Source organism: Suricata suricatta, chromosome 7 (genome assembly GCF_006229205.1).
Source record: "Suricata suricatta isolate VVHF042 chromosome 7, meerkat_22Aug2017_6uvM2_HiC, whole genome shotgun sequence".
In the NCBI taxonomy this organism is placed as follows: domain Eukaryota; kingdom Metazoa; phylum Chordata; class Mammalia; order Carnivora; family Herpestidae; genus Suricata; species Suricata suricatta.
The window spans coordinates 114,524,674-114,589,324 of NC_043706.1; the positions used below are offsets into that span (position 1 = coordinate 114,524,674).

Genomic DNA, 64,651 nt, shown 5'->3' on the forward strand with positions numbered 1-64,651 from the left:
CCCATCTAGGCACCCCTCAGGCAGCTCCCATTAACTAGAATATGTTCTTCCCTCTGCTTCATTTTTTAAGCAAACTCTTTAGAATAATTGCAGACCTACAGAAGACTCGCAAAGATAGTACAGAGTTCCCATATTTATCACACCCAGATTCTCCTAATGCGAACATAACGATAGTGCATTTGTCAAAACTAAGAAATTAACATCGGTATAATAGTAGCAACTAAACTATTGATTCAGATCTCACTAATGTCCATTTTCTGTTCCAAGATCCAATCCGGATACCGCATTATACTTACATAGTATATGTTTCCTTTGTCTTCTCCAATCTGTGACAGTTTTCTGTCTTTCCTTCTTTGTTGTGACCTTGCCAAAATTTTTTAGAATGTGCCTCAGTTTAGGTTAGTCTGATGATTAGACCGGGCTGTAGATTTTTGGAGGTAGAGTGTTCTAATCACCTCTTTTCATGGGATACATGGTATCAGCATGCTCTAGTACTGGTGATGTTAATCTTGATCACTTGGTTAAGGTGATGTTTGTGAGTTTTCTCCAAAGCGAAGTCACTATGTTTTCCATTTCCATATTACATATTGAGTAGAAGAGAGTCACCAAGTCCAGTTCACAATCAAGAGGAGGACAGTTGAGTTCCACCTCCAGAGGGGAGGAATATTAAAAATTTATGCACTTATGTTGAAACCACCACAGTAGTTAATAAAATATTTGGAGAGAGATTCTTTGAGGCCGTGCACATATGTAGCTTTTCCTTAAAGTTTTGCCTACTGATTTTAGCATTCATCGGTATGTATTTGCCTACAACAATTTTTACTGTTGTGTTCTAAAGGTGATTTTCTATTTCTTCTATAAGGAATATTTGTCACTTCTCCCAAATTTATTTATTTTATCAAGAATTTATTGGAGCACCTGGGTGGCTCAGTCAGTTAAGCGTCCAGCTTCAGCTCAGGTCATGATCTCACAGTTCGTGGGTTCGAGCATTGCATCAGGCTCTGTGCTGACAGCTAGCTCAGAGCCTGGAGCCTGTCTTCCAATTCTGTGTCTCCCTCTCTCTCTGACCCTCCCCTGCTCACATTGTCTCTTTTTCTCTCTCTCTCTCTCAAATATAAAATTTTAAAAAAACATTTTAAAAAAGAATTTATTTATATTGGGGAGCCTGGGTGGCTCAGTTGGCTGAGCTTTGGACTTCGGTTCAGGTCATGATCTTACAGTTTGTGGGTTTGAGCTCTGCATCAGGCTCTGAGCTGACAGCTCGGAGCCTGGAGCCTGCTTCAGATTTTGTGTCTCCCTCTCTCTCTGCTGCTCCCTTGCTTATGCTCTCTGTCTCTCTCTCTCTCAAAAATAAATATTAAAAATCATTAATGTATATCAATATGGATTTATACATATTTATTTTACTTTTTATGTTATAATTAAGTTACTTTCACCATTGGGGATATTTTTAGGTTAGTTCCTATGTTCATGTTTTTTTTTTTCTTAGCACTTCCTTACTTGATACAACAAGTTGCTCCAAGCTGAGTCATTTTACTATAGAGCCATTGTTCCTTTCATCAGAAAATTATATTTAGAAACCAAGATCTGGGTGCTCACCTTCTCATTGTACTGGGGAGTCATTACTTCTATGCCCTCTCAATGGACAGAGCCAGCAAATCTATGCGTATTAACTCATGTATACACATGTATCTATAATTTTATCTGGCTCTATCTATCTATCTATCTATCTATCTATCTATCTATCTGTCAACATGAGTTCACATAGGTATTTCCAACTCTAATATGACATCACAGGGTTATTTTTACCCTTCCCTGTTTCCCTATTTTTAGCATATTTCTCTAACAATGAGGAAACTGACTCTCATTATCTATAACTCAAGTGCTTACTTATGCAAGGTAGCTTCAGAATTCTTAAAAAAATTTTTTTAATGTTTATTTATCTTTGAAGGAGAGAGACTGAGACCAAGCCTGAGTGGGGAGGGACAGAGAGAGACAAGGAGACACAGATCTGAAGCAGGCTCCAGGGAACTCACAAACCATGAGATTATGACCTAAGCCAAAGTCACATGCTTAACCGACTGAGTCACCCAAGTGCCGGGCTTCAGAATTCTTAATTCACAGTTCTGTGAGAAAAAAACTGGAGTACGGTGGGTGTTTATGGATAATTCTTTTTGTCTTTAGCCTTACACTATGGAGTCAAAACAACGTTTCACAAAACTACCAACATCAGTTCTTTTTCCTCACTCCCTTCACTGAGCTGTTATGTTTGTGTTGCAGTTAGATTCATTTGTCACTTCTGCATTCCACCTGGGAGTCACCAGATTTTGTTTGTTTGCTTGTTTGTTTACTTATTTATATTTTTTATTTTTTAGAGAGAGAGAGTATGAGGGTTGGAGAAGAACAGAGGTAGAGAGAGAGAGAGAGAGACAGAGAGACAGAGAGAGAAGAATCTTAAGCAGGCGCCACACTCAGAATAAAGCCTGATGCAGAGCTTGATCCCAAGACCCTGGGATCATGACCTGAGTCGAAACTGAATTGGACATTCAACCAACCAAGCCAACCAGGCACCCTGATTTTTTTTAATTTTAAATTTGAGTAAAGTTTACAATTGGTGATGCGTAGTTCTATGGATTTTTGACAAATGCATGGAGTGAGGTACCTATCACTCAGGACCATGCAGAACAGTTTTACCTCCCTAAAAATTCCCTTTTGCTATAACATTTAGTCAATTCCTCCCCAACCTTTGTCAACCACTTAGGTTTTCTGTCCCTATAGTTTTGTGTTTTCCAAAATAGAAATTGAATCACACAATATGAGGTCTTTGGACCTGACTTCTTTCAGTTAGCAGCTTATTTATTTATTTTAATTTTTCTTTTCAGAAAGGCAGACTGCCGCATGTTGCACTTCACTTGCATGTGTCTGGAGTCTCGAAATCTGGACTGCCCTGTTTCCTCCTACGAAAAGACCCTGAGGGCTTCTTTGGAGACTCTAGCGGGGGAGCTCAGCTCCTTGGGCACCTTGACCAAGACCAGCCCTCCTCTATCCAAGAGGATCTGACTCTAACCGAGCGCGCTGCTTCAAGAGGGACCCAGATGGAGTGGTGAAGGACGAAGGGGAAATGCACCAATCCTGCCATATCAGCTGAACCAACCCTGGTAATCAGTGGGTGACAGATGTCACACACCCTAGCAGCATCCTTTTAAGTACATCCGCATTATTGTAAACGGCAATTGTTTGTCCTTTTCCAAGGCTGAGCGGTACTCCATTGTTGGCATGTAACACTGTTTATTCATTCTGGTCGTCTCCACCTATTAGCAATTATTAATAAAGCTTCTACTAATATTGGCATGCAGGTGTTGATAAAAATATAAGTTTTCAATTCACTTGGGTAAATATCTAGAAATGGGATTATCGGGCTGTATATGTTTAATTTTATACAAAACTGCCCAATTGTTTCCAAAATTGTTCTGCATTCCCACCAGCGATGAATGAGGATTTCTGTAGCTCTAAACCCCTGTCACCATTTGATATTATTAGGTTTTCCTTTTAAATTTCTTTTTAAATTTCTAATTTAATTTTAATTTTCATCCTAATAGGTATGTAGTGGCACGTTGTGGTTTTATTTTTGTTATTTTATAAATTTTTATTTATTTTTGAGAGAGAAAGAGACACAGTGCAAGTGGGGTGGGGCAGGGAGAGGGGGAGACACAGAATCCGAAGCAGGCTCCAGGCTCTGAGCTGTCAGCACAGAGCCCATTGCAGGGCTCGAACCCACGAACCACAAGATCATGACCTGAGCAGAAATCAGATGCTTAACTGACTGAGCCACCCAGGTGCCCCTTGTTTTAATTTCATCTCTGTAATGATATTGACCGTCTTTTTATATGCATATTTGAAATCCATATTTATTTTTTTAGTGAGATGTCCAGATCTTTTGCTTATTATTTTCATTGTTGAGTTGTCTTCCTATCATTGAGTTTTAAAAGTTTTTCATATATTTTGGTACTTTATCAAATATGTCATTTGCAGTATGTTATTTCCTCCATTTTACAGATTTTTTGTTTTCCTTACAGTGTTGTTTAAAGAGCTAAACTTTTTTATTTTGATAAAGTCCAATTTGCCTAGTTTTTCTTTTATGGATCATGCTTTTAGTGTTGAGTCTTTCATCGCCAAACCCAGAATTACATAGATTTTTCTCTTATATTTTCTTCTTTTTAAAAAAAAATATTTATTTTAGGGAGATTGTGAGTGAGAGGGGCAGAGAGAGGAGGACAGAGGGTCCTGAGTGGGCTCTGCACTGACAGGCTCACAGCAGCCAGCTGGCCTAGAGCTGGAACTCACCAACTGGGAGATCGGGACCTGCATCAGACACTTAACTGATTGAGCCATCAGATGCCCCTCTTGCATATTCTTAAAGTTTTACAGTTTTACATTTTACTATAACCCATATTGAATTAACTTAAAATTTTTTTTAATGTTTTTTATTTATTTTTGAGAGAGAGAGAGAGAAAGAGAGAGAGAGTGTATGTGAGCAGGGGAGGGTCAGAGAGAGAGAGGGAGACACAGAATCCAAAGACAGGCTCCAGGCTCTGAGCTGGCTGTCAGTACAGAGCCCGACACAGGGCTCGAACCCACTAACAGTGAGATCAGGGCCTGAGCTGATCTCAGGCGCCCCTTGAATTAACTTTTGTAAAATGTATGAGGGCCATACCAAGGTTCTTTTTTTATTTAGTTACTTTCTTTTTTGCCTATGGGTATGTAATTATTCTAGCACCATTTGTGCAAAAGACTATTCTTTCTTTCTCCATTGAATTGGCTTTGCACTTTTGTCAAAAATCAGTTGCCTATATTTGTGTGGATCTATTTCTGTTCTATTCTGTTTCATTGATTTATGTGTCCACTATCTCACCAACATCATGCTCTTTAAGTTACCAAACCTCTAAAATAAGTTTTGAAAGTGGGTAACGTGGGTTCTGGTTTATTTTTTTACCCAGTGTTGTTTTGGCCCTTTCCGTTCCTTGGACTTTCTGCACAAATTTTAGAAGTAGCTCATCAATATTTAGAAAATTTGGCTTGAATTTGGGTTAGGATTGCTTTGAATTGATAGAATGCATTGAGAAGAATTGACAATTTTGAGACTTTCAACTAATGAACACAGTGTATCTCTTCATTGATTTATATTTTCTTTTATTTTTTATCAGGGTTTTATAATTTTCAGTATAAAGATCCTACACATGTTTTGTGAATCAAATGTTCATTTGTTTTGGTGCTATAATGAACATATTTTTTAAATTTCATATTCCACCTGATCTTAACTGATATGTAGAGGTTTTTCATATTTAAAGTTATTACTTGAGTTAAAAATCTACCATCTTTCTAATTAGTGTCTGTTCCATTTGTTGTTTAGTCTCCTTTTTCTTTCTTCCTTGGGTTTAATTAAGAATTTTTAAATAATTGTATTTTTAGCTCCTCTATTGGCATATTTCCAAAATAAATATATATACTTCTCTTAGAATTAATTTATTAATTAAATTTATCAATTCATTATTTAAATTATTAATTATGTAATTATTGATTTATTAATTAAAATTAGTCTGAATTTACTTTCAAGTAATGTATTTCTGAAGACATTTTAGCAGTGCATTACCAGATCATTTTTCTCATTTCTTTTGCTATTGTTTCCATGCATTTCACTCTTACATATTCTATAAAAACATAGCATGTTTTTCTACTTTTGATATAAAGTCATCCATCTTTTAGAGCAACTGAACATGATAAAAATTTACTTCTTTTTTTGTAAATTCTATTTCTCAATCTCTTTATTTCTTTGTGTACTATCCAGTTTATGACCTATATCATATTCTTTTTACCTGAGTGATTTTTGTTTTCATCTTGGAGTGAAAAGCAGAAAACTTAAAGAATGATTTATATTTACACACATGTAGGGAATAGGGGGAAAAGAAAGCTTTTCCTCTACTCTCTTAAGTTCAGTATCTGGGCCTTGTGAATTAAACTAATAAAAGATTCACAGGGCAAAAAGGTTGGTGCTGCATGCATATCGGAGCCAACAAAGGAAGCGGTTAGTGTGTCAAATGGATAGAGATGAAGGCTTATACACCTGACTTAGCAGGGAGGAGAAAAGACTTATGAGAAAAAAAATAGGTTTAGTTGGGAAAAACAAAGAGATTTTTAGAACAGACTAGAGATGAGAAAACTTGTGATAATGTTTATCTCTGCAGATCTGAGCAGTTGTAACAAATCCTTAGAGAGAGGATTTGGAGTAGGTTATATTCATGTTCCCCTGTCGGAGAGTTTAACTGCTTTGAAGGGAAATTTTATAGCAGCCTAATTTCTCAGAATTTGTTGCTTTAAGTCAGATAAGAGAAGCTTTGGAAAGGCCCCCTCCCTCCCTTTCCTTCATCTGTTGAATCTCAAATATCTTCAGCTTAAAATAACCTTCATGCCAAAGTGGTATATTTTGGAGTGGCGTATTCTGATCCCTGGATGCAAAAATATATAATTTCTTCATTAGAATCATAAACAAAGTGAAAGAGAATGACAAATGAAGAGAAAATGTTTGAAGGTTCTAATACAAATGGTTTACATCAAGTTATCATTTGTAAGAAAGACAAATCTCATGGGGTAGAAGCTACTCATATCCCAACTGGATTTCCTTTCACTGCCACAGTCATCAAACCGTAGTTGCTGTGTAGACTAAGAACAAATCTCAGCGGCCTTCTCTGCAGAATTGTCTGTGGCCCAAGGCTCTTACAGGATTTTTTTTACCACAATACCCAGGATTCAGGGTCTTACTGCTTTGAAGAATGAAGAGATGGACACAAAATAAGCAGCAGGCAAAAGTCTACTGGTGTATAAGATCAGAAAGAAAGAACAGTAGGAAAGCTCTCTTTACAGAGAGGGGACACTGGAAAGTGAATGCCCAAGGGATATAGGCAGGGGTCCTGCCCTCTTGTTCCTTCTCAGATTCTACTCTTACTAGCTTGATAGCTGTAGGTGCTGGGTTGTCCATTCCTGACTGGTTCATTTCCATTGTAAGAGGGCCATTGTATGGCCATACTTAGGTCTTTTGCCAAATTCCTCAAGGGAAACCTGAGGGAGAGTAAGTGGGGTCAATTGCAATCATAAGAGGAACCTTATGCCTGAGGTGGTTTGCTATGGTCAGACAGCATTGTTCCAGAATAGGTGTTTTTCCCTACTCCGGGACCTCAGGCACTAATCTTTCCCTCTCTGCCTACCTGTTTTTTCCTATGGTAAAGGGAGCTGCCTCCCTCAGGAGCAGCAATCTCTGACCCAAGGACCCTGTCGATGACTGATTGACATCAACTCCTGGGCTTGTGGTGGAACCAATTCTGTGGTTCTGGGGTATGGTACAGCTTGTGCTCTTGACCTTCCCTCTGGGATGGACTGAAGCTATCTGCAGAGGAGACCACACTCCCAGCATTCCCCTTGCTCATTGGACTTGCCTAATTCCCTCTCTCCTGTGAGTATTCTTCCTGACTAGTCTTGTTCCCCACTTCCATTTCTGCACAGAGGGAAACAGACTAAGACATCAGACTAGAAAAATTAACAAAAGTTTAGCATAGACAATTCACAGAAGTGTCTTAGTCCGTGTTTCCTAAAAATTAGAGCCTAAGGCCAAATTTTACACATTAAAGCTTTTTTAAAATTGAAATATATTTGACATGAAACATGGTGTAAATTTAAGATGTGCAACATGTTGCTTTGATACATTTATATGTTGCCTTACATTGCCAATGTGTTGTTAGCTAACACCTGGGTTATGTCACATAATTACCATTTCTTTTTTGTGGTGCCAATAATTAAGATCTTGTGTCTTAACAATGTTGAAATAAATTTCTAAGCCTAACATTAAGCCATTCCTATCTGAGATGCCTGTGAGGAGACCAAAACTTAGATTTACTTGTATATGCTCTGCTTGACTGGAAAAAGCGTTATTTCCAGTTGGCCAATCCCCAAATGCCCATCTGACTGTGGGCCTCCTTACTCCAAGCAAGGTTGACTGTGTGGTCCCAGTCAATCAGCTATTATCTATTTTTCTCTTCGTTGTTCTTTACTCTTCATCCTATAAAAGTTTTCTGCCTTCCATCCCATTTTGCAATGCTCTGAAAGGAGACTCAACTTCAGGAAGTGTTGTTTTTCTTTTCTTTTCTTTTAATTCTTATGTGAGAAGAGAGTGTGTGAACAGGGAATGGCAGAGAGAATCTTAAGGTAGGCATGGAGTCCGATGCAGGACTCAATCCCATGACCCTGGGATCATGACCTGAGCCAACCAAGAAAAAGAGTCTGATGGTCAACTGACTGAACCACCCAGGCACCCCATGAAGCTTAAATAGTGTTTGTTTTTATCACTTAAATTGTGTTCTTTACTCATTTCTTAATAGTAAGTTTGATGTTTATAATACAGTATTGTTGTCTATAATCACTGCAGCTCCAGGACTTATTTACCCACTGGTTGCAAGTTTGTATTTTTAACAACATCTCCTTTCCTTCCCCATCCCCATAGTAAAGCTTTACAGTAATCCTAGGGCAGTAGGAGCAAGATGAAAGGGGAGGCCAGGCAGGAAAGGAGGGAGAGCAAATATAAAGTGGCACATCACCAAGAAAGCATGGCTTAGGCAGTTGGGGCCAGTGGCATGGGACATCCTTCCAGACGGCCTTTCAGATACCCATGGTGACTTAGAAAAAAATCCGGAGAAGCTTGAGGGAAGGGAGAGAAGGGAGGAGTATTTACTTTTGCTTCCCTTCCGTCTCTTGATTTTCATGGATCAAAGTTCACCCCATGCGGCATTAACGTCCCTCTACACTTTCGGGTTGTGTTACTCAGGTTCTAGAAAGTCAGATCCCAAACACAGAACTGTACCTTATTTCAAGGAGAAAGTGAAAAGGAGGTCGTGGCCTCTGTGGCCTGACTTGGCTCGGAGCTGTGTCCTGCGCTGCTGTGGCTCAACCAGGGCACGCGGTGAAGGCTTTGCAGAGACCCATGGTCATGGTAGGCACGTTGAGAGCCCCAGCACGGTTGAACCCGTGTCGATCCAGTGGCTGGATCTCCTGGGAACAAATGGCTGGAATCCACTGGGAGTGAGTGAATCTGGGGAGGTTGGTAAACTGAACGAGAGGCACCAAAATAGCAATAATCACACCTGGAAAGCAAACAAAATTACACAAAGGAAAATGAACTAAAACAAGCTGTTTTGCTGTCATCCTTTAGACCTGTCAAACAAAAAACAAAATCTGGGCTTAGTGTGGAGAAGTTTAACTTAACTTAAAAAGTTACTGCAGTGGGGGAAAGAGGCTGTTGTGATGTGGAGAATCCTCTGACCATAAGATCTGCAAATGTCTCAGGAGTTAGGCTCTGGGATTTTTCTTTTATAGACAGGAGTAAACAAAACTAGAAAGGATTGGGTGTGAGCATTTGGAATGGTTAGGAAAACAAGATCTGAAAATGTTTTACCATGAGGCCAGTCTCTTCTGCTGGAGAGGCCGGCTGTGTGCTGGCTCAGGCTCAGGGTGGTGGACCAAAGTTCAGGCACTTGGGGAAGGAGTGTTAAGCAAAGTTTCATTAACAAGCGTTTTGTTCCAGTTGATCTGTAGAGACCAGATGTTCAGCTAATCAGTTATGAGGCAAAGAATGGGAACCTTTCCTTTCTGGCCTTGTCACAGGAAAACGGGGAGGGGGAGGGGACATCTGTGAGTCTTATCTGTGTCATATAATGTAGGGCAGTTATTTTAATAAGTCATTTCCCAGAACTCAAAAAGTGCGAGGACCTTAACCATAACTGTTTTCCAAGATCACAGAACTCAGGTAAAATCCACCATTGTTAGACCTATCAGACTGGCAATATGAGAAAGAATAGTAAAGACATACGTGCTGACAGGTGTACGCATATCTTACAATGTCATAGCTCTACAAATTGACACAGCCTCTCTGCAAACTTTCAAATGTGATGGACTCACTCTTCAGCCCATTCGTCTCACCGTTGGAAGTCTATACTGAGGAAATGCTTGGCGAAGTATAATGAAATGACATCTATTACAGTATTATTTAAAATATCAAATATTTAGGAATGACATAAATATCTGTCAGTGGGGTTTGTGAAGGATATTTGCACACACATAACAATGTGGCATTTACAAAGATAATGGAGAGGGAGAAGGCAGCATGGTGATGAGTATGCTCTCTGGAATCAGCCTGTCTAGGTTCAAATCTCAGCTCCAGCACTGACAAGTGTAATCTTGGGTACTTATACTCTCTGTGTCCCAGGTTTTTTTCACCTGAGAAATAGAGATGTATCTACCCTGTAGGCATCTTGGGAAAATTAAATGACTGAATACATTATAGCGTGCAGGCCCATATTGTAATATAAATGTAATCATACAGTTAGTATTACCAGATTTATGCCACTGACATCCAAGGTGTACTATATATGTGTTTCAAAATAAATACAGATAGAGGAATGGAGAGAAAGAAACAATAATATCTGGGAAAATACACATAGATAGACTTTAACTTTTAAATTTTTTACTTAGATACTTCCGAACCATTTCAATTTTTTAAGCAAAATTTATGGAAAAAAATAAAACCATCTCCTATTTAAAATAAATAAAAGTATGTGGATAGTCAGGCAATAGATTGGGAAGGGGTGGGGATACCATGGTTTAGGGTTATATTTGATCCTGAGGTTATAATTCTTTGGTCTTTTGAGTTGAAGAGAGAATGTTTTCCATAAATTCTGTTTATGAGATTATTCTGGAACGCAATCCTTAAAAGTTTAAAAAAATTAAAAAAATTTTTTATGTCTTTATTTTATTTTGCGAAACAGAGACAGAGAGCAAGTAGGAGATGGGCAGAGAGAGAGAGAGAGAGAGAGAGACACAGAATCCAAAGCAGGCTTCAGGCTCTGAGCTGTCAGCACAGAGCCCGACATGGGGCTTGAACCCACAGACTGTGAGATCATGACCTGAGCTGAAATCAGACACTCAACCGGCTGAGCCACCCAGGTGCCCCAAAAGTTTTAAAAACATTTTTTAATGTTTATTTATGCTGGGAGCCATACCAGCCTTGCTGGATGACATGGTCACAGTAAGAAAATGGCAGATGTGCACGGCTCCTGCCATGAGAGGCGGAAACTGGCATCTCCTTCTGCGACTACTACTCATGTGAAATTAAGCCTCTTGCTATTGATTAGGCCTCACAATGCTCCAAGTCATACCGATATTCCCCTCACAGACACCTCATGGGAGGAAGCATATCCCCACCTCTATGAAGAGGAAGTTAGACAAAGCACTGCACATGTTGTCGAAAGGCTCTTCTATTGAGCTTCACAAATTTAAGACATGCATAATAAAGGAGGTTAAAGAACACAAGAATAATATTAACCCTGGCCAGGAGATAAAGAGCCTAACTTAGGAAAGAGAAACAAACAGGAGCCAGGCATAAAGTACTACGCATACATATGCTAATTTGGTGCCCATTGTGAGGATAGGTAAGAGTAGTTACAACTTAAACTCATATGCAAAGGCTGGCTCTTCTAGGGGCCTATGGCGTCTACACCTTCAACATCAAAGAACAAGGTTGACAAAAGGTTTATTTACTAACAGCCAGTGCAAATACATTCTTCCCCTTGTGAGCCAAATAGAATGCTTCCTAGCCTTGTTTATGACTGAATCTTAGCGTTATTGTTATAAAATGTGTTTGCTCTCTGCTTCTCACTGAAAACATCCTGCTATCTTCTTAGTTGTAAGATTTACTACTGGTTCAAACAAATGTGTATGTTATCTGCTTTTCACTGAGAATATCCTGTTATCCCATGATGTGTAGGTTATCTCATTATTATTAGAGTAGTTCTGAAAAAATGCCTCTGTAAAACCTGTTTCTGTACCCTTTTCAAAGCATCTTTATCACTGAGAATTATTTGTAAAAATTCCACTTTTTGATGTCATGTTAACACTTAAATCTATAAATAAAGGCACAAAACCTGGAGAGATAGACATGCCAGGCTGGTGACCAGCCAGTAAAGAAAGAAACTCCAGGCTCTCTCGCCTCCAATTCTTCGCCAATTTTCCGCTGACACCGTCACCTCCTTCAGGGGACCCTGGACCAGCCGAACCTGGACTCTGGCATATTTATTTTTTTGAGAGAGAGACAGAGACAGAGCACAAATAGGAACGGGGCAGAGAGAGGTAGACAAAGAATATGAAGCAGGCTCCAGGCTCCAATATGTAAGCAGAGAGCCCAATGCGGGACTCAAACTCATGGACCATGAGATCATGAGCCAAGCTGAAGTTGGATGCTTAACCAACTGAGCCACCCAGGTGCCCCTTTTTAAAAAGCTTAAATGTCAAAGTAATATTACAAACCACAGTAATCAAAACACTATGGCATTGTCATAAAAAGAGATACATAGATCAATGGAACAGAATACAGAGCCCAGAAATAAATCTATGCATATATGATCGATTAATTTATGACAAAGGCGCCAAGAACATATAATAGGAACAAATAATTTCTTGAATAAATTGTGTTAAATAAACTGAACAACTGCATGCAAAATATTGATCATAAGACCTGAAACCATAAAACTTCCAGAAAAAAACATGGGGAATTAGCCCTTTGGCATCAGTCTTGGCCATGACTTTCTGGATATGACACCAAAGGCAACAAAAGCAAAAATAAACAGGTGGGACCACATCAAACTAAAAAGCTTCTGGACAGAAGGACATCGTCAATAAAATGAAAAGGTAAACTATGGAATGGAAGAAAATAGTTGCGAACCATATATTTGACAGGGGTTAATATCCAAAATATACAAAGATTTCATATGATGATAGCAAAAAGATAATTCAACTTAATTGGCAGAAGACCTGAATATACTGTTTTCCAAAGAAAACAAAGATACAGGTATATGAAGTGCTAGATATTGTTAATAATCAAGGAAATGCAAATCAAAACCACAATGACATATCATCTTACTCCTGTTAGAATGGCTATTCCCCAAAATCAAGAAATAACAGGTGTTACTAAGGATATGGAGAAAGACAACCTTCATATACATTTGGTGGGAATGTAAATTGTTGCAGCTACTATGGAAAATAGAATAGAGGGTCCTAAAAAATTAAACAAAACTATCATGATCCACTGATGCTACTTCTGGGTATTTATCTGACGGAAACAAAGTCACTGTCTTGAAAAGATATCTACTTCCTCTACATCTACATTATTTACAATAACCAAGACATGGAAATGAACTAAGTATTCACTGACAGATGAATGCATAAATAACTGTGGTACACATACGCGCGCGTGCACACACACACACACACACACACACACACTGGAATATTATTTAACCATAAAAAGGAAGGAAATTCTGCCATTTGCAACATGGATGGAACTTGAGGGCCCTTTTCCGTGCCTCATGCTAAATGAAAGAGATCACGTAGAGAAAGACAAAAACTGTATGTCACACACATAGAATTGAGAATAAACAAATAAACCACTTCCTACAATAGTCATCTTATCTATAGTTTAGGAGATACTCAGCTCAAACTTGTGGTTATGAGCTCCGATGACTCTTTTCAAAACATGCAAGCCACTCCCCCTCCAACTTCCTTTTTCCCTCTCGAAGTCATCAATATGATATTCGGTGCCTCATTTTTCACAAGCCACTGAAGTGAGGAAGACAGAGACAAAAGGGCACTACAATGTCCTTGTCCTCAGCTTACGGAAAGAGTGGAAATCAAGGACAGGTTCATCCAAATCCACTTCTGCCACTTTACCCTCTATGAATTCAGGGAAGTGATTCAAAGCCTTGCCTCCGTTTTCACATGTCAGGTAGAAATGATAATATTATCTCATAGAGTTGCAATGATTTAACGAGTTAACAATGAAAATATGCTTTTGTGAGGGTGCCTTGCCCAGGATAAGTGTTAGTTCTCACTATTGCAGGAATTGTGGGCAAGAAAAAACACTGTGCACAGATGGTGACCTTGCTTTAGGAGGGACCTCGTGAGGAGGCGTTTGTGGTGCTGGGCTGCAAAGGAGGGAAAATTACCATCCTTTCCTTTGTCTTTGCCTTACCCCTTTGCTCAATCTCTGGTCCTTCCCATTTCCTCTCATCTTACATGGTCTCAGCCTGTTTTTTATTTGAACATTTCTTGGTTTCACTGAAGTTCCATGATCAATGACAAGGCAAAACATAAACGCATTACATCTTTCCGTTTGGTAGCTTACTGTGAAATTATTAATGAGATTCAGCGGGCAGTTAGGATCTTACCTGGTTTAGTTGGGAAAGTAGCAAGCTGCTCTTCATAAAGCATCTGCACCCTATGTATAAATGGGACCATAAAACATTGGGGGGTGGATCATTTTGGAGTCAGTGAACGGCATCTTGGGGTCCTTTATTCCACCTGTCACACACACTGCAACCCCTGTAAGCTGCAGGGCACACTGTCAAGTAAAAGTGAAACGCACCAGAAACAGCCACACAATTACAAATCCACAGGCATATAACCTGTCCTCTAGTTATTCAAGTGACCAAGTGAAGCTCAGAGAGTTTGGAAATGTATGCAGGGTCCTTCCTAACTCAATTCAGAGTCTCTACCTGGAGAACTTTCTAAAATAAATGCCATCAAACTCCCCAGGGCCCTCCCCTTCACCTTCTCTTCCTCTCTTGGATTGCTCCTCTGAGGCTGTCTTTCCAGAGTTCTTATCTCAGAGAACTGTTCATTGTTTACTTGGCCTCTCCCAAACTCAACTATGATCTTATTCAAGTTAGGGATAGGGGCTTTTATCTGCATTCATAGCGCCTCAAGGGGAGGCCTGGCACTAGGAGGTGCTCAGCAAGTCTGAGTGGAATGACTGGACCCGATTCTTCTGACCTAAATTTAAAGTTCTGTCCTTGACACCTGTGCGGATTCCCCTGGAGCAGGTTTTCTCAAAAAGGGGCCTGTGGACGAATGGCAGAATTGTGTGGGATGCTTGGTTCCAGAAGCACATTTCAGGTTTTACCTCAGTGCTAGAGAGAGATTGGAGCTTCGGGGTGGAGCACCTGGAGAGTTTAAGAAGCTCATGTGATTCTAATGAAGACGAAAGTTCGAAAAATTTTCTGGTTCTGTGGAGGGCTGGCTTGGAAGCCAGAAAGCAGATGCCCGCCGACCTGACAGACACACTTTCAAAGTGTTTGGTGTGGGGCTTATTTGGCAGGGGGGTGGGGGGAAGGGGCTAATTTTGTGGGCAGCAGGGGCTCATTTTCAAATAGACACTTCCTTTCGGGGCATTTTCTTACCTCTCGTTTGTTCAGCCCAGTATTGTTCAGAGTGACCACTAAGGGGCAGCAGAGTGTGGGGCAAAGAGGGAGAGGCTCATAAAAGAGCCTGGTGCCATTACTTTTGAAATAGTTCGCTGAGAAAAACATGGCATTCGGCCATCAGAAAGAATGAAAGAAATCTTGCCATTTGCAACAAGGTGGATGGAGCTAGGAGTGTATTATTCTAAGCAAAATAAGTTGGAGAGAGAAAAATACCATATGATTTCACTCATATGTTGAATTAAGAAACATAATGGAAGGGAAGGAAAAATATGCTAAAAACAGAGAGGGAGGCAAACCATAACAGACTCTTAATGATAGAGAACTGAGGGTTGATAGAGAGAGTAGGTGTGGGATGGGCTAAATGGGTGAGAGGTACTAAGAAGGGCACTTGTTATGATAAATACTGGATGCTCTAGATAAGTGATGAATCACTAAGTTCTACTCCTAATATCAACATTACACTATATGTTAAATAACTAGAATTTAAATGAAAATTTGAAAAAAAAAAACATGCCAAGAAATAATGGGTTAATATGACCCATTCCCCTTCATATATTTATTATTTTGCGGGATCTTATTTTTCAGCTTACAACTTTATATTAAGTATGTGATTTCTAGATTAGAAATTAAGTTCTCTCAAAACCACAAGCAAATAGTGTTTAGAAACGCAGTTCTTTCTTAAAATCAAAGAAATTATCTCAACTGAAGACATGTTCAACTCTGATAAGTCAAGAAATGGGAATTTTTTAAATTGCTGGCAACAAAACTATAATATCATTTGAACTATGTGATGGAAAATATTGTATCAATGATATTAGCATCCAGAGAGAATCTAATAATGGAAATTTAATTGTTATACCTAATTTGTTCCATGCTCTGTAAAATAAACTTAGCATCTTGAAAATTTTTATTCAGGCCATAATGTGGAGTTACAAAGTCATTCGCTGACTTGTAATTTTATGGTGTTATAATGATCTTGGTAGATGTCGGGCACACAGTATATTCATAATAAATAATCATTCCCTTATTACCCTTAGTTCCCTCAGTGATTGATGATGACATATGATGGTCCCCAATAATACTTTCTAGTCTTTTGCTTCTACACAAATCTATCCATTTGTCCACTGGCCAGTTCCCAGGTCGCTTGTCTATAGTCATCTCAGCTTCAACAAACCCTCCTAAAAATTCCCTCCCCTTCCTCCCCTCTCCCCAAACTTTCTCCTTTGCTGAGTCATCTAAGCCCCAAAGCAAGCAATCACCCTGAAATTCTCATTCTTTCTCATTCATAACATTGAATCTATTTTTAAGTTGTTTTATGCAGGAATTTAACTAATTAGAAAGGTTTAGAGTTGATCCCCACATCTCTAGGAAGGTAGGAGAACCAGATTCAGAGAGGAACCAAAAGAAGATTCCACTGCAGGAACTTTCTTTCTCAGCTGGTCTCTGCCACCCGATAAATGGAACAACATGGCCTGCTCTTTGGATTCCACTGCAGCTGCTGTGAAGAACCCCTTACCCGAGTTCGGAATAGATGCTTGCATTCACAGTTTGGGCATTGCTGTAGGGAAAGGGTCATGACATGGGTCTTGATTTTCCCTTGCTTGGTATCATCACAATCGGAAGAATTTTTGAATACTGGGCATTCAAATTAATACATGTTCCCCATAGTCAACATTCCTTCCCCCCTTCATACTTAGATTTCAAAGTACTTCTTTTTGTCTTCACATAATATTTCTCATATAACCACGCACACATTCATCTCTTACCCAAGTGGCAACTTGGTCCTCTTAATTATTGCTTCCAGCTCCAAGTTCATGACTTCTGGATGGCATACAACCCACTCTCAATGTTCAATAACTTATAGACTAAATTATAAAGTCAAACGCCACTAACACACCCTTTGTAAAGTAGTGAGATACAGGGAGATAAAAGAAATGAAAAAGGGAATTATAGTACACATGTTTTAAAATTAAGATCCTGGGAAAATTAGGTTAAGTGAAACAATCCCTTTTTCTACAATTGGTCATGGAGTTGTAGTTGACTTTTCTTTCCCACTGATTTCATCTTCCTTTGCCTTCAGCCAGTACCTTAGCTGTTAGGTTTATCTACTCAGTGGGGGTACTTCATTTTTGGGAAAATTGAGTCTTTAGAAATCCTACCTTTATTTCACTAAGTTATTTCTTTAACATTTGTCAATGTTAACTGGTCAAGAGTTCCAGCCATATCCTTTACTGTGCTCACGGCACAGGACAGCGCAGGGTTACTGCTGCAGGAGCAAACATACTAACCTCCTCTTTTTTTTTTAAGTTTATTTATTTATTTTTGAGAGAGAGAGAGAGAGAGAGAGAGAGAGAGAGAGAGAGAAAGCACAAGCAGGGGAGGGGCAGAGAGAGAGGGAGAGAGAGAATCCCAAGCGGGCTCCATACTGTCAGCGTGGAGTCTGACATGGGGCTCTATCTCATGACCATGAGATCATGGCCTGAGCCAAAATCAAGAAGCAGATGCTTAACGAGTTGAGCCACTCAGATGCTCCCCCCCACATCTCCTTTTATGCCTGGTAGCTTTTGGAACCCAAAATGCTCCAAAATTTCAGCTTTGGATTAAATGATTACCTACATTTGTTGAAATTCATATGGAAGTATTCTTCTATTGAATAATACATTTCCAGGCCCTCAGGGGCCACCGTGATTATTATGGGAAGAAACAATTTTCAAGTGGATGGTCATGGTAAGTACCTCTCACATCGGGTGCTTGATAATATGATGGACACTTAGGCTCAAGTTTCCCTAGTTTCTTAGGTAAGAACTAAGAAACTGTTAGGATTTCTTTTCTCAACTTCATGTACACAACTAACTTTGCTTTTGTAAGTGTGTATTCTTTTTCTAAAGGAAGATCCTGTCCATGAATGTTTCATCTAGCTCTTAACATCTTTGCACCTCATTTCTGCCTTATTCATGCATTCTTTCCTGGTAGTGTCTCAATATTTACAGACATTAAAATGACATTTGGTTCAATTCTGGCAATTGCTAATGACTTCACTATATGGTCACTGAATATACCCTGGGTTCCTTACACGACATTCTGCTTCCGTTGGTGTAGGATTCTGGGCACCCACAAAACCCCTTTAGAGTCAATTTTGGGTGGAAGCACAATTAAGTATTCCCTTTTCTCTGGTTTCCTAAGTTCCTCCATGATTCACAGCCCTGCCTCTCAGATGAGGCCAACTCTTCTCCTTATTCCACAACTGTAGCCACTCAGATAGACTCACTTTATGTTCTTTATTATTCACTGAGAAATCGAAGTTACTGGAAATGCAAGTGCAGATATGAAGCTGTTGTACTTCAGGGGTGTAAGCAGTAGCATTATATTAAAATGAGACACATCTCAAGGCTTTTCTGCATTGACAGTGGTGGTGTGGAGAGGTTGGTTCACTCAGGCAGGACACCAGAATCGGAGAGACCTGCTGGTAGAGAGGTTTACTATGGGCAAGGTGGTGGGGGTTGAGCGTGGTTTGCACATGATGATGAATAAAAATGAAGCTATACTAAAGGTCCGAGTTTCCAAAATTGCTTTCTGCCAAAGAAAGGGTTTATTTGGAAATAACTGTAAGCCTGTAGAAAAGTTGTGCAGTTGTACAAAGCACACTTATGTACTCTTCATCTGGGTTCACCTATTAAAATTTTGCTCTGTTTGCTTTGACATTTGCTCTCTCTCTCTCTCTCCATCTTTATCAAGATGTGCCTATAATTTTTTTTCCTGAACCATCTGAGAGTAAGTTGTATCCCATCATGGCCCATTAGCTCTAAGTATCTGAGAGATTTAATACTGACACAATACCTCCACCATCTACCGTTCATATTTCCATTTTGTCAATTGGCCTAGTAATACATTCCATTCTAGGATCACACGTTTCCTTCAGTTGTCTTGCCCTCCAGTCTTCTTTATTCTGGAAAGGTTCTTCAGTCTTTTATGGCACAAATATTTTTGAAGACTAAAACCTTCTCTTCTCCTGCCTTTTAAAAATAGAATGTTTCTCAATTTGGTATTTACCTGAAATTTCTTCATAATTAGATTCTTGTGGTGCATTCCTGGCTGAATACTATATACATCTTATTGTGTACTTCTCAAAGTACCTCTCCAGAGGTATACGTGGCCATGTCCTCCTCAATCAACATCATTGATGATGTTAATTTGATTACCCAGTCAAGGGTTTATTTGATTTCTTCACTGGGTAGCTACTATTTTTTTCTCTTGCAAATAATAAGGAGTCTCTAAGAAATGACATTTTATACCATTTATATACCAGATTCTCATTAAAATTCTTGTCCCTTGTTATAAGATTTAGCATCAATAGATGATTCTTGCTTTTGTCAATATTAATGTTACAGTGCTAGCACTTTCTCTCTATATAATATCAGTTGTGCTTGGTATTCTACTGTAAGAAAGAACCCGCTTTTATCTACCTATCTATGTTTCTATGTTTCTATATTTCTATGTATGTATGTATGTTTATATCAATCTAACATTAGTATGGCCTCATAGATTCCCCTCTCTCACACACCCACTTACAACATTTTGTTCTCTCTCATAATTTTGGCACTCAAATTATCCCAAATTTGACTAGTGGGAGTCTTTTCAGGTTAGCAACAGTGTCTTTATTAAATGTCAACATTAAAAAAAAATCTCTCTCTTAGTTTCGTTTTACTGGTGAAAAGTATTAAGCACCAAGATGTGGATCATAGGAGTACTCATTATTTCTCAAGGGACTTTGCTTCTATGGAAGGACACATTTTAAGATCTTCTAAAAGACTGAAGTCTGCTATTCCAAGGTCCGAGGATGAAGACCTGAAGAAGGGCTCAGGTGTTGTTGTTGTTGTTGTTTGTTTTTGTTTTTTTGCGCAATAGCAGCATTACTTGTGCACCAGTGAAGTCGGGGGGGGGGGGGCGGAGTGTTAAAAGGTTGGGGGAGCTATTACCTTTTACATAGACACTCACACTTTCAGGCAGGGCACCATCTATGGCAGTGGTAAAATTCCTTTAGTCAGACTGAAAATAAAATAAGAGTTATGGTAGACTTTATCAGGAGAGCTCAAGAAGAAAAAGAAGTAAATACAGGGCATGTCAAATGGAGACTTAATGGGCAGACTAACTTTTGAGCACATGGATGCACTCATGTGGGGAATCCCAGGAGTAAAGATGAGACATAGATTTATGCCATTAAACCAGTGAGATCCGAAGTAAAGTGTTAGACTGAGAAATAAAAGTAAAAATGAATTGATTTGAAACTCACAGAATGACAAAGCCTGAAAACACCATGGGTATGTACTACCTCCCATCCCGGACATACACTCACTTGTACACGAACATTATTTACAGACTAGTGAAATCTACTACCTGGAGAGTATAGATAAATAGATAAAAGGCCCACACATCTATATGTATGCATATGGCTTTTTCTAGGATCCTGCACTTTCGACAGAGGCCAGACCTATGGCATGGGATATGTGACAATACAATTACCCCACTTTCTAGTTCAAACATTAAGACTGAGATGTGAAATTATACCTTTTCATGATTAAGTAGAGTAAAAATTAATTATTCACTGTTATTTGGTGAGATTTGTATGTTATTTTAAGACTATGTCTCAGGTTACAAAAACCCCTCAAATACCTAGAGAAAGAAACTTATTCTTTATTTGAACTTTGGGTCACTTAGCATGAATCCATTCCAGCCAGAGCCATGACTAATCTGCAAATTAGATCCAGTGGTGCCTACTTCTCTGTGTTACTTTTAAAATTATACACTTGGTAATAAACTATTAATAAAAAAATAAAGAAAAATAAAACACATGCTTGGAAGTAAAAAAAAAACTATACTATTTTTTTTTAAGAATGAAGAGGTGAAGGTCTAGGGAATTACTGCGTATTTTAATCAATCTTGTTGAATTTAGACACCTGAAACTAGCTATTAGGCTGGAATATACTTACACACACATTATATTACTATCACTTTGTAAGAATAGTTCTCCAGATAATCTCAAGCTGCCCAAACCATGAGTAAATAAAAAAAAAAAAGAAAGCCCCCAAAACTCTGAAAATATAAGCAGTAGAAGAAACATATTACCCAAATAAGTTTAGCAAGCTATTATGAGCAAACATTTCCTGGGTCTTCACATGCTATACTATAGGGATTTTGAGGCCACAATTTGAAGTCATAATTTATTTTTCCCTTCTTGAAAAAATAAAGTATAGCTTGTCATTACTGCTGAAGTAACTACTCAGGGGAGATAACTTAGTGAATATAACTCAACCTTTGGTAGCCTAATTATTTCTCAACTCAGATCGTTACAGGTGAGGTTTCCAAAGGTAAAGTCACACAAAAAAGGGGATTTTTCTAATGATGAGCCAAATACATTCTAACATATATTAATCTATTATTATCTGATATTTATCTAATATCTAAGATGTACATATATGTCATTGGGTTAAGTGTATTGCCAATTATTTATTTTGTACTATATTTGATAATAATTATAATGGCTTTTGGCAATAAGTTCCCATTCTAAATATATTGAAAACTTGCAGATACTTTCTAGAAAGATCAAGGGGTGATAGTTAACATGCCAAAAAAAAAAAAAACTGGTAGAAAATTACTAGCTTCCATTTTAACTGGATTTTTCCTCTGCCTAGAAACTCTTGAAATTAACATCTCCTTGCTTTAAATTGCTGAAATAGGGAATTTGACAACTTTAAAGTAACTCCACCAAAAAGACAATGGTGAGCAATTCCTCCCAACCTACAGACGTGGAGCTTTGCTATGAGAATGTGAATGGATCCTGCATTAAAACCGCGTACTCACCAGGTCCTCGCGCGATTCTGTACACAGTCCTTGGTTTCGGGGCTGTACTGGCCATGTTTGGAAACTTACTGGTTATTATTGCCATCCTTCACTTCAAACAGCTGCACACGCCTACAAACTTTCTGATCGTGTCCCTGGCCTGCGCTGACTTCTTGGTGGGGGTGACTGTCATGCCCTTCAGCACAGTGAGGTCCGTGGAGAGCTGCTGGTACTTTGGGGAGAGTTACTGTAAATTTCATACCTGTTTTGACACTTCCTTCTGTTTTGCTTCTTTATTTCATTTATGCTGTATCTCCATTGATAGATACATTGCTGTGACTGATCCTCTGACCTACCCAACCAAGTTTACTGTCCCGGTATCAGGCATATGCATTTTTCTCTCTTGGTTCTTTTCTGTCACTTATAGTTTTTCCATCTTCTACACCGGGGCCAACGAGGAAGGAATCGAGGACTTGGTTGTTGCTCTCACCTGTGTAGGAGGTTGTCAGGCGCCACTGAATCAAAATTGGGTTCTACTTTGTTTCCTTCTATTCTTTATACCCACTATCGCCATGGTGTTTATATACGGTAAGATCTTTTTAGTGGCCAAACATCAGGCTAGGAAGATAGAAAGTTCAGCCAGCCATCCTCAGTCTTCCTCAGAGAGTTACAAGGAACGGGTAGCAAAGAGAGAGAGAAAAGCTGCTAAAACATTGGGTATTGCTATGACAGCATTTCTTGTCTCTTGGCTGCCATACATTATTGATGCCGTGATTGATGCTTACATGAATTTTATAACTCCTCCTTATGTTTATGAGATTTTAGTGTGGTGTGTTTATTATAACTCGGCTATGAACCCCTTGATCTATGCTTTCTTTTACCCATGGTTTCGGAAGGCAATAAAACTTATCATAAGTGGTAGAGTCTTAAGGAGAGATTCATCAAGAATCAATTTGTTTTCTGAGGAAGCAGATATAGAGTGACAAGATGCAGGCAGGGATTTCAAAACTAACATGGAATTAAGGTCAAGTGTGAAATTAAGCACTTGAGTCAAAAGAGGCAAGTGTAATCATCTGCCAAGTGGGAGGATATTATATTTAACATTTAGTTTTTCTAAAGCATTTATTGTCTTTATGTATTTCAGTATTTTTTAATTTTAGAATTTAGTGATAGACCAAAAAAATTCCTGATTACTTCCTATTTAGTATTCTTAGTGTTCTTCTATGGTTTTTTAATTTCTATGGTAATTTCTAATAGCTTCCCTGAATTTCCTGCTCGTTTCTTCAAACACTTGGAAGCTTTGTAGTTTCTTCCACATTTATTACCAAACTTCGGTTGTCCAAAAAACAGAGGAGAAAGAAGAATTTCTGTCTAACTTGTAAGTTAGATGCTTTAGGAACATAAATCTTTTTTTCTTTTAAAGTTTACTTATTAGAGAGAGAGAGAGAGAGAGCTGGGAAGGGGCAGAGATAAAGGGAGACAGACTCTCAAGGAGCCTCCACGCTGTGAATGTGGAGCCCAATGCAGGGCTCAACCCACTGAGCCACCCAAGTACCTTGGTGTAAAAATCCTTTTTGAAATACACTTTTTTTTGAGAAGTAAATACAAGATTAAAATTCTTGGAACTTTTTTTTTTAGTCTAAAAGGACTTTCTAGAGAGTTAAAACGTGGAACTTCCTAGTCATTGAAGATTGTGCAGAAAGCTCTGGAAGTCTTGTATTTTCTGAACCCTGACAGTGCTTCCTTTCCATTTCATACAGGCTGTATTCCCAAAGAGCATGTGTAATGATTACATGATTACACACTACATCTTACTTTTGGAGGACATAATTTATTACAATCAAAATAATATGTGAAAAAAAGATGGTTTCTGTACTTTTTTTTAGTAATTTGAAGTAAAATATGTTAAAAAAGCTACCTCAACTTCACACTGTGTTACTTTTGAGTTTTTCTTTGTACCAGACACTGTATTTGACATTGGAAATATAAAGCTGAATGACTCAAATATAACCAAGGATTTTTTTGGAGTAGTTAACACCCAAACTGGTATTATACACTTTAGGAATAGCTTCAGTTTTCTCTTATGATAGCATGTCTTAGCCAGATGAAGTTTTAAAAAAGCTTTTATGTTTATTTAATTTTGACAGAGAGAGAAAGTGTCGGGGGGGAGTGGGGGAGAGGCAGAGAGAGAGAGAGACATAGAATCTGAAGCAGGCTCCAGGCCTCGAGCTGTCAGCACAGAACCTGACACAGGGGTCGAAGCCACAAACGGTGCGATTTGACTTGAGCTGAAGTTGGAAGCTAAACTGACTGAGCCACCCAGGCGCCCCTTAGCCACATGTATTTTAATTCATTTTTATTAAACATATATGTTGACTATTTTAAGATACATTTAAAATGTGAAAGAAACTAATAATAGGGTGATTCATCTTCTAAAATCTGTGATTCACAGCCTTAAATCTTTGCACAAACTCTTCTGAACAAATCTGTTTTATGAAATGAAAAGAAGAGACAACTAAGTAAATAGAGGCACATAAACCTTACATGTTACATGTTTTATAAATAAACCCATTCGGGGATATTTTATATGAATTTAAGCTGTTTCACACTTGTGTGTTAATGTCTTTCACATAGGGCTCAGAGAATTTGGGTAGGGAGTTAAAGATAAAAGAGAATGAAAGGAGTATGAATGAATGTCTTTGTATATTGCACCTGTTTGCGATTGAAATGATGAAGTCAGGGAACAGGTGTACTGACCACCTTCCAAAGGCCCACAGCTCAGGCCCCCCACTGTCATTCCTTAAGAAAAGTGTGAAGTTTGTGTTCCTTCAATGGTGACTCAGGAATGTTGTTGCCATAAAAACATGTGTCCTTCTGTCAATTGCAAGTGTAAACTCACACCAACATGCATAAACAATAAGGAAAATGATTTGGGGAGATGTAAAAACATATACTAGACTTCTGTTCACTCGCACTATGTAGAGTGTAATCTTTAGACAAAATTGCAGAAATTCTGTCCAGTGATGTTTGGAAGCTCTTGTACATATTGGTAAGTGGAGAATACACTTCAACTGTACTCTTGCTTGCTTATTTTTCTACTCTTCTTGTAAGAAGTGTTTTGATAAAAAAAAATAAATACTGGCTTATTTTCCTCCAAACTAACTAGACCGTTACTATAGCATCCTTCTTCTCTACATCTCGATTATTTGTACAAATAAGCTATTAACTTTTTGGCTTGCTGCATGCCAACTGCATCACCTTGGTTCCAGGTGTACAGTTTCCATTTCACCAAGAATTTGCCAGACCCACCCAACATTATGACTTTAAAGATTCTAGAAGACCTACATAATCATGGGTAGTTAGACACACATCCTCATTTGGTTTCACAAGGTCAAGTGGTCCATCACTATTTGGCCTCTGCAGCTCACAAAGAGCCATCTTTCAAAAGTTGTTTTATCCTTCGCTGTAAATAGCAGAGCCTTGCTTCAGAACCCCAGACGACCGCATTATATTTCTCCCACTGAAGCCTTCTGTAAAATCTAAGCTGCATTATTTTTACCATTATGAACACCTCTAGCACCACCAGACCACTATCTTGTATGGCAATTACACTGCAGCCCAGACCCATTAAAAATTCCAATCCCTATACAAATCTGGCAGATTTTTTTGTGACTCAATATTCCTAAGTGTGGAATAGGTTGTTTTGGATCCTGAAGAAGGTCTACCAGGTAATGTGCTTCCTTCTTTGCCATAGAAAATACAAGACTGTGCTCCAACCAATCCAAACCTAACCTATCATCTTTCCTCACCAAGTGTGGTCTTCCTTCCACCCACTGTACGTCTTTCTTGTTGGCAAGTTAAAAATCTGGGAGTCATCCATGTTTCCTGCCTCCATCATACATTGCTAAAGCCCTACATCCTTTCAGTCTTTATATTGTGTGTTTAATATTTTCAGAAAACAGGGAGGCAAAGTTACTGAACTAGAGTGGATTGGAATCAAGTAAGGTTTGAGAATTTAAAAAAAAGATAAGATAGTATTACCGAGAGGAATTTGGTAGATGGTCAGTTGAAAAATTGTTTCCATGTCACAACTTTAATATCTGTTCTATTCTTATTCCAGTATATTTATTTATTTATTTATTTATTTATTTATTTTCATTTTGAGAGACAGCAAGCAAGCAAGGAAGGGGCAGAGAGAGAGAGAGAGAGAGAGAAAGAGAGAGAATCCTATATAGGCTCTGTGTTGTCAGTGTAGAGCCTGACATGGGGCTCCATCCCAACTAACTGTGAGATCATGACCTGAACCAAAATTATGAGTCAGACTCTCACAAACTGAGCCTCCCAGGAGCTCCCCAATATATTTTTAATATCTTTATCTTAAGTGGCAGATCACATTTATGTTTTCAAGTCTTAAAGAAAGAAGTCTTTAGCTCTTCCTATTTGCTTTATAGGATCAAAGGTAGCTTGTTTCCTCAGACCTGAAATCTTTTTATGTAGCTTTCATTATCTTCAATTTCCTTCTTGAGCTCCCTAAATTTTTGTTAATATTGCAAAGGCAATGTCTGTGTCAGGAAAGGCTGCTATTATTGGAACTCCCTGGCACTCGGCTCCTGCACCTACCCATCTGGCAATTTCTTAGTCACCTCCATTGGATTTTCTTTGCTTCATCATTTAATTGCTATCATAGAGATCATTTAATGTCTGAAATGAAATAGGCAGGACCCTTTTATGGGCTCATGATGAGCCCAGTGGCACAGAGCCATGTTATTGGGGTTTGATGCCTGTTTTTGTCATCTGGAAAAATTTTTTAATTTTATCTTTGACGGGTGCCTGGGTGGCTCAGATGTTTAAGTGTCTGACTTCGGCTCAGGTCACGATCTCACAGACCGTGGGTTTGAGCCCCGTGTCCAGCTCTGTGCGGTCAGCTCAGAGCCTGGAGCCTGCTTTAGATTCTGTGTCTCCCTCTCTCTCTCTCTGCCCCTCCCCCATTCACTCTCCGTCTCTGTCTCTCAAAATAAAATAAAGACATTATATTAAAAAAAATTTATCTTTGAATTTGAGTTTGTATATAAAGTCCTAAAAGACAACAGAGCATGTGTGGAGGGCTTGGAATCATCAAGATGTATTACATGTGACTGTCCTGCATTGTACCTCTTCCCATACCCCCTTGGACTAGTTCTTGGCCACTGTCCCCACACCCCTCTACCACCAGCACCTTCAGCTTGGTCCAGCCTCCCCTTCCTCACCCTGACCTACTAAGACTGTCGCATTGGAGGACTGGATACAGGGCAGGGAGGGTTGACACAAGATGGCGCTCCGTGGTCTTAGGGTCAGTCGTGGCAGTTATTATCCCATCCAGGCTGGTCGGGCCACAGCACATTAGAAGGGCGCCACAGTGGGTGCAATCCTTTTACCCATCCTCAATCCACATTTTGAGTGGGGCTCGATGTGGAGGTTACAATCCCTGGGGTATCAGCAATCTGCCTTCAGTTGAGGTGGCAGGCCCAGGGGAAGGACAGATTGCTTGCTCAGCTTCCTAGACCCCCAGCCTGGGCATGCATATTGTTTCAGCAGTTGGTGGGAGGGGGAAGCTGGCAGTGGGTGGGCCAGGTGGGCCGAGTGGTAACACAGGGTCTCCGGGCATCTTCAGGGTCTGCACTTGTCCTGGAAACACCTCCCCATTCGAGGAAGTGGGACTTTATAAATAAAAACCAAACACCACGGCAGGACGGGAAAGACCTCAGGAAAAAGGAGAAACCTTTATATTCAAGGGCACTTTTTTCCGTATTTTGGAAAAAAAAAGATCCCCATGTTTTTAGTTTGTCCTGATCTCTACAAATTATGCAGCCAGTCTTGTAAATAGGAAATATCATACCACATACTGCATGAGGCTACTTTGGGACAGTTGAACTTAAAGAAATCTCTTAGTTAGGAAAATCACAAGTCTTTCTGTAATGTAATAGAGCACCGGGCAATACATTTTGCGGAAAAACTTAACTAATTACAATTATCAAAAGTTTCCTTTCTGGATTCACACCTTACACTGTAGGGATTCCTAGTGAGGAATTTATAATGGGTGAAGTTTATTGGCCGGCCTCCTAAAACATTCTAGTTGTTAACTTCTCAGAAGTCTATTAAAAGGTGACTTTTCAAATAGGTAATTACATTACATGTGATTATTCTTTGCAAGGAAGGACCTCACAGGTATAAAGAACCAGGTATTTAAATTACTTTTCTTTAATTATTCAGATACTATGGGTTTAGACTTGATGAAAATTCATAATAGATTAGCTTGGAATTAGCTATCTATGAGTTTTAGATGTAATTACAGGAATAATTGCATGCATTAAAGTCAGAAAGGATACATTTCTGACTTTTTGAAATTCGTTTAACTTCTTTTTATAATTAAAATGGGAAAAAGGATGCAATACAAGGTAATACTTCAAATCAAATATACAGTTTGATTTTTTTTTTTAGTTCTCAAAATTGAAAAACTCTATTTCCTACACAAGGAAGCCCTGAAAGACAGCAGGCATCAAACTGCGGGACCATGCCCGGCAATTTTTCCCAACCAGTCGTTAGGCAGCTTTGCTCTGAGAATGTGAACGGATCGTGTGTTAAAACTCCCTACTCGCTTGGATCCAGGGTGATTCTGTACGCAGCATTTGGTTTTGCATCTTCTCTGGCTGTGTTTGGAAACCTTCTGGTGATGACTTCAGTTCTGCATTTCAAGCAGCTGCACTCTCCTGCCAATTTTCTCATCGCGTCTCTGGCCTGCGCTGACTTTCTGGTAGGGGTGACCGTCATGCCCTTCAGCATGGTCAGGTCTGTGGAGAGCTGCTGGTACTTTGGAGCCAGATTCTGTACCCTGCACAGCTGCTTTGATGTGGCGTTTTGTTACTCGTCTCTCCTCCATCTGTGCTTCATCTCCATCGACAGGTACATCGCTGTTACCGACCCTCTGGTCTATCCTACCAAGTTCACAGTGTCCGTGTCAGGGATATGCATCAGCATCTCCTGGATCCTGCCTATTGCGTACAGTGGTGCCGTGTTCTACACGGGTGTCAATGATGATGGCATGGAGGAGTTAGTAAGTGCCCTAAATTGTATAGGTAGTTGTCAAATTGTTGTAAATCAAGACTGGGTTTTGATAAATTTTCTGTTATTCTTCGTACCCACCCTTGTTAGGATAATTCTTTATAGTAAGATTTTTCTAGTAGCTAAACAACAAGCTATAAAAATTGAAAATACTGGTAGCCAAGCAGAATCATCTGCAGACAGTTATAAATCCCGAGTGGCCAAGAGAGAGAGAAAAGCCGCTAAAACACTGGGTATCACAGTGGTAGCGTTTATAATCTCTTGGTTACCATATACGATTGATACATTAATTGATGCCTTTATGGGCTTCATAACCCCTGCCTATATTTATGAGATTTGCTGTTGGGGTGCTTATTATAACGCAGCCATTAACCCTTTGATTTATGCTTTATTTTATCCTTGGTTTAGGAAAGCCATAAAAGTTATTTTAATGGAGAATTTTTTAAAGGATAGCTCATCAACCATTGGTTTATTTGTTGAATAAGTATGAACACTAAGCTGAGAAATTAAAAAATATTCTTGGGGCACCTGGGTGGCTCAGTCAGTTAAGCTGCCAACTTTGGCTCAGGGCATGACTTCATGTTCCTGGGTTTGAGCCCCATGTCGGGCTCTGTGCTGACAGCTCAGAGCCTGCAGCCTGCTTCAGGTTCTGTGTCTCCTTCTCTCTCTGCCCCTCCCCCCTCTCATGCTCTGTCTCTCTCTGTATCAAAAATAAATAAAACATTAAAAAATTTTAAAAATTTAAATGATACATTTATGATGACATTAGTTATAAGAAATGAATAGAGCCTTTCAAAATTGGGGAAATATATAATTTTTTTCAAGTTAGCCAGGAACAAAATCACAAGAAGTTGCCTCCATTAAATCATTGCAGAGATATTACTGAACTAAATAGTAAATAATGAAGTGGTTTACATAATCTGCCTTAGTGCTCTGTACATGTCCTTGTTATATGAACTTGTTTCTTCCAATTTCATTGAATTCTGAATCTCATTTCGGTTGTGATATCTCTAGTCATTTTCCTTTTTATGGTCAACTCTCATTTATCTCCAAATTTTGGCTGGGCAGAATCTTGGAATTCTTCAAGGAATCTTTGTTTCTTTGCCTTTTGCAACACTATATTAATTTCTTGGGCTGTTATAACAAAGTATCACAGACTAGGTGACTCCAACCATAGAAATTTATTCTGTTTCTCATGATTTCAAAGCTAAAATTCCAAAGTCAAGATGTCAACAGGTCTGGTTTCTTCTGAGGGCCCCCTTCTTTGGCTTCTAGGTGGTTTATGCCATGTGTATGTCTGTGTCCTAATCTCCTTTTTAAAATGTATGTTTGTTTATTTATTTTGAGAGAGTGAGAAAGCACGCTGACCCACATATGCATGCACGCACAGGAGAGGGGCAGAAAGAGAGAGAGACAGAGAGTCCCAAGCAGTCTCATGCTGTCAGCACAGAACCTGAGACAGGGTTCGATGACACAACACGTGAGATCAGGAGCTAAGCTGAAATGAAGAGTCAAGCTTAACAACCTGAGCCACCCAGACACCCTTTCATCTCCTCTTCTTATAAGAATACCAGGAATATTGGGTTGGGGATCACTCTTTAAAGTGTTCTTCTGGGGTGCCTGGGTGGCTCAGTCGGTTAAGCCTCCGACTTCGGCTCAGGTCAGATCTCACATTCGTGGGTTCGAGCCCCGCGTCAGGCTCTGTGCTGACAGCTAGCTCAGAGCCTGGAGCCTACTTGGTTCTGTGTCTCCTTCTCTCTCTGCCCCTCCCCCTCTCCTGCTCTGTCTCTCTGTATCAAAAAAATAAACATTAAAAAAAAAAAAGAATTTAAAGTGTTCTTCTGTTTTTTATTTATTTTTGGGAGGCAGAAAGAGACAGCGTGAGCAGGGGAGGGTCAGAGAGAGAGGGAGACATAGAATCCGAAGCAGGCTGCAGGCTCTGAGCTAGCTGTCAGCACAGAGCCCGACGCGGGGCCCGAACCCACGAACGTGAGATCATGACCTGAGCCGAAGCCGGACGCTCAACCGACTGAGCCACCCAGACGCCCCTGGGGATCACTCTTTAAAAGTCTCTTACATTACCTCTTAAAAGGTCTTATCTCAATATGTCATTACATTCTGAAGTACTAGAGGTTAGGAGTTTAACATATGAATTTTAGAGGGACACCATTCAGCCCCTGACAGGCACAAGACCAGGGCTGGTAACACTACCCAAGGGTTTGTTCATTTGCTGCTCGTTTGTGATACTGTCTGTATCTTCCAGGAGCTTTTGGGGCAGCAGGTAAGCCTGTCTTGCTTAATGGCTGGGCAGAATCTTGGAATATTCACCTGAAATATTGTGAGATCAGTAATTTGGCCTTGCAGTCAGGTATTTACTACAGACATTGCACAGAAGTGAAAAACTGCAAGTGGAAAAATTTGCCACAAGAAAGCTGGCCCAGTGATCATTAGCAAACGGAAATTCTGCAAGTGCAAGAATGATCAATGATGACCAGCAGTGACACCAACTTTTCTCACCTGAATGTACTGTGTGTTTCATTTTTCCAGAATGTGTTGGGGTCAAAAAGTGTATGCTTGTGCTGCAAAAACTTCCATTAAAAAGAATATAAAAAATGATGCTCTAATTTTACATTTTGCTGTCTGAAATATTTTACATTGTTGATGTAATAAAAGTATTTTGGAATGCAGGTGTACTGTATTTTGTATAATTAATCTAAATTATAATAGAGTATTAGTATAAAAACCTTTTTTTCCCCTTTTCTCTTTTTGGTTTATCTGTGGGGTCACTCAATTAAAATGATTGAAGTATTTTTTTCCCATTGACTTTCACTGAGATTTTTCATTTTTTGCAAACAAATATTGAGCAAGTACCTGAGTTAAGGTACAAAATTCCAGGCGGGTACCTGAGTTAAGAACAGCTAACAACAACAAAAAAATGTTTTATATCGTATTTTTCTCAAGGAACATCATTTTGTAGATAATATGGGCAACACATTTTAAATTACATTATTGAGAATGTAATGAGAAAAACATCAGAGATGCTAATCTTGTGAACAGAGGACTAATTGTCACTAATCATCAGAAGGCTGGTGCTCCTGTGCTGGGCATTTCTAAGACATTGTCTTCTCACTGACATGTGGCCTCATGGCCTGAGGGCTTAAAGATTGTTAAAGACTTTATTTTCTTAGTAGAAAGGCCTTTTTTTTTTTTTTTTTTTTTTTAGAAGGGCCTTTTGATGAGTTCTCAAGCATTGGACCTGCATAGGCAGACAGGAGTGTGGACATTTTTTGACAGGAGGGTTATTTTCCATAAATAGAAAATTGGCCTGGCAAACTGTATGACAATGAATACATTATAGCATAATGACTAATTCAGGATATCACTCTATACTCAAAAGATCAGGCTGGCTGTCACAGATTTTAAAAAGGACATCATGTTCCTTATTTTTAGAGTATAGAGGACAAACGTAGAAAAAAGTAACAGAGTATAACAGTCCCATTTTATAAATGTCTCATAGAATTACATTGTTGCCAAATTATAGATAATGATTATGACAGAAGTTCAAAGGTAAATTAAAGATTTTTGAAATTTATCTTATGGGCAAGCAAAATATATTGTCATAAATGCTACCAAAACCTCCATTACAATTCTAAATATGAAATCTGTTTTGAACATGCAGTGGGTATGTGAAACGTCACAAAGGAGTGAGAAGAATGAAACTAGATTCTTCCATATACTTCATGATAGTCTTTCCTAAAAATGACTACCCAAGATACCAATTCAAAAATTCAGGTTTAAATCCCTTGCTGTATTTTATACTTAGTTTAGGAGAGAATTAAATTTTAATATAACTGGTCAACAATTAAAGAACAGTTTATTAATATAAATATGTTTTCAGGATAAAACAAAGTTAAAATTAAAGAACCTGTGAGATGTTGGGAATTTTCCATGTATTATGATGTACAATACAGTGCAGGAGGCCAGGTAGGAACGATGACCCATCTGTGACAGCACTGGACCAATGTCCAGAGACCAGGCAGGACGTCTCATCGATTACCAGTGAAAGTGGATGGTCACCCAGACCAGAGATCTCTAATCCACAGAGTCATTGGTGATGCGCGGTCAACTCAGAGAAGAAGGTAGGGAAAATCCAGATAGATATGGAGGAAGTTTCTATCACCTGGAAGTTAGAGGCATGTACAGGGTAGAGGAGCAGAACCCAAAACCTGGAGCTAAATGGCTTGGATACAAACCCCCAGTTATCATTTACTAGAAGTTAACCCCGGACAAGTGATTGACTTACAGAGTTTCAGTCCTTCATCAGCAAAATAGGGTTAATAGCCATGCTGACCTCATCAGGTTTTCTGTGTGTGACCATTTAATACTGAATACATGTAAACTCCCAAGATATAGCAGTGTTCAAAAGTTGTTTGCTACCGTTAAAATGATAGTTGCTTTAACAATAAAGTAATATGCTTTGTAAACCTGAATCTGCCCTTGTGGGCCTTTCTAGAATTTCTACCATGTTTTAAGAAGCATTGCTGTAAAACAGACGATTAAAAGCTATAAGATAAGAAATATGACACAAATTCTAAGGAAAAAATTGTTTTTAAGTTTGTTTGTTTGTTTATTTAGAATGCTTGAGCAGGGGAAGGCCAGAGGTAAGGTGGGGGGGAGAGAATCTCAAGCAGGCTCTGCATGAATAGTGCAGAGCCTGACACGGGGCTCAAACCCACAATCCATGAGAGCATGATCTAAGCTGAAATCAAGAGTCAGACACTTAACTGACTGAACCTCCCAGGCGCCCCTCTAAGAAAACTTGTATAAAGATGTTAGGTAGATGTTCTGCAGTTATAGTAGTTCGAGAAATACCTGGTGACTGTGATGAAACAGATCTTGAGAATTCTCAGAATGTTTTCAATTTTGTGGACAAACACAGGGTAATTAGCAGAGGCTAAGAGGAGGGGAGGGATGGAAGGAGGGAAGGAAAACTAGAGCGAAAATGACGGATCAACTTTGACATAACTCAAATCTTGGAGTCTTAGCTGAGGACACCAAAAAGGAGGGGGCTTGAAATTCAGATTTAAGAGCCTCAATCTCTTACTTTCAATAAAAGTAAAACCATTTTCTGGAGATAGAGGAAAGCTGACGAGGCTATGAGGTCTGAAAAAGCCAAAGCAGCACGCCACTCACTGAGCCACACGTGGATGGTCTGGAACATGTGTAAGAGGTTGCCAGGTCCAGAGTCTAGAGGGGACTATTGTTAAGCACATTATTCAGAGTTTAGGGTCATGTGAACATCAGTTTTTTCAGTATGCGATAGATGGCCATTTCATCCTAGAAGACACCTACAAAGACAATCCCAGTCTATTCATGCAGAAATGGGGCCTACTACCTAGTACCCTGGAATTTAGATGCAGCCCTGGGAGAAGAGAGTGGAATTTCACAACATGGGGGCTCATAAGAGAGTTAAAAATAAGTTACAGAAAAATCAAGAAAATTGCCTTCTGTGGTAGTTGAGATCTTTACCTGCTAATATGTACGTTTTCTCCATCTCCATGTACTAGTCATAGGATAAAATCTGAAATGATCATTGGGATGTACAGAGCTGTGCACAATATCTGAATCGTTCCCTGTTCTTTACATTAATACCTTCCATCCGTCCTCATCCTTCTATCCTAGCCCTAAATTTATATCCTCAGTGAATTCTATTTATTCACCATTGTTCTGTTAGTTGATGTCATTTCTCACTTTATACTTTTAAGTGTGTTTTATTTTTTTTAATTTAAATCCAAGTTAGTTAACATATAATTTAATGATTTCAGGACTAGAATTAAGTGATTCATCACTTACATGTAACACCTAATGCTCATTCCAGCAAGTGCCTTCCTTAATGCCCATCTCCCATTTAGCCCACTTTCCCCCCTCCCCTCTAGCAACCCTCAGTTTGTTCTCTGTATTTAAGAGTCTCTTATGATTTGTCTCCCTCTCTGTTTTTATATTATTTGTGCTTCCTTCTAGTTCATCTGTTTTGCTTCTTGAATTCCACATATAAGTAAAATCATATGACATTTGTCTTTCTCTGACTGACTTATTTCTCATAGATTAATACACTCTAGTTCCACCCACGTTGATGCAAATATCAACATTTCATTCTTTCTGATCACTGAGTAATATTCCATTATATGTATATACCACATCTTTATCCATTCATCAGTCAATGGACATTTGGGCTCTTTCCATGGGTTCTGTACCCTTTGAATAAATACCTAGTAGTACAATTGCTGGGTCATAGGGTGGTTCTAATTTTAATTTTTTGAGGAACCTCCACACTGTTTTCCAGAGTGACCTGTAACAGTTTGCACTCCCACCAGCAGTGCAAAAGGGTTCCTCTTTCTCCATAGCCTCACCAACACCTGTTGTGCCTGAGTTGTTAATTTTGGCCAATCTGGCAGGTGTGAAATAGTATCTCATTGAAGTCTTATTTGTTTATTTATTTTAATGTGTATTTATTTTTGAGACAGAGAACGTGAGCAGGGGAGGGGTAGAGAGAGAGGGAGACACAGAATCTGAAGCAGGCTCCGGGCTCTGAGCTGTTGGCACAGAGCCTGACGTGGGGCTCAAACTCACGTCCCATGAGATCATAACCTGAGCCGAAGTTGGACACTTAATCGACTGAGTCACCCAGGTGTCCCTCATTGTGATTTTAAATGTGTTAATTTTAGCTGGAAGCACAGTGAATTGCTATGTTATTTTACGTCTGTCTCTCCTGTTAACATGGAAACTCCCGCTAAGGGAAGAAGATATTTTGTGTTTTTTCTTATAGCATCTTCACAGATAGATGCTTAATAAATATACAAATATAAATATTGCATACATGAATGATTGAACTGCAGGCAGATTTATGGGCATCTAGGGAGAACTTATGTTCCCTGAATCTTTCTTTTTAATTAAAAAATTTTTTTAATCTTTATTTTTTTTTGAGAGAGAGAGAGACAGAGAGTGAGCTGGGGAGTGGCAAAGAGAGAGGGAGACACAGAATCTGAAGACAGGTTCCAGGCTCTGAGCTGTCAACACAGAGCCCAATGCAGGGCTCAAACCCACGGATTGTGAGATCATGACCTGAGGCAAAGTCGCATGCTCAACCGACTGAGCCCCCCAGGTGCCCCTCCTTGCATCTTTTACTATAGCATCTAAACCTTTTTACTCATCTTAAAGAGAATACTGTCACATTTCAGTATTGAGTATATCATATGTGATAGGTCTTTTTTGTAAAGACCTCTCTATAGGTACAAAAGACCTCTTGTCTTTTAGAGTTAGGTAAGAATTTTTCTTTCAGTAATGACCCGGTTTTGAAATTTATCAAATGCATTTTTTTATTTCATCAGATGATTGTAAGATTTTAATCTGTTAAAATAGTGATTTATATTAATATATTTTCTAATTTCAAAGCAAACTTTCATTCTTGGCATCTAATCATGATGTATCATCTTCTTCATTTACTTCTGTTTGTTTAAGATTTTTGCATTTTTGCTTATGAGTGAGAGTTTTCTCTCCTTTTCCTTTTTCAAATCGGCTCTGTGGGTTTTAGTATTGAGGCTACAGCAAAATGTAAACTTTGGTGGGGATCATTAAAGATAAGTTTCTCAACCCCTGTTCACACCTTATGCCATAGGGATTCCACCTTAACCTTTGGGTATGGATTTTGGGTGTGGGATTCAGCAATGCTTCTTGGGGATTTAGTCATTACTCCTCCGACAGTCTTTAGGTGGGTATAATAAAAGGCAGTCAACCTCACTAACATTGACAAAGAGAAATATCCCTGTATCAAGACCAGGTAATAAAAGATTATTGACAAATTGTAAGGCAAGAAGAAATCTTTGGGATTAACAAATTTATAGAAGATACACTTGAAATTAAGTGATTGGACTTAGAAAATTGTTTCCAAGTATACTCTAAAGTATAAGAAAAATAATGGTAATAATGAATTACAACTAAGATTTGTGGAACATCTAAATTCAATGTATTACTTCAAGTGTTCAGAGATTAAAATCAATATGGGTATGTGACAGGCCATGGATATATTGTCTGATAACTATAACAAAGGTAGGCAGGTGCAAACGAACTTTTCTCTGCCTTAGGAAACGTGAAACTGCTCTAGCTGGAGTGACTGGCCACGGGCAGGACTTCTGCACGTTTACAGCTGTTTGCAGCAGCGCCATGAGAACCAACGCGTCCCCCGCTGCATCCGGGCAGCTCTGCTATCAGAACGTGACCGGATCCTGCGTGAAAGCTCCCTACTCGCCCGGACCCCGGTTCATTCTCTACACGGTGTTCGGCTTTGGGGCGATGCTGGCTGTGTTTGGAAACCTCCTGGTGGTGACTTCAATCCTGCATTTCAAGCAGCTGCACTCTCCAACCAATTTTCTCATCGCGTCTCTGGCCTGCGCTGACTTTCTGGTAGGGGTGACCGTCATGCCCTTCAGCATGGTCAGGTCTGTGGAGAGCTGCTGGTACTTTGGGCCAAGCTTCTGTACCTTCCACACGTGCTGTGATGTGGCATTTTGTTACTCTTCCCTCTTCCACTTGTGCTTCATCTCCATCGACAGGTACATCGCTGTTACTGACCCTCTGGTCTATCCTACCAAGTTCACGGTGTCTGTGTCAGGGATATGCATCGGCCTCTCCTGGATCCTGCCCCTTGTATACAGTGGTGCTGTGTTCTACACGGGTGCTCATGATGATGGGCTGGAGGAGTTAGTAAGTGCCCTCAGCTGCGTAGGTGGTTGTCGGCCAGTCATAAATCAATTTTGGATTTTGATAGATTCACTATTATTTTTCATACCTACTTTTGTAATGATAATTCTGTACAGTAATATTTTTCTTGTGGCTCAAAAGCAGGCTAAAAAGATTGCAAACATTGGTAGCAAAACAGAAGCATCATGTCCTAACAAAACCAGGGTGAGTAAGAGGGAGAGAAAAGCAGCTAAAACCCTGGGTATCACGGTGATAGCGTTTTTAATCTCGTGGTTACCGTATATGATTGATTCACTCATTGATTCTTTTGGGGGGTTTATAACACCTTCCTATGTCTATGAGATACTTAACTGGGTTGGTTATTGTAACTCTGCTGTGAATCCTTTGATTTATGCTTTGTTTTACCCTTGGTTTAGGAGAGCAATAAAACTCATTCTAAGTGGTCAAGTTTTAAGAGGAGACAGTTTATCAACTATGAATTTGTTTTCTAAAAAACCCTAAATTTCAAATTGAGGAATTTGTTCATATATTGAGAGTTTCATGACCCATTAAATTGAGGAGTAAAAATGGTACCTCAGTTTCAGGGGCATAATTTTTATGCTTTATTTTCTTGGTGAACTAAACATCTTTAAGCATTTGATAGAAATGTGCTTACTAAACAATGGTTGACACAAGTTTATATTTCCTAGTTTCCCCAAATCTGCACACTTCCCTGCTTTGTCAGTTCCTAAGTATTTTTCATGTCCAGGCCTCCCTTTCAAGCTTGTCTTCATGCTGCTTTCAAAGGTTTTCAGTGAAATGTCTCCATCCCTGTCTTCTCTGGACTCCGTGTACTTGAATTCCATTTTAAGCAGCTTGTTTTGGGAGGCCCGTCTTTCTGGAGCTCCTGACAGATCTCTGAGCCATACTCATCAGTCACTCCAGACCCAGAACTGGACTCATATTTTACATTGTTGGAAATATTTTGTGCAATAATTATGACCAGATGGTGTGAAATCCATACCAGTGATTGTCCTTTTATGTGATTGTTTTCTTATCCTACAAGGTGTGTTGTTTTCCCTTCTGGCCATTGTGAAAGGCAGTTTTCTGCCATTATTTTTTTCTTTATTAACACTCTCCAAAGTAGTACATTGTTTTTGAACTAAATAACAATGTATTATAGGTTATGGTAGAAGGATGGATTATTCAAGAAATGATGATATGGTATATCCCTTTTGAGGATATTATTAAACATCTTATCTCATGTCATTCACAAAAGCAAAACAGATTTCTTTCAGATGTGAGATAAGCCAAAGAAAATATTTTATAATTTTTCACTGGAAGAAATCCTGACTGAAAACCTCTGTAGCTCTCTGCATATAATTTAAATTTTAAAACTTCCAGGATGTCTGGGTGACTCAGTTGGTTGAGCATCTGACTTCTGCTCAGGTCATGATCTCATGGTTTGGGAGTTTGAGCCCTGCATAAAGCTCTGTACTGACAGCTCAGAGCCTGGAGCCTCTTCAGATCCTGTGTCTCCCTCTTTCTCTGCCCCTCCCCTGCTCACACTTTGTATCTCTGTCTCTCAAATATAAATAAACAAAAAATTTTTAATTTTAAAACTGCAAAAGATAACAAAGCCAGATTGGGTAGAAGGAAGGCAACTTGGGGAAACTTCTGGCAGCATACATGGCGAAGGGAAGGTTAATAGATTTAAAAACGTAGAGGCCTTTTACAAAACAGTAAGGTAGAGCTTAACACCTCCATACAAACAAATAGGCAATTTTACAGAGGAAAAAATACGATTAATAAATACATTAAAATGCCAAATGTACAACAAAATTTAAAATGTTCAATTGTGGCAGTGTTTCATATATCAAGTGGGCAAATATTAGAAGGATAAGAAACACCTGCTAACAGAATATGGGAGATGGAGCACTCCAGAGAAAGTAGAGCCTGCTCACATACATCTCATGAGAATACAACTTAGTATCAGTTTTCTGAGGGGAATTAAAAAATTTTTACAAAGTGTAAACATACATGTCATTTCTAGTAAGTAATCCAAAAAAAAAAAAGAGAGAGACAAGGAAGCAAAGATCACAAGGACATTTATTGTATAATTTTTAATTATTACTTGGAATAACCTAGGATCAGTGTGGAGTAAATTAAATATATTATGCTCTAACCCCATAATGGAATATTCTGATGCCATTAAGCACTAACAAGGGATGCCTGGGTGGCTCCATCGATTAAGTGTCCAATTCTTGATTTCAGCTCAGGTCATGATCAAGAGATCGTGGACACGGACATGGAGCCTGCTTAGGATTCTCTCTCTCCCTCTGCCCCTTCCCTGCTCAAGCTCTGTCTCTTTCTCTCTCAAGAAAAAAAAAAAAGCACTAATGAATTCCGTATAAATTGATATATGTCACCATACATAGATATACTTCTACATGTTTTTACAAAGTGTAAGTTTACGTATAATAAACAGTATGTATGTGGTAGGGGTAGAGAATTTGCTTTCTGATTTATGTGATCATTTTAATGCATGAAATGAAATAAAAATAGAAATTACAATAAGTAGATAGATAGATATTACCCATACATATCTCTACTTTTACCTGAGCATTGAAGTTAGGTCTGTCTGTGTGTTTGCTTGTTTTATTTCAGGGGAATATCTTTTGAGTATATATCTCTGCTACATTTTTCTACCTAAAGAAATGAAATTGTGGCTGCATTGGTATATTTCAGGGACTACATCTCAAAGTGATTAAATTATCTTAGGAATTACATCTTAATGTTGTTTAAGCATTTAAATTTTGTCTTTTTCAGTGGATCTCTAAGTTTCTCAAACTCTTTCCCTCTAATATTAATTATGTGGTGTCTTCAGGAGCTGTGGAAGCTAGCAACAGTCACGTCTCAATCTTTTATTTGTATTTTGTTTCTACTCTTTAGGTCCCCTCTTGAAAAGTGAAAACAGCAACAGTGGGGATGTACATCTATCACCTGCTTGAGAGACTTAGCTTCCTGGCAGGGCTGGAAGGAGCACTTCCTGACGGGGATGCCACTGAGTCTGCTCCTTAGAGGCAGGAGGCACAGGTCTAAATAGGCTGCCAGAGGCCAAGGCTCCTGGAGCTTGGATGTCACCCTGGGAAAAAGGAGCAGAGTCCCTAAATTTACTGGGATCTGTTTCTTGTTCCTGGTGGGCTAGGAGCATCTAAGCAAGATTTAAGAGTATTGCAAAACAACGGGCACCTGGTGGTTCAGTCGGTTAAGCTCTGACTCTTGCTTTCGGCTCAGGTATTGATCTCACAGTTTTGCGAGTTTTATAAGTTTCTGACTCTTGGTTTCGGCTCAGGTATTGACCTCACAGTTTTGCGATTTTTGTAAGTTTCTGACTCTTGGTTTTGGCTCAGGTCCCCTCCCCCACTCACACTGTCTCTCTCAAAATAAATGAATAGACTTTACAAAAAGTATTACAGGGGGAAAAAACCTTGCAGTGTAGCACACCCGAGCAGCTAAGATTTGTACCTGTCGCCATGTATATTTCATGTCCTCTCCCCTCCCACACACTGATCTCTGCATAAATCCAAACTGCTCGGCAAAGTCATCTTAACCCTGTGTTCGGTTTTTCTGTATTCATGCTGCTTCCCACATGGCACCTGTCCTGCAGCCACTCAACACCCCGATCCATGCTGACGCTTTGCCTGCCCATCTCCACACCTTAGTGCTCATTGTCCTCTCTAACTGGATATCCTCCTGTTTTTGAAATTTTTCTTATTTTTTTAATGCTTATTTATTTTTGAGAGAGAGAGAGGGAGCATGCACGTGATTGGGGGAGTGGCAGAGAGCGGAGGAGACACAGAATCCAAAGCAGGCTCCAGGCACTGAGCTGTCAGCAGGCATGACCTGGGGCTTGAACCCACAAACCGTGAGGCCATGACCTTAACTGAAGTTGGTCACCTAACCGACTGAGCCACGCAGGAGCCCCTAAGTGTTCTATTTTACCATAAATCTCTCTTCTTAACCTACTAGACATATTTTAAGTTCATCTCCTTGGTAAAATTGCTCCCAACACACTTGGCTAAAACTCAGTGTCATTATTATTAAAGTCTTATTTATTTATTTATTTATTTATATTTTTAAACTTTATATATTTATTTTGAGGGAGACAGTGTGTGCACGTGTGCAAGGGCAGGCAGGGCAGAGAAAGGGAGAGAGAGAATCCTAAGCAGGCTTCATGCTGTCAGCACAGAGCCCGAAGTGGGCTGGATCTCCCCTTGTGAGATCATGACCTGAACCGAAATCAAGAGTTGGACGCTTAACCGACTGACACACCCAGGTAACAAATAACTGACAACTTCGAATTCTGAAGTTAGCATGAATATCTTTCAAAATTGAATGTGAAATAAAAATATTTTTTTGATGAACAGAACCCAAGTGTCTTCATTGCCAGCATACCCACACAAAAAGAAAAACCAACGGAGTTTTCAAGGCAGAAAAAAATGAATCCCATAGGAAACACTACAGTGTGGGATGTCATGAAGTGTACCAGTGTGTCAATATCAGAAAAATAAAATGAATGCTGAAAGTAAAAATAATAAGCCAATCAGAGAATGACAAATACCATATGATTTCACTGATATGTGGAATTTAGGAAACAAAAAAAATTAGCAAAGGGGTAAAAAGGAGAGAGAGAGACAAGCTAAGAACAGACTGTTGGGGTGCCTGGGTGGCTCAGTCACTTAAGTGTCCGACTTTGGCTCAGGTCTTGATATCTCTGTTTGTGGGTTTGAGCTCGACATTGCGCTTTGTGCTGACAGGTAGCTCAGAGCCTGGAGCCTGTCTTCGGATTCTGTGTCTCCCTCTCTCTCTCACCCTCTGCTGATCATGCTTTCTCTCTCTCTCTCAAAAATAAGTAAAACATTAAAAATTTAAAAAAAAACCCACCAGACTCTTAGGGATAGAGAATAAACAGATGTTCTTTCTAAATAACAGAAGGGAGGTTGGTGGGGGGTGAAGGGTGAACTAGGTGATGGGGATTAAGAAGTACACTTGTGTTGAGTTCCTGGGTGATGTATGGAATTGTTGAATCACTATATCATACACATGAAACTAATATAACACTATATGTCAACTATATAGGAATAAAATATACTAAAAAATAAAATTTAGTACAAAACGTGTCAAATAAAACTGAAATGAAGGGCAGACAGAACCTAGTAAGTCTATTTCATTATGACCCATAGATTTGGTCTTGGCAGAAAAGGGAAACTGATTAGCTATGCAATTTACAGCGGATGAAACAGTTATTTCAGAGATGAAGACATATTCTTTGTAGTAAGATTGGAAGGTGTTCTATGTCTCATGCACAATGTAATTAAACTACTTGATTCTGTTCTAGTTTTAGTTTTGGGGCAATCAGATACCAAGATTTCAAAACCGGGGCATCATATCTTTGGGGCAGGAATGAATACATAAAAAAATACTTGCTATTTTTCTCTAATTTTTAGAATAATGCAAATCAGCATTATTGACTAGCACATCATTTCTGTTATTACACAAATGCTATAGAGTGGTAAACCTTTCCTGAAATAGTGTATTATTTCCAATTCTACTGTGCTTATGAGAAACTCTCTTGTCTTTATTGGATTTTACAGATGATTAAAGGCACTCTAGAATGTTTAGTATCATGTTACCTACAAGTCTTCAGTTCCAACACTGACTATCATCAATTTCTTTGATGCTCATGGTTTCAGTATAGCAACGTTTTCTCATCCAGTTCCGCAAGCTATAGAAGCATCCAGCTGCCTCATCTTAAAGATAAGGAAGCTAAAACCAAAGTGTTCTAGAAATATGGTGAATATCATAAAGCTTCTGGATTCAAACAAGCGCTTTAAACATCTAGTTTAATAAGTTTACACTTGTCCTTTTTTGAGCTTTTCAAAATTAGACAAATCATCTAATTTTACCACTTTCTTTCTCAGATCAACATATTATTCTATTTTTATAAGTCATTAAAAACTTTCATTATAAAGAAACCGGCTACTTCCCTCATTATTTTCTTTTGTTCACTTATTCTGGTTCTGTGGGGCCTTGGCTAATGACCTTTGTATCAATGGACATTTATTGAGTGCTTCTGGTATGCAACACATGGGCTCTGGAACTGGTAAGATGTAACAATAAAGCCAGTTTCAGCCTAATAATGATTTATCCAAGTCACGAAACCCTCCTGCTGTGCATGGGATCCCTTACCTGCACACTCAAGCTTCACAACAACCCTGTAAGAGGGCAAATATTATGACTTCTCTTTCCTAAGTGAGGAGCCTGAGGCCATAAAGAGGTGAGTAGAAGACCAAGATGGCGTATTTGTTAAACAATAGAACCTTATTCACAGCCATAGCCAGGCAGTCCCAGAGTCAGTGCAGCAACCACCAACTCTTCTCCCTCACAGAGGAGACCGTGGCCCTGCCTCAGCATTCAGGGCATTGGGAGGGATTTGGAACACAGGACATTCCTCCTACCAGGGGAAAGAATGAGCATCATAAATAAAAATGTGCAAAGTTGCTTGGGGAGATGGGGAGACCAGAGGGAGTAATTGATTTGCTATGGTGTAAGATTTAGTCTATAGTTTTTCACTCATCAATACTTCTTCATTCTGAAAATAGTATTTTACTGTACAAGACTTTTCCCCTCTCTCTCTGGTCTTTTGATTATATTTTAGAGACGGTTGGGTCCACTCACTGGAGCTGGAGGGGTGTGGCTGGGCACCTACGTTAAGCTCAGCCTCTGTTATGCCTTGCCTCAAAAAATGTAACCCTCTTAATTTGTTTTGATCTTGTTGACTGTGGTAGTGTTTTTTAAACCTGTTCCAAATTGGGACCCGGAAGTTGTGGGGGACAGGTGAGAAGGGGAAGAATATAAATTCTAACTGAATATCCTAAGAATTAGCTAAGATGGAATCATCAGAAATTAGGACTGGTAGAAAACTGAAAGATGTCTTGTTCCTTGTTTTGTAACTAATGTATGGGATCTGGGGTTCTATCCAGGTTCTTCCTGAAACAAACTTCAGGTCTTCTACCTGTTATACCGAAGATTTCTTTATCGCCCCCAGAAACCAGAGACCGCCAGGGAGGCCGAAGCATGCATGCAAAAGCAAAGGGCTTTATTACGAATTTAGGCCCAGCCAGCCTAAACTCGGGCTCACAGACTTACTGGATCCACGTGGAGTGAGCCCCGAACAAAGGTGGGGTAGGACTTTTATGAGTTGGGGAAGGGGGAGTTACAGGAAATTGTGACATAGGTACAGTGACCCAATCATAATGGTACAACAGTATTGGCAGCAGCTCTAACCATACACACTGTTCAGTGTGTTCGTTACTTTTGGCGGGACCCAATTACAACATTTAGGGTATCTTTGAAATTAACCAATTACAGAGTGAGTTCAGGGTCTTGTTTGGTGACTATAGGGTTAACTTTAACACTAGGTAACAGGGTCTTATCTAAAGTTCCCATCTGCAGGACTCACCCTTAGGAATGTGGGGAGAGGTAGCTGGCCTTTCCTGATTGGATACCGCAGTGGTCTGCTTTTGCCCCCGGTAATGTATATCCGTCAAATGGCCAAATGGTTCCGACTGCCCTTAGGCCTTCTAGTTTAGAGGGGAAACAAAGCCTGTCATGGCGTCTGCTAGGTTCAGACCCGTGTTCTTACATACCCATTTCCACTTCCAGACCACAGCAAGGCTTTCATCCCTGTCTGTCTGTCTGTCTCTGTCTCTCATCTCTCTGCCTTTCTCTTTTGGGCATAATATTCCTTTCTCATTAAGCTACCCTCTGCTAGAAAACCCCAGAAAACCCCAGCTATTGTTCTACTCCATTCTAATTTCCTTTCCCCCATGTATATTATATTAAAATTCTATAAATACTGAAGTAGCATGTTTGCCTTACCCTATTTGAAGAAACCTCTTTATCTACACCTGCCTAGGGGCCTCCTGCATCATGAGCTCCTGTCTTTTACCTTTTTACTACTTTTTACAATTTGTATTCATCTATCCACTTATTTGTTTACTTGCTTAAGGTTTGCTTCCCACTCAAGATTGCAAACTTCATGAGGGTAGGGATCATATGGACCCAACTTTTTGTTCATTCATTTGTATCCAACTCCTGGTACTCAACAAACAGATATTGAATTGATTAATGAATGAATGAATAAATGAATGAATCTCAGAATATGGAGGGAGATTTAAAGTTATTTCTTTATCCTAAATGGTGAGTATCATGTATTATTTTTTTTGCCTAGCATAAATAGGCAAGTCACTGAGACCTTCCCAATGGGCCTTCCCATTGGTCATTGAGACCTTCTTATTAGGCAAGTCGTTGAGACATTTACCTTTCAGAGAACCCTTGTCAATGTCTGGTGACATTTTTGGTTGGGGATGTGCTTAGAGAAATTTTACTGACATCTACCAGCATCTACTAGGAGGGATGCTGTTAAAACCCATTCAATGTACAGGGCAGATTCCCACATCAGAGTTATCTTATCTCAAATGTCAACAGTGCTGATGTTGGGAAAGTCTGGCCTAGGTCTTTGTCATGTAAACAATTATTATTATTTTACAAAACCAGATTCTCAGAAAATAGTAGAAAGAATCTAATTTTCTGGATTAGGAAACAGATGGCCAGATGGATTAATAATAATACCTGTGGCACTTTATAACTTGAAAAGCAAGTTTGTACATATGTAGGTCACAGCTCTGTAGTGGCAAGAGTCTTGAACCTTTCTTTGAGAAGTCTGAGTGGTGCTTTCCCTTGCCCTGTGGAGTTCAGCTTTGCAGGGCTGGGAAATTACTAAGGAATTGTGTTTTCATTTTCCAACTTTCTGCTCATTATTCCTTATTTGAATTCATTCAGGATTAGAAATAGAAGTTCTATCAGAACCACAAATGTGTGTAGATAGAGGCTTCGCTGCCCATTTCTCATGTGGACAGAGAGACATCATGGATATGTTTCCAGAACAATCTCTGAGAAGAGAATTGATCTCCTTTCTACCAGGACTGACAGTCATAGCACCTCAAAAATGTTGTGTGTCTACATACCATGCTGTTTTTTAATGCTTGTCTGTGATGCATTACACCAATCTCAAGGTGTTTTTAATGTATATTACCTTTTCTATTTGTTGGTAGCCCATGCAGATACAAAAATGACTCCTAACAAGAGAGAAAAAGCAAAGTATTAACTCTCACTATTTTCACCATATTGTGTCTCTGTACAAAAATCCAATGAGGTGACCACATCAAGACCGAGAATCGGGGAAAGATTCAAGTCTAAGGAAAAAGAAATCTTTGGTTCAAGAAACTTAATGGCTAAGCTAATTTAATGTTAAGAGTTGTTTTGTAGAATACCTTTCCTAATCATCACTGTTGCGAATAATCTTCCATGTTCACACGTTATACTACAGGGATTCCATGCAGGGATTTTCCCACTGATGGCATTTATTTATGTGGAAGGACTGCATGTCTTAGTAACGCAGGTCAGACAACACAGAGACAAAGAGGAGGTGATCCTTCAACTCCGCAATTAGATCCCATATCAGCAGCTGCAGTTGCAAAGAGGAACACCAGAGGTAAAAAGAAAAATATATTTTTTGTGAATAAAAGGGAATTTTATCAAAGTAAAGGAACAAAGCATTACTTAGTTGAAATTAACACCAGCTAATCTTGTACAATATAATTTTTTAAATGCTCATTTATTTATTTTGAGAAAAAGAGAAAGCATGAGCAAGGACGAGGGGGGAAGTAGCAAAGAGAGGGGGAGAGAGAGAGAGCACCCTTGGCAGGGGACGCAGGGCTTGAACACAGGAAATGCCAGACAACACTCTGGCAAAATCAAGAGTTGTACGCTCAACCGACTGAACCACCCAGGCGCCCCTACAATATAATTGTGTTCAATTTTATTTTGTTATATAGAAAGCATTTAAGATTTATAATAATAAATGGAAAGTGGAAAACCATTAGTAATAATAGCTGATAATTTCTTCAGGCATCGTGGTGTATTTATGATTCTCTCCCCAGGAGTATTTAAAAAGTAGAATCCTATATTCAGTGTGAAAATCAAGTAGAGACTTCTCCACATGCACCATGAGCACCAACTCATCCCCCTCTACGGCTGAGCAGCTCTGCTACCAGAACGTGACCGGATCCTGCGTGAAAGCTCCCTACTCCCCTGGACCCCGGCTCATTCTCTACATGGTATTCAGCATCGGGGCAATGCTGGCTGTGTTTGGAAACTTTCTGGTGATGATTTCAATCCTGCATTTCAAGCAGCTGCACTCTCCAACCAATTTTCTCATCGCATCTCTGGCCTGTGCTGACTTTCTGGTGGGGGTGACCGTCATGCCCTTCAGCATGGTCAGGTCTGTGGAGAGCTGCTGGTACTTTGGGCCAAGCTTCTGTACCTTCCACACTTGCTGTGACGTGGCGTTTTGTTATTCTTCCCTCTTCCACTTGTGCTTCATCTCCATCGACAGGTACATCGCTGTTACTGACCCTTTGGTCTATCCTACCAAGTTCACGGTGTCTGTGTCAGGGATATGCATCTGTATCTCCTGGATCCTGCCTCTTGTATACAGTGGTGCCGTGTTCTACACGGGTGTCTATGATGATGGACTGGAGGAGTTATCTAGTGCCCTCAACTGTGTAGGAGGCTGTCAGACAGTTGTAAATCAAAACTGGGTATTGATAGATTTTCTGTCCTTTTTTATACCTACCCTTGTTATGATAATTCTCTATAGCAATATTTTTCTTGTGGCTAGACAGCAGGCTAAAAAGATTGAAAATACTGGGAGCAAAATAGAATTGTCATCAGTTAGTTATAAATCCAGAGTAGCCAAGAGAGAGCGAAAAGCAGCGAAGACCCTGGGTATCACTGTGATAACATTTATGATTTCATGGTTACCATACAGTATTGACTCTTTAATTGATGCTTATATGGGTTTCATAACCCCTGCCTACATTTATGAGATTTGCTGTTGGTGTGCTTATTATAATTCAGCCATGAACCCTTTGATTTATGCTTTATTTTACCCATGGTTCAGGAAAGCCATAAAAGTTATCGTGAGTGGCTGGGTTTTCAAGGACAGTTCGGCCACCATGAATGTGTTCTCTTAACAAATGTAAGCAATCGGGCTGAGAAAGTACAAGAAACCTTTACAATTTCCAAAGGAAATGAGTTTGTAAAAATCAAATAAGACTATTAATGAAGAGAAAACCATCTGCTCTTCAAATTTAACAGGATAAATCAATGTTTTCTAGTATTAACTGTGTGCTTCCTTGTCATTTCTGAAAAAAATATTTGTATAACTAGTAAATGTCAAATCCCCATTTGTTAAGGGCTACAGAGCTCACCATCCCTCATTTCCTGCACACATTTCCCTCCCTCCCTTTTGCTCTTGCATTTCATTGATTCTTCCCTTTGTAGTCTGAAAACGCATTTTTAAAATTTTTTTCTTCCCTCTTTTCCTTAGAGAAAAGTTTTCTACTTACTTCCAAATTGTTCAAAAATTTCTCTGAAGTTAGCTTTCACAAGGCTGTTGTCTTATTTGTTTTTTGGGTTGGCTTTGCTTGTTTTCCCAAAGGAAAATTGGGGGAAGCAGTGAAATCTACTATGCTGGCTGTCTGCTTGGCACCTGTGTGAGGAATTTGCTTCAGCAGCTCCTGGATCCTGCCTCTTGTATACAGTGGGTGCCCGTGAGGATGGGATGAAGGAATTAGTAAGTGCCCTCCGTTCCAGACATGGTTGCCAGCTTGTTATAAATCAATTCTGGATATTGACAGAATTTCTATTATTTTTCACATCTAGCTTTCTTAGTATTGCATCTAGTAATATTTTTCTTGTGGCTAAAAAACATATTAAAGAGACTGAAAATATTAGTACAAAATGGAATCATTATCAGGGACTTGCAAGGCTAGGATGGCTGAGAGAGAGAGAGAGAGAGAGAGAGAGAGAGAGAGAGAGAGAGAATGAGAAAGGGATACCCTAGGTATCACAGTGTAACATGTTTGGTGTCATGATTACCACATGCAATTGATTCATTCACTGATTCTTTTAGGGGTTTATGACACCTTCATATGTTATGAGGTATTTTAATGGTTTGGTTATTGTGAACTTGCTCTAAATACTATGATGTATGCTTTACTTTACCTATGGTTTGGGAGAGCAGGAAATTTTATTATAAGTGGCCAATATTAAAAGACCATTCATTGACCACAAATTTAATTTCTAAATGAACCTAAATTGATTGATCTGGTGACATATTGAAAATTTCCTAATGATTATAATGCAAATTATAGCACATTAAAATGATATTTTAAATAATGGAGGAAAAATGGTACTTTAATTTCAGAAACATAACCTATAGGGCTTTTGGTTTGTTGGTGAAATGAACATCTTTAAGCATTTGATAGAAATGTATTTACTAAATAATGGTTTGCACAAGGCTCCTTAAATCTGTGCCCTTCCCTACTTTGTCAGGTGCTTTTTTCCTCTTCCAGGTCTCACATTCCTTTCTTACCTTTCCCTCACTGTCAAGGATTTCCTGGTCTCATGTTCCCTGTTAAGGTCTTGTATTCCCTGCCTTTTACTGGACTAGTTTAACTCTGCATTCATTTGAGCAGCTTGTTTCTTGCGGGGCGGGGGCAGATTTCTGGAGATTCTAGGACGTCGTCTCTCGCCCATATGCATGAGCTATTTCAAACTCAGGACAAGACTCATATTTTATATTTTGGGGGCATATAATGTAAATGTGGGAATAATCATGAGCAAATGGCACAAATTCTTCAATAGGGATTATCTATTGATATGATAGTTTTCTTATCACATAAGGTTTGTTGTTCTATCTTCAATCATGATGGAGGAAATTTTCTGTCATCTTTTCTATTAAACATATTCAAGGTTTATATGTTGTCCATGTTTATGGGAAAAGGATGGGTTATTCAAGAAATGATGTTGGGGTGCCTGGGCGGCTCTGTCAGATAAACATCCGAATTTGGCTCAGGTCATGATCTCCCTGTTTGTGGGTTTAAGCCCTGCTTTGGGCTCTGTGCTGACAGCTCAGAGCCTGGAGCCTGCTTCAGATTCTGTCTCCCTCTCTCTCTGCCACTCCCCTGCTTGTGCTCGCTCTGTCTACCAAAAATGGACATTAAAAATATTTTTTAAAATGTTGATGTGGTATTTAACTTTCTGGTAAAAATATTGTTCAGCATCCTGCTTCATGTATTTCACAAAATCAAATTTTAAAGAAAATAAAGCATTTATGGTTTTTCATTGGTGAAATTGTAACAGAGAATTCCTATCTTGCTCTAAAGGCCATCTGAGGGAACACATTAGATCAAGGTCCAGGGGAAGCAGCCATCGTGTTTTCAGGGGTATGTTTTCTAATACCAAGGGCAGGACTTGGAGGCAAACTGTTGGTTATCTTGCATCATACAAAGTTTTCAGTCACTTATTTGCACTTGCCAATCAGTTTGAAAGTTTTGAACTTTCTAGACAATCCTAAAATAAAAGGTCATTAAATACCCATCTCCCCAGTGACTCAAAGTGTGAGACATTTCTCATTATCAGGGAGAAAGATGCATTAATGATCTCTGTGCTCTTTCCAGTGCCTACACTGATACATTTGTTAATGAGAGGAAGGGGAGAGAAATGTTTTGTACGCTTGTCTCTTTGGACTAGAGGCTAACCAAACACAAATCAGAGTCAGAGGGTTACACTGTAAATAAACAGTTGTTGACATTGATAAGATAATCAATATGTTCAATTGCCAGTCTAAGCAGTCCTTCAAGTTAATATATAGCTGAATCAATTCTCATTATGATTCATCACATAATTAATTTGTGTTTAACATGTATTTCTTAAAAATGTGTTGTACTTATACTTATGGAAATCTTTGAAATGAGAAACAACATGAAATTAATTTTTTCCCAAATCACAGCATCTAAAATGGGCTCTAGCAAATCTTCCCTGGTTATTCTTTCATTAGATCTAGGGTGTATCTCTAGAGTAACTCTTTTAAAAAAAGTTTTTAATGTTTATTTATTTTTGAGAGAGAGAGAGACACAGAGAGAGAGACAGAGAGGCAGAGAGAGAGGAGACACAGAATCTGAAGCAGTCTCCAGGCTCTGAGCTATCAGCACTAATGCAACATGAGGCTTGAACTCACAAACCATGAGATCATGACCTGAGCCAAAGTCAGATATTTAACCTACTGAGCCACCCAGGCACCCCTCTACCATCACTATTGAGTGTTAAAAATTCAATTTTATTGAATTCACTTTTTAAACATTAACAAGTCCATTTTTAAACTCAAGTTTAAAACTATCTTCTATATCTAATTGAATATCCCTGTCCTCGCTATGTCCAGGGCTAGCCAAACCTGAACTTTAAAAGCCTGATTTTGGGAGTGGAGCATGTCTGATTTTTCATTCCTTACTACATCCTCCTTTTCTGCTCCATTCCATAGGGAGAAAGTAGAGTAGAAGAAAAGGAGAACAATAATTTTACACTGAATTTGGTTTCCTCATATTGCTTAATGGTCATGACCTTGGTATTGGGAGCCTTCCAATAATGTCCCTCTCATGCAAGAGCACATACGGGTTAATCAGCCCTGCAGGAGACACTCCATTCATGCTCCCTGGTCCTATGGTCAGTGCTAGTTGACATTTTCCAGCATCCTCCTTAAGTGGATGTGGCACAGATTCCTAGTGCACCCCGAAATAGGAGGACTGTAGGAAGGGTCTAATGTGACTGGTTTCTAGTGTCCTCCAGCCCACGTGCATTGGTGCCACCTGAGTAGGTGAAAAGACAGGCTTCCTTTCCTGTGGCCTGTCCTCCTCACAGGCATCTTTCTCCTACTCTTTTTTCCTGTGCTTGACATGAAGACAGGGCAGATTTTTGGGACTATTGAAATAGCAGATCTAAATAGGGAATCAGTTTGAAGCAACTTGTCAGTACTTTCCTCAATGGAGTGGGTCCCTGGATGAAGAGCCCCTAGAAAGAAAGGTCTATAAAATTTCCCTTCCTGCACAAACTCTAAGGAGGAGTTGAAAGATCAGCTAGAGTTGATCACTGATATCAGGGGACCAGATGGTGGATGGGCTCCCTGGCCCCCCAAAGGAAGTCATGTATATACCTGATCACAGAGCCTCCAATTAGGCACCTAGCACATTCAGAGCATTGTCCAAAGGGACAATGACACTACCAGGCATAAGGACAGCTTTTGTCCCATTCTTCATATTCTCCTTATTCCATTACTACCCTACCCTGGAGGGCGGGTGGAACCACAGGCAGAAAAGGAGAGTGGAAGAAAGAGTGAAAAGTAGATCTACACTCCTCCCTATTGTAGGGCCTGAGGGCCTGGGCCTGGACACCACTGTAAGTGTGTTGAGCTGGGTGTGATTGTAAAGCTTTCACCTGAATTAGATAGAATTTACTATGGGCTTGAAGATAGTGAAAATTGAGTGGAAACCAATAAGATCTGCTTAGAGTATTATTAAGAGTTGACTAAGGGGGAGTCAAAGGGTGTTTGCCTGCTCTGCTTAGAGTATTATTACAAGATGAGTAAGGGGTTGGGGCACCTGGGTGGGTCAGTCATTTGAGCATCTGGCTTCAGCTCAGGTCATGATCTCAAGGTTCATGGTTCAAGTCCTGCGTTGGGCTCTGTGCTGACAGGTCAGAGCCTGGAGTCTGCTTCAGATTCTGTGTCTCCTCCTGTCCCACTACTCCTCCCCTGCTCACACACTCTCTCTCTCTCAAAATTAAATAAGCATTAAAAAATTTAAACAAAATGAGTAAGGGGGAGTCAAAGGGTATTTGTCTGCTCTGGTAGATAGAATGGTGAAGCCATTTGATGATTGTGATGTAACCAAGCTCACACTGTCTCAAATCTAGTGACATATTCCGTGAGTGAGGCTTCCAATTAAACTAGCAGGAAGGAAGAATCTGATGACCAGAGTCTCATTCCTTCACGCTTTTCTAGACTAACTTGAAGAATACATTGCAGCACCCTACCACACATTTTGAGAGATCTCATTAAGTTCTTAGAAACAGATTATATTTGCAAATTAAGCAATTATTCAGGAATTCTGAATACATCCTTAAATTGCCCCAATATAAGCATTCAGGACCTGAAATAAATTTATCATTGATGAAGTGCTCTTCAGCCTGTGACCATTGATTTCCAACTGGATAGTCAGGGTTCATATTTCAACACAGTAAAAACCATCAACAGTTGGAGGCAGTGATGGGTCGGAATGCATGCTATGCTGACAGGCAGAGTCAGCCCTGGAGATGTCCTCCTTGGCCTTGCAGTGACCTTTCAGCAGCTGGGTCTGGAGGAGTCTTTGGAGTCTGGGGAGGAGTTTCTAGGGAAAGTAAATAGGTGGTTCATGGCAGCTCGCAGCAAGAGATACTTATCAACCAGTATGAAGCAATTCAGTGTTTTCACACCGGGAATGGTCAAATTGGCGCATACCATCGGAAAATCAGCCCTACAAAGATAATTCAGCATTGTACCTTACTCTTGAACCTCCAGGAAATGTCCCCTAATATATTTATGAAAGATAAGAATCAGATGAGATCAAGTTGATTGAAAAAACAGAGTAAAGCACAACCCCAAATTCACACAGTATAAGGTAACCAGAGAGATAAGAGCCAGGGAGAGATTCTAAGTACCGGCAAGAACCATACCAATGAGTAAAGGGAAGAAAATACTGAAAGCAATTGTTGGAGAAACTTCTGGATAAAGGAAAGGTCTGAGGCGTCAGATTGAAAATGCAAAGACGATAAACAGACAAACAAAAAAGACCACACAGGCAACAAATTAGACAAGTATAAAAAGAAAATCTTAAAAGCTTCTAAACAGAGGCCATTGAGAGTCAGTTTGCTTGGAATTAAGGAACGGCCATCATTCTGGCATCACACTACTCCTCAGTGTACCAGTCCTAAAAGACAATGGAGAAATTCTTTTCAATTTCTGGGAATTTTTTTCTTTTTTGAAGCAAAATTTTAATTCTGGTTAAAATTATCATTGTCATTGAAGTCCTATAAAATCGTCAAAGCTACCTGAGGACCCCAAATGTGTCTATATATATATATATATATATATGAGCAGGCCATGGACCAAGAGAACTAGGTGGGCCAGGTTGAATGGAAGAGAGTAGAGGCAACCTTCAGGAAGGAGGGGTTATACTGTGAGCCCGTGTTGGAGGACATGAGGGCGCAGCGGCTCGGGCCCTGTGCACACTCCGATGTTGGTGTGTGACCAGCCCTCTACGTGAATTCACGAGGCATCTGCTGTCTGATGTTGTGCTGGTTACTTGAGCCACAGGCTGCATCTAACAGAGGATGGTTTAATTTAGATTATTTTAAAGATAACTTTCAGTTTCAATACATGAAGTGTTCACCTTCACAGTCTAATGTCTAGGTGATAATGGGAGTGTACAAGAGCACAGTTCTGGTTTTGGACTTGTTCTGTCCCTTGAATTCAACTACCAATGCCCTACAGTTAGGGAATGAGGCCCTTTTCAGAGTGTAACTCAAATAAAGTTCATATCCATGAATAATCACACTCATATACTACAAATCAACACCTACGTGTCTGCAGCACTGATAATGATAAGCACTGTGAGGCATAAGGAAGGATCCATATAAATCTGAAAGAAAAATCAAATAGGATCAAATTGATTGAAAACTCAGAGTTGAGAAAAAGACCACCCAAAACACACTTAGCATAAGGTTTTTAAAGAGGTAAGAGCCATTCCTACCAATAGAGCTTGAACGAAATTCTATTATTTTCTCAATGTGACCATGCACATTCTACATAAACTTCTTAAAATATTTCTATATTTAAAGGAATACACATCTATTTATTCAGTAAACTTTTATTGATTATCCATTATTTCCAAGTACAGTGAGGATATAAAGAAAAATAAGAGGGACATACTCCTAAGTCATGCCGATTTTTTTAAACATTTATTTACTGTTGAGAGAGAGAGAGACAGATAGTGAGCAGGGGAGGGGCAGAGGAAGAGGGACACACAGAATTGGAAGCAGGCTCCAGGCTCTGAGATGCCAGCACAGAGCCTGATATGGGGCTCAAACCCACGAACTGTGAGATCATAACCTGAGCCGAAGTCAGACGCTCAACTGTCTGAGCCACCCAGGCACCACAGTCAAGATGATTTTGGGGATAAACAAATATAAACAACAGATCCAGTAAGCAGAGAGTAATGTCGTGGACACAATGAACGTGATGGTCCCTGAAAGGAGGACACACAGAAATGTTTCTACCATCTCTTTGTACATGGAAAAACAAAGAGAAAGTTTTCAAGGGATGGTTAAATACATGAGCAAACATAATCATATTGTTTTGCATAAAAATGAACTTACAATCGATCTGTAGGAAAAAAAGAAAATGAAACTTCTAATCTCGACAGTGATTAGGTGAGGTGGAGTGATTTGTGTGGAGAAAAGGTGCAAAGTTGCCAAAGAATTAATCGTATAAACCCACAAACTCATGGTTGTGCACGATGTGCAGGCCAACCCTGCCTCAGTAGGTAAGATACAGTTTATGGGAATGGCCCTCCCTCCAGATTCAGGGGGAAAGCCTTGTCCAGTAAAATACTATTTCCAGAATGAAGGAGTACAGATGAGTGGAAAACTATAGACTAAATCTTACACCATAGCAAATCAAGTACTCCCTCTGGTGTCCCTAGCTCCCCAGAGAACTTTGCACTTTTCTTTATGATGCTCCTTCTTTCCCCTTGTAGAAGGAATGTCCTGTGCTCCAAATCCCTCCCAATGACCTGAATGCTGAGGCAGGTGCACGGTCTCCTCTGTGAGGGAGAAGAGTTGGTGGTTGCTGCACTGACTCTGGGACTGCCTGGCTATGGCTGTGAATAAGGTTCTATTGTTTAACAAATACGCCATCTTGGTCTTCTACTCACCTCTTTATGGCCTCAGACTCCTCACTTAGGAAAGAGAAGTCATAATATTTGCCCTCTTACAGGGTTGTTGTGAAGCTTGAGTGTGCAGGTAAGGGATCCCATGCACAGCAGGAGGGTTTTGTGACTTGGATAAATCATTATTAGGCTGAAACTGGCTTTATTGTTACATCTTACCAGTTCCAGAGCCCATGTGTTGCATACCAGAAGCACTCCATAAATGTCCATTGATACAAAGGTCAATAGCTAAGGCCCCACAAAACCAGAATAAGTTCACAGAGGAGAATATAGAATATTGAGGGAAGTAACTGATGTTTTTAAAGTGAAAGTTCCAAACACTTAGAAAAGTACAATAGTATGCTGGTGTCGGAAGAGAGTGGTAAAAACGGAATGGTTTGTTGAATATATTTGGGAGGCTACCAAAAAAAATAGAGAAAAGACAAGTGTAAATGTATTCAACTCGATGCTGAAAGTGCTTGTTTGAATCCAGAAGCTTATGCTATTCACCAGATTTCTTAAACACTTTGCTTTAACTACTTTATCTTTAAAATGAGGCAGCTGGATGATTCTATAGCTCACAGAGCAGAATGAGAAAAAGTTGCTACACTGAAACCACTATCATCAAGAGAAATTAATGATACTCAGTGTTGGAACTGAAGAGTTGTGGGTGACATGATACTAAATATTCTAGGGAGCCTTGAATCATCTGTAAAATCCAATAAAGACAAGAGAGTTTCCCATAAGCACAACAGAATCAGAATAATCACTATTTCAGGAAAGGTTTATCACTTTGTACCATTTATGTAGTAACAGAAATGATGTGCTAGTAGATAATGTGGATTTACATTACCTAAAAATTTGAAAAATTAGCAAGGATATTCTGATATATCTTCACTCCTGCTCCCAAGATCTGATATCAGACTGTAACATCTCAGTGTCTAGTGGGTATAAAAGTGGAGCTAGAACCGAACCAAGCACTGTATCACACTGTTCATGGGGCATACAGCACCTTCAGTCTTAGTACCAAGAAGAGTCTCTGAAATCACTGTCTTGGTTGATCCACGGTGAACTGCATGACTAATTCAGCTTTTCTTTTTCACCTTTGAGCCAAGTTTGTGGGTCATATGAAATGTATTTTGCAGATTCTTTCTTGGTTTCTTTTTATGCCCTGTGTTTCCATTTTCTTTCTTCTTTTGAACACATTTTTTAACTGACATTTTCACATATATCTTTGAATGCCTCTATAAGTAATTTTTGGTTCAATTACATGAATAAAAGATAAATTAATTTTAATATTAATTTTAACATAATGAATGACAATCTTAAAATTTTTTGTTTTAATTTTTTTCTTCTGTTTTTAATTTAATTTTGAGAGACAGAGAGAGACAGCGCAAGTAGGGGAGGGTCAGAGAGAGAAGGAGACACAGAAACTGAAGCAGGCTCCAGGCTCTGAGCTGTCAGCACAGAGCCCGACATGGGGCTTGAACCCACAAACCATGAGATCATGACCTGAGCCGAAGCCGGGCGCTTAACTGACTGAGCCACCCAGGCGCCCCAAACCTTTCCTTTAAACATATGCTAACTGGCAAAATTTCTTAACCCTACTGTATTTCTATGTGCAGATGTACCAAGAAGAAGCTTACTGAATAAATGTTGATTTCTATGATGCCATTTATCTTTTCCATTGCAAATATCTGCATTTTTATTACAGTTAAGAGATAAGTCTCCTGATTGATTTTTTTCTGACTCTGAAATCATGCTTTTGGACCCATCAATCTAAACATGAGACAGTGCAGATTCATTTCTTTAATCTGTCAGAGCAAAGAACCACTGACTCCTTAAGTGTCTCTTGGTTGTATTCACAACTTATTAAAAAATATATTACAAAAAAACCCAAAAAGAAGACAGATAGGATTAACTAGTATAAAGTAACCAGAGGCAGGGTTTAGAGTAACAAAAATATACTCCTTTATATTATTGCTTCTATCTTTCTGAAAAATCCTACAAGGGAGTGCTTATTAAGCAGAGAAATACAGTTAAGTTCAGAGGAAATGCAGCTGCCTAAGGTTATGCCGCTAAATGGCAAAGTTGGCATTGCAGTCCAGGCATTTCTGGCTCTAAGGCCATGAAGTTTCCTTCACAAATGGGTTTTAATCTTGCATGTACCAAAGAACTATGAACTTGAACTATGAACCAGAATTTAAGTGTTTGGATCAAAAGTGAAGGATACTTCAAAGATTTTACATGAGAAGATCTTGCACAGTTATGATTCATGTATTTCTTCAGTGCTATGCTCACTGTGAACCTATTCTCCATCTATAACCTATACTTACTCAGAAAATAAATTTATTGTTGAGGAATTCTCTCTCAAGACTCTGCCAGTGACAATCAGTTTGATGGCCTTTCGAAACCAAGGATAAAAGAAAGCATAAATTAAGGGGTTCATTGCTGAATTATAGTAAGCAATCCAAACCAATATTTCATAAATGTATGTGGGGGTGACAAAACCCAGGAAGGCATCGATTATTGAATCAATGAAGTATGGCAACCACGAAATGAGGAAGGCTACCACGGCGATTCCCAGGGTTTTGGCGGCTTTTCTCTCTCTCTTGGCCACTCTGTCTTTGTAGCTGTCTGCTGATCTCATAGTCTTGCTGCTCATACTTTCCACTTTTCTAGCCTGTTGTTTAGCAATGAGGAAAATCTTTGAGTAAGCAATGACCATCACAAGCGTGGGTATGAAAAATAAGAGGAAATTTACCAAAACCCAGCTTTGATTCACTGCTATTTGGCAGCCCCCCACGCAGGTGAGAGCACTTACCAGGTCCTCCAGGCCAGCTTCATTTGCACCCGTGCCAAGCAGGGAAAAAGTATAAAGAATTGAAAGGAGCCAGGAGAAGGCAATGCATAAGCCAGACACAGAAGCTGTGAACCTGGTCGGATAGACCAGAGGGTCAGTGACAGCAATGTATCTATCGAGAGAAATGAAACCCAGATGGTAGATAGAAGCATAGCAGAAAGATCCCTCGAAACAAGAGTGAAACATACAGTAACTCTCCCCAAAGTACCAGCAGCTCTCCACGGACCTCACTGTGCTGAAGGGCATGACAGTCACCCCCACCAGGAAGTCAGCGCAGGCCAGGGACACGATCAGAAAGTTTGTAGGCGTGTGCAGCTGCTTGAAGTGAAGAATGGAAATCATCACCAAGAGGTTTCCAAATACAGTCAGCGCTGCCCCAAAGCCAAACACCGTGTAGAGAATCATGCGGGGACCTGGTGAGTAGGTAGTTTTGACACAGGATCCATTCAGGTTCGCAAAGCACATTTGCTCCTCTGTGGGGGTGAGCAAATCACTGCTCATGATTCTCTGTTTGGTTACCAGGGAAACTGTCTTCTGTGGCTAAGGAGGTCATTCCAGTTTTCAAAAATCCTAAAAAAAAAAAGGATATATACATTATACCAGTATTTGCCAGCAACTATTGCTAGTAACTATTAAGGAACTATTTCTTTGTATGTAAAATTCCTTCTTTATATATATTTAAAAAGTGATTGATTCATATTCTCACCCTATAAAAGATTTCACTTTGTAATGAAGAAGCGGTCAATTTTCATCTTTACATAAAATGCTATTTATTTTAATTAAAAAATATTTTCTCCAAATCACCTACTAGTTCCTATCTGAGAAGCGTTGGTCATCAAAGGGCTGTTATATGATGCATGCACAATGCCACTTTTTATTAGCATTCCCCCACTAATTTATCAGAGCCATGTTAATGCCCAAATCACTCTGTCCCCTCAGGAAAGTAGCCAAATAATTCCAAAACACCCAGAGCCCTGAAGATTGAATCCCCATAGTGCAAGGTGTTGGAAAAAAATCTGATTAATGATTATCTTTAGGCTAAAAATAAGTTTCTACCCTTGTCATTTCCAGATGACATCTGACATTTTCACGAAATAGAAATAGAAATAGAAATAGAAATAGAAATAGAAATAGTGTCTCTCCTAAAAAAACATTTGTATGGAATTCAAAAGCAATATTGTTAATTCTTACCAATTATTGGGACTGCATTATCATTTTTGCAGAACCATTAATTTATGTTTCCTGTTTGTCACTGGAATCTTTACATAAGCTCTTTCTCCTTTTCATTGTTGGTTTGTGTTAAAGAAGTTAAATGCAGAATCATTTATTAAAATCCAGAATGTCTAAGGTTGAATTTTAATAATTCTTATGTGGAAAAATGGGGGTATAGAAATAGTGTTTTCTTTACGGAAATATATAAAGAAAGTATATGTCCACCTAAGAGGCAGGTTTCTCTTGAGGGTTTTTGTTTTTGTTTTTGTTTGTTTAGTAGTTTGTGTGTTTCTACATGGGAACTGTTATGAAGATGATAAAGAAAAAAAATCTTTGGAATGTAGATATTCTTACATCATACTTTAGATTTTCCCAATGACAAATTTCTTTTTCTTGTTAGCTTTCTAAAACACATCTCAGTCTTAGGCTTTGAAAAACATATTTTTTTAAATAAATGAATTCTGGTCATTTTTAAAAATTAGCTTTTTCATTATGAGCGATAATTTATGTTTTAAAAAATTTACACTCTGACAGTGTTCAGGCTGATGACTTGCAATAAATACATCCACCTTTGCAATCAAGATAGAGACATTCCGATGCCACAGCAACTTCCCTGAGCCTTTTGCAGTGGATCTCACCCATTTCTCTTCTCCTGCTCTAGGCAACCATGATCTGCATTCTCCTACTACAGAGTAGTTTGTCCCTTCTAATACTCGAGAAATAAATCACACAATATGTTCTCTTCTGTGACCTTCTCACTCTCTCTCTCAGGCTGATGTCTGGGAGATTCATTCATTTATTGGGTATATTTAGTGGTTCACTGTTATTGCTAAATGACAATCAATTATATGCATAAATCGCAAGTACTTTTTCTGTATACCTGTTGATGACAAAAAGATTGTGTTTACTTTGGGGTTATTAGTAACAGCCTTGCTCTTGACATTCATGTACAATTCTTTACATAGACATATGTTTTCAGTTGTTTTTGGGAAACACCTAGGAGTAGAATTGCTAGATCGTATGGGAACTATACATTTAACAGTTCAAGGAATTACAAACTCTTCTGGAATGTAATTGCACAGTTTTATGTTCCCCAAAACCATCTGTGAACATTCCAGTTGCTCCAAGTGCTCTTCAATATTGGTATTGCTATTTCGTTTATTGTAAACATCTTAGACAATGTTAGTAGTATCTCACGATGCTTTTAGAGAAATGATTGATGATATTAGGAATCTGTTCATGTTATTATTGCCCATTAATGTATCCACTTTGGTGAACTATTCATTAATATTTTTGCATACTTTTAATTGGGTTTTAAGAGTCCTTATTATTGAGGGGACTGAGTACAAGTCCTTTCTGAATATGTGTTTTGAATGTTGGACTTTTCAATTTCTTGAGAATGTTTTTTTGATGAGTAAAGGTTTTAATTTTAATGAAGTTCAACTTTTTTTATGGTTAGTGACTTTGTTTCTTATCTTGGAAGGCTTTGCTAAACTCAATGTCACAACTATTTTCTTTTATGTTCCTTTTGAAATTCTTGTCATTCTACTCCTAATGTTTACTTTGTAATTCATGTCATGTGAAATTTAAATATGTTGTCAGGAATTTTATTATTATTATTATTTGAAGTTCAATAGCACCAACAGTAGTAGTATATGGGTATTCAGCAATTCCAGCAGCATTTCTTGAAATGACTATTCTTTTCTCAGTCAATGGTGTTTCTTCTTTTGTCAAAAACCAATAAACCATGTACCTGTGGACCTGTTCCTGGGTTCTCTATCCTAGTCTGTTGATGTTGCTTCTGTGTTTAGGTGACACCTTTTGACTTAACTGAAACATGATAGTAAGTATTAAAGTCAGGTTATGTAAGCTTGCCACTCTGCTGTTCTTTCCAAAATGCTTTTGACTGCTCTGTTGTCTTTATGTTTCATATAACATTTAGAATCACCTTGTCAATTTCTAGGAAAAAAAACTGTGGATTTTTTTTTATTGGTGTAAAATTTCATCTATAAATGTTACAGAGAGATTTACTGAAATATTTGATCAGGACAGTAAATTAGGTCATTTCTCCTTCTAGTTTTGTCTTTTGTAGTTTATGAGGATAGATGTTCTGCCACTAACTATACATACTTAGGATTGCTATATTTCCCTGGTAACAGTTAAGGATTGGACATCCCGGTAATACTGTATCTACTAAGTCTACATATTATATTTCTCTAAGAAGCCCAAGGAAGAAAATAATGATAACTAAAAATGTTACTTTAGCAAAAAAATTAGGCTAGAAAGGAGCCACAGAATTAACTTAAATATGTATGTGTATTAAATTCTCCAATTAAGAGACAAAAATTGTTCAGCTGCATAAAAAGACAAAACCTCCACTATTGCTGTCTAGAGCAGACACACTGTTTAAAGGAAAAAAGAATAGAAAAACACATACTTTTCAAATAATCAGCATAAGAATGTTGTTGTAGCTAAATAAATATTGGACTATATAACAATCATGACAGATCATTCCTTCAGAAAGAAAGACCAATTCCAAACAATGATAAAAGAACTATGTTCAGGGACGCCTGGGTGGCTCAGTCGGTTAAGCATCCAACATCGGCTCAGGTCAGGATCTCAGGGTCCAGGGGGTCCAGCCCCACATCAGACTCTGTGCTGACAGCTCAAAACCTGAAGCCTGCTTCAGATTCTGTGTCTCCCTCTTTCTCTGTCCCTCCCCCACTCATGCTCTGTCTCTTAAAAAATGAATGGATGTTTAAATATATTAAAAATAAAAAAGAATGATGTTCTGGAGGAATTGAATCTTCAGATGAGTTCTCTGAATACATTCTAGGCTTCCTGGAATTGGTTCTTTGATGCATTCATGACCCCATTTCCAGAGGTAGAAAGAGAATTGTTAGCCCATAGTTAACAGTGGCAAAGCATTTACTCAAATTATTATCTGTAGATCCTGTGATCAAGTGTCCACGGAAGACAAGGCTCTGGTGACCAAGGACGTACTGTCATTCCACATTTTAGTTAAAATAGAAGTATAATAAGTTGGGTAGTTTCACTTAAGTGCTCTGGGGAACCCGGGGAAGGAAAACGATGAGCTTCAGAGTCTTTAGATTCTTTGCTCAAGGCCCATTTGGAGGATTGAAAGCTTCCCTGAACACCTCAGAAGAGTCCCATGTCTGCCATTGCCATGGGACTGGGTTCTGAGAACCAAGCTTGACCCAGTCCTATAGCTGGTGAATTCCCATGCAAACTGAATTCTCACCCTCCCAGGGCATCTTGTGCTAAAATTCTGACATTGGTTAGGAAATAAAGATTCTAAAGATTAGAATGTTGACATATGGCAGGTCCTGGTGCAGCTGGTTACCTGCCCTCGACTCCTCACAAGCCTTTTTCTGGGGAAGAGGCAGCTGGTCCACTCCTGCCTGAGGTCAGTGTCCCTGGTTTCAAGAAGTGATAATGGCCTTCCCTGAGGTAATTGTTCAGACCCTTCTCATCACCTCCCCTATCACCTTTTCTGGCCTCCAGACCTGTCATTACACTCCAATCCAGCAGCCCCGAAGAGC

General features: G+C 39.2%; 5 protein-coding genes across 5 annotated transcripts; 4 read left to right on the forward strand and 1 right to left on the reverse strand.

Moving 5' to 3' along the window:
- Nucleotides 1-22,126: 22,126 nt before the first annotated feature.
- TAAR9 (trace amine associated receptor 9) lies at nucleotides 22,127-23,173 on the forward strand. The gene has a single exon (XM_029945191.1). The coding sequence runs from the start codon at nucleotides 22,127-22,129 to the stop codon at nucleotides 23,171-23,173; it is 1,047 nt and encodes a 348-aa protein (XP_029801051.1).
- Nucleotides 23,174-28,740: 5,567 nt separating this feature from the next.
- LOC115296712 (trace amine-associated receptor 8-like) lies at nucleotides 28,741-29,772 on the forward strand. Its single transcript, XM_029945193.1, has one exon. The coding sequence runs from the start codon at nucleotides 28,741-28,743 to the stop codon at nucleotides 29,770-29,772; it is 1,032 nt and encodes a 343-aa protein (XP_029801053.1).
- A 7,736-nt stretch (nucleotides 29,773-37,508) lies between these two features.
- Nucleotides 37,509-38,546, forward strand: LOC115295343 (trace amine-associated receptor 6-like). Its single transcript, XM_029943230.1, has one exon. The coding sequence runs from the start codon at nucleotides 37,509-37,511 to the stop codon at nucleotides 38,544-38,546; it is 1,038 nt and encodes a 345-aa protein (XP_029799090.1).
- Nucleotides 38,547-48,157: 9,611 nt separating this feature from the next.
- On the forward strand, nucleotides 48,158-49,186 carry LOC115296705 (trace amine-associated receptor 6). The gene has a single exon (XM_029945181.1). It carries the CDS (start codon nucleotides 48,158-48,160, stop codon nucleotides 49,184-49,186), a length of 1,029 nt encoding a protein of 342 aa, XP_029801041.1.
- A 10,159-nt stretch (nucleotides 49,187-59,345) lies between these two features.
- LOC115295344 (trace amine-associated receptor 7a-like) lies at nucleotides 59,346-60,429 on the reverse strand. The gene is given in 2 exon segments (XM_029943231.1): nucleotides 59,346-60,386; nucleotides 60,388-60,429. Coding segments are annotated over 2 exon segments (1,083 nt in total).
- Nucleotides 60,430-64,651: the final 4,222 nt, after the last annotated feature.

Bases quoted from the DNA above. Each gene is read 5' to 3' on its own strand.
- LOC115295343 (XM_029943230.1), top strand. From the start codon at position 37,509: ATGAGAACCAACGCGTCCCCCGCTGCATCCGGGCAGCTCTGCTATCAG.
- LOC115296705 (XM_029945181.1), top strand. From the start codon at position 48,158: ATGAGCACCAACTCATCCCCCTCTACGGCTGAGCAGCTCTGCTACCAG.
- LOC115296712 (XM_029945193.1), top strand. From the start codon at position 28,741: ATGCCCGGCAATTTTTCCCAACCAGTCGTTAGGCAGCTTTGCTCTGAG.
- TAAR9 (XM_029945191.1), top strand. From the start codon at position 22,127: ATGGTGAGCAATTCCTCCCAACCTACAGACGTGGAGCTTTGCTATGAG.